The sequence below is a fragment of the Sceloporus occidentalis genome, unplaced genomic scaffold (assembly GCF_023333645.1).
Source record: "Sceloporus occidentalis isolate IW3139 unplaced genomic scaffold, rSceOcc1.0.p SCAF_1, whole genome shotgun sequence".
Taxonomy (NCBI): Eukaryota; Metazoa; Chordata; class Lepidosauria; order Squamata; family Phrynosomatidae; genus Sceloporus; species Sceloporus occidentalis.
Window position 1 is genome coordinate 214,321,654 of NW_028316981.1, and position 69,758 is coordinate 214,391,411.

Consider the following 69,758-nt stretch of genomic DNA (forward strand, 5'->3'; position numbering starts at 1 on the left):
CAGCCACGAGAGGGCACTCACTCCTTTTAAGAAAATAAAGTAGAAGAGCTGTTAACACTACTTTCTGAGTTAGTACTTACCTTTGAGTTGACACTGACGTTGCAATCCTCCCTTAGAATTTTCTTGGGAAGGTTTATTCAGAGGAGGTTTGTCATTGTCTTCCTCTGAGGCTGTGAGTGTGTGACTTACCCAAGTTCACCCAGAAGATTTCCATGGCTGATACTATAAGGCCAAATGTGAGGAACCCAGATCTTTCTAAGCTTTCTTTCAAGAAAAGAGTAAAATCAACAATTGGAGCATTGTTTCACATATTCACATGTGGGCCCTTGGTATCCACTGGGGTTTGGTTCCAGGATTCCCCATGGATACCAAAATCCTGGCTGCTCAAGTCTCGTTAAATACAGTGACATAGTAAAATGGTGTCCCTTTATAAAATAGAAAAATCACGGTTTGCTTTTTGGAATGTATGTATATATTTTTAAAAGTTCTGTGGATAAAAAAAATCCATAGATAAGGAGGGCTGACTGTACCCATGTGCCCACTCTTTATTAGACAGCATTTGAAGACATCAGTGCTAGACATTCCATTGGAAGGCACTATATATAGTGCACCCTTGATATCCTGTGGGGTTTGGTTCCAGGACCCTCCCATGGATACCAAAATCTGTGGATGCTCAAGCCCCACTAAACATAATGGCATAGTGAAATTGTGTCCCTTACATAAAATGGCAAAAACGTGCTTTTTGGAATTTATATTATCTTTGACTATTTTCAAGCCATGGATAGTTGAGTCTATGAATAGTAAATCTGTGGATAAGAAGGGCCGACAGTATGGCGTTATGTGAGATGATGCAAACTGTACTGCCTTGTTCTTGCTGCTGCTTTCAAGCAATGCACATGCTTATTTAAGATGGTTCTTGATGTATCAGATCTGAACATTACTCATTTCTGCAATGAGCCTCCTCATTCACGGGAATGACTTAATTTGCAACACTGTAATGTCACAGTGTGCCACTGATAACTCTGCTAGCTATCCTTCCAGTGATCACAACTATCATGTCTTGCACAAACCACTTAGTTCAAGTGCTGAATTACTTGCAAAGAGAAGACATCTGTATGCTTAATCCCACAGAAGTGTAATTTGTTTGTTATGCAATTCTGTGACTCTCTAAAACATGTTTCCTGTGGCGGGATACAGACCGCCCAAAAAGGGTGGTCTACCACCGCCCTGGTTTGCTCCGCGAGGGAGCCGCAGTGGACAAACCATGCGGCTCTGTCACAGAGCAAAAACAACCCACAAAAAGCGGGTTCTTCTTGCGGTGCGTTTGTGACACCACAATGTGCTGATGGCACACTTGCGGCATCACAAAGGCATCGAATGTGCGGACGCTAGGCGTCCGTCACATCAAAATGGCAGTGCCCGTATGTACAGTGTGACGTCATTTTGGGCCACCAGTACGTACTAGGCTAACCCTAGTACGTACTAGGGTTAGGGAGCGTGTTAATGGTGTGCGCTCCCTAACCCTTGAATCGCCACCGCCACACTACAAAATGGAGGTATGTATCCCGCCTTTGTTTGCCTGCTTATTGTGGACATTATACCTTGCCCTTCAACCACTGTTAGGGCACCTTACTGTGAAATATTAGAAACACTGTAAAACAACTAATACATACAAATGAAAATGACAAATCAATAAAAACAGCATTGAAATGCTAACCATTATTATCATAAAATGCAAGGTGGACTGGTAACACGCAACAGAAAGGAGAAGGGACAAATTTTAAGAGTATTGAAAAAGATGATTATATTGCAATTTGCCCAACATGTTTCAGTTTAGTAATATTGAATGTCCTTCTTCAGGGACTGATGAAAGAAAGAAAAGGGACAATATGTAAAAAAACAAAAATTATGACAAGAATTTACAACTTGCTATAATTTGCAATTAATCATGAACGGTTTTAAAGTTGTACTGCAAGAAATATTTTGTACATGTATAAATATATCTGGATTAATAGGTGTTTTAAAAATTGAAACATTTTACATCTTCATGCAACTGATGCAAGAATTGAGTTAGAATTGATTTTACAAATTCAGATTTTATTGCTTTTGACCAAAGGTCATTGCACAGCACAACAATATAACAATACATATAATAATATAACAATATAAAAATACATGTAAATTATATCTAAAATGTGAGTATCTCGTATGGTATAGAATTTCTAAACAAACAAACAACAGTTGTCATTATGGGTTAAAAATTTTGTCAAATATAGAATCACAGAATCGTAGAGTTGGAAGAGACCACTAGGGCCATCCAGTCCAACCCCCTGCCATGCAGGAAATCCAAATCAAAGCATCCCTGACAGATGGCCATCCAGCCTCTGTTTAAAGACCTCTAAGGAAGGAGATTCTATCACCTTCCGAGGAAGTGCATTCCACTGTCGAACAGCCCTTACTGTCAGGAAGTTCCTCCTAATGTTCAGGTGGAATCTCTTTTCCTGTAGTTTGTATCCATTGTTCCGGGTCCTGTTCTCTGGAGCAGCAGAAAACAAGCTTGCTCCCTCCTCAATATGACATCCTTTCAAATATTTAAACAGGGCTATCATATCACCTCTTAACCTTCTTTTCTCCAGGCTAAACATCCCCAGCTCCCTAAGTCGTTCCTCATAGGGCATGGTTTCCAGACCCTTCACCATTTTTGTCGCCCTCCTTTGGACACGCTCCAGTTTCTCAATGTCCTTTCTGAATTGTGGCGCCCAGAACTGGACACAATATTCCAGGTGGGGCCTGACCCAAGCAGAATAGAGTGGCACTATTACTTCTCTTGATCTAGACACTCTACTTCTATTGATGCAGCCTAAAATAGCATTGGCCTTTTTAGCTGCCGCATCACACTGTTCACTCATGTTCAACTTGTGGTCTACTTGGACTCCTAGATCCCTTTCACACGTAGTTTCATTCAGCCAGGTGTCCCCCATCCTATATCTGTGCATTTTATTTTTCCAACCTAAGTGCAATACCTTACATTTCTCTGTGTTGAATTTCATTTTGTTAGCTTTGGCCCAGCTTTCTAGTCTATTCAGGTCATTTTGAATCTTGGTCCTGTCCTCTGGGGTATTAGCTATTCCCCCTAATTTGGTGTCATCTGCAAATTTGATAAGTATGCTCCCAATTCTGTCATCCAGGTCATTGATAAAGATGTTGAATAACACTGGGCCCAGGACAGAGCCCTGTGGGACCCCACTGGTCACTTCCCTCCAGGATGAAAAGGAGCCATTGTTGAGCACCCTTTGCGTTCGGCCGGTCAACCAGTTACAAATCCATGTAACAGTTACCTTGTCTAGTCCACATTTTACAAGCTTGTTTGCAAGAATGTCATGGGAAACCTTGTCAAAGGCCTTACTGAAATCAAGATATACTATATCCACAGCATTCCCTTCATCTACCAAGCTGGTAATTTTATCAAAGAAAGAGATTAGATTTGTCTGGCATGACTTGTTTTTCTGAAACCCATGTTGACTTTTTGTGATTATGGCATTGCCTTCTAGATGTTCACAGACTCTCTGTTTAATGATCTGCTCCAGAATCTTTCCTAGAACTGATGTCAGACTAACTGGACGATAATTGTTGGGATCCTCTTTTTTCCCCTTTTTGAAGATGGGGACAATGTTTGACCTTCGCCAGTCTGCTGGGATCTCTCCTGTTCTCCAGGAGTTTTCAAAGATTATTGCCAATGGCTCCGATATTACATTCGCCAGTTCTTTTAATACCCTTGGATGGAGTTCATCTGGTCCCGGAGACTTAAATTCATTTAGATTAACAAGGTGTTCCTCTACTATCTCTTTACTTATTCTGTGCTGAAATTCACCTATTCTGTCCTCTGCTCCATTATCCTCAGGTTGAGCACCCTTTGCCTTTTCTGAGAAGACTGAGGCAAAGAAGGTGTTGAGTAATTCTGCCTTTTCTCTATCTCCTGTTAGCATTTTGCCATCTTCTCCACGCAGTGGCCCTACCGTTTCCTTCTTCTTCCTCTTGCTGCGGACATATCCAAAAAAGCCCTTTTTATTGTTCTTAACCTCTCTAGCAAGCCTGAGTTCATTCTGCGCTTTAGCTTTTCTGACTTTACCCCTACACATGCCTGCTATTTCTTTGAATTCCTTTTTCGTGATTTCCCCCTTTTTCCATTTCTTGTACATGTTCCGTTTCAAACTTAGCTCGGTTGAAAGTTCCTTAGTCATCCATCCTGGTTTCTTGAGACACCTCCCGTTTTTCTTTCTCACTGGAACTGTTTGAAATTGTGCCTTCAGTATCTCCCTTTTGAGAAAGTCCCATCCGTCCTGAACTCCTTTATCTTTTAGTATTTCTGACCATGGAATCGCCCTCAATACTTCTCTAAGTTTACTGAAATCCGCTCTCCTAAAGTCTAGGATGCGTGTCTGACTCTGCCTGGCTTCTCCTTTCCACTGTATTACAAACTCCAGGAGAACATGGTCACTTCCACCTAATGATCCCACCACTTGCACCCCATTAACCAAGTCATCCTTGTTGGTTAGGATCAGATCTAAAATAGCTGACCCCCTTGTTGCCTCTTCCACCTTTTGGACCATGAAATTGTCTTCCAGGCAATCATCACCAGTCATCACCTTTACAGTTTATGGCTATCCCTGTTATATACTTATTCCTGATTTTTTTAGCTGCTAAGGCAAACAAAGCTACTTTCCAGGTTACGTATTTATTCAGGTCCAGTAGAAGATGAAAAATCATATCCTGTGGGTTTTGACTGGGACTGGTTTCTATTATAGATGTAATGAACCTTTCTCTTGGTTCTTGGTAGAGAAGACAAAATAACATGTAATGAACAAGGTCCTCTACCTCTTGACAACCATATACACAAGTTCGTTCTTTTGCTGGAATACCTCTATAATATCTTCCCTCTCTGTCTGCTGTATCCATCATATTTAATCTTAATTTGGTAAAAGCTTTCCATAAGGCAAATTGCAAGAATAACATAAATTTTTTCAACACCCTGAGACCCTGTCTCATAGCTACACCCATCCAGCCTTTCCAGGGCATGAAAAAGGAGCCGCAAAAAGTGGGTTATTTTTGTGCCTTGGAAAGGGCACCATAGCTGTGTTGCCGCAGCTTGGCAAAGCTCCTTCAGTGCTGCATTGTATGGACGCAGTGCTGGAGGAGCGCCATGATGGCACACGCTGTGTGGAGCAGCATGCAGCATCATGGCACCCTGGGCAGCAGAGTCGGGTGTGCATCATGTGGATGCGACACCCTGACTCCAGCCTCAGGTCGGCCCAAAGTGCCGGTCTGTACAGGGCCTTAGTGTCCATAAAGGCTTGAATGCAACATGATGAACTGATAGAATTTGTCCTGCACTCTCCCCCACTTCAGTTGCAGTTGACTGCCACAGTCCCCATGAGCATGGCAAGGTTTTCATATCTTTGTGGGCAATCTCTTTGTCTCCCCCCCCCCCCCCTTGTTCGGGATGTAAATCACTGGTCAGAGCCTGTCTCAAGGCCACTGGTAGTGCCACTGCTACTCACTCTCTCATGGAGCCTCATCAAAGAGATGTCAGTCAGCCATCTATGTACAAGAAGTTCTTTTGTGTCACATTTTCAAGGGACTGGAAGGGGAGCCAGGGGAAATGAGAACTCTGCTTCCAGGAGTCTAGTTTCATGTGTCTAAATCTAGGCCATATTTATGATGTAGGCTTTCACTTACATCATAAATCAATGCAAAGGCAGGCTTACTGTTGCACATAATGAAAACCAAAATAATGACTATAGAGAATCTACATAAATTCAACCTAGACAATGAGGAAATAAAAATAGTAAAAAGAGTTCTGATATCTAGGATCAAACAGTGATCAGAATGGGAACTGCAGTCCAGAAATCAGAAGACTAGGAATGGGGAGGACAGCAGTGAAAGAACTAGAAAAGATTCTAAAGAGCAAAGATATACAATTGAGCACAAAAGTTAGAATCGTAAGAGCCATTGAATTCCCTATGTATGGATGTGAGAGCTAGACATTTAAGAAAGGGGATAGGAAGAACGTCAACACATGTGAGATGTGGTGCTGGAGAAGAGTGCTAGGGATACTGTGAACAGCCAAAAAGACAAACAAATGGGTCCTAGAACAGATCAAGCCTGAGCTCTCCCTGGAAGCCAAGATGACAAAATTGAGTTTATCGTACTTAAGACACATCATGAGAAAGCACAACTCATTGGAAAAAATAATGCTAGGAAAGGTGGAAGGAAATAGAAAGAGAGGAAGGCCATATACTAGATGAATGGACTCTATTAAGGAGGTCACAGGTACGAATTTACAGGGACCAAACAGAGCAATGAAGGTTAGGGAGTCTTGGAGATGTCTCATCCACAGGGTCTCCATGAGTAGAGATCAACTCAAGGGCAGTTAACAATAACAAAGGCTTTCACCTATGTGCATTTTAGACTTCACTGTTGAAATTAAAACACACAAAACCAGTGTTATTATATGGAGTTTATCTTATGGATGTAGAGTAGTACAGTGTTCATATAAACTATGAAGAAGCATCACTGCCTACCTCCCAAACAGGTCTGGCAGAAATAATATCAGAAGCTAAAGAACATGCCCCAAACCCCCAGCCAAATGTGCACACCCATGGAAAGGTGCCAGGTTGCCCATCCCAGTGCAAGGGGCACTGCCCAACTTGCAAAGGCTGTGCATGCTGAACCACCCCCTTTTTACCACAATTTGAGAGATGCTTCCTCAACTATGAAAGGGAAAGCTGTTTTTCAGCATTCCATGATGAAGTAAACTCCCACTTCAGAACTGTGCAAAGATAGCAAAACCCAAGATCAGTGCAGCCTTGCCTTCAGGAGCAAAAGGAAATGGGCAGAGCAGATAAGATCTGCGTGGGGCTCATTGAATCCAGTGGTTCCAACGCTCTCTGGGAAGTAATTGACTGCAATCCTATATGCATTTACCTGGGATTTTACACTGAATTCCATATACATTGCTAATGGCACTGTGTTGCAAGTCTTTTATCACTGTCTGAGACCCAGTTGAGAAACTCATCCATATATCCCTCACCAACTTTCAAGTCCTACCAGCAGAATGAACCTAATACAATGCAAAGAAGAAAGAAATACACAGCACCTAATAAAATGCACAGAAAAAACCAGAGATACATCTCAAGGCGCTAAGCTAAGGGAGGTTTTATTAATATAAAAGCCCAATGTCTTGGTCTCATGGACTTCTTTAGAGGCTGTATGGAATCATAAAAAGAGACAACACATCATGGGAATAATAACTATCTTTGTAATGGGTAGGCTGTGTATGTGGGGAGGGTCTGCACGTTGCACTTCTCCCACCTGGCACCCTTCAGATGTAATTGGACTACAGTCCCCATCACAACAGCCATTTTGTTGGCTGGGGATGCTGGGAATCAGTGGAGGCTAGTGGCTTCCATTTTTGTGGAATGGTAATCTGCTATGGATTTTAGTCTAAAATTTAAAGAAGTTATCCAAGGTATATGTTGTTGGTGTTGTTGTTGTTGTGTGCCTTCATGTTGTTTCTTACAGCAACCCTAAGGCAGAGAACCTACATTGGGGTTTTCTTGGCAAGTTTCTTCAGAAGGGATTTGCCATTGCCATCCTGAGGCTGAGAGAGAGTGACTTGCCCAAGGTGATCCAGTGGGTTTCCATGGCTGAGCTGGGATTTGAACCCTGTTCTCCAAAGTCTTAGTCTGATGCTCAAACCACTACACCACGCAGGCTCTCAAGGGATATATAGCAATCCAAAAATAGGTTTGCCACCCTGGATAGCTTTTAAAAAATTCAGACTGAAACCCAGAACAGTTTCATTCTCTTACTGACATGGAAACCACCAGTTGCCACTGCTAGAAGCCAACACATCTGAAGGGTGCCAGGTTGGGAGAGGGTGATATAAAGCATCTTCTGCTCACATTCCACCCCCAGCATGCCTACAAAGATGTATTTCCCCCAAGGGAGCCCTTTCAGTAGAAATAGCTGGCACCTTATATGGGGGAATGTAAAAGGGAGAGGTCAGGACATCACCGAATGACCTCAGTTTCTGGGCTGTGGCCCTTCATTTGTGTGTCAGTTTTCAGTCCCTTTACAGAGTGAAGAGTCACAACAAAATCTGGCAACATATCCATGTCACTTAATAGGCAGAGGGAAGAAAAACTAGTGCCTAAAGCAGGAGTAGTCTTCTACCAAGAGTTATGGGGTACTGTAGACACATCCCTTGCCTTCAGGTATGTAGAAACTCTGCCTTGCTTTTAAAAAATCCACACCATGGTAAGACCTTTATTAGACCAACCAAGAGGGTACAGAAATGAATGCCAGCTTTTGAGGTCTTCACAGCTCTTCGGTGGACAAGATGTTTCACATATTGTACAGTCTGGATGGTGTCATGAGAAGAAATAGAGAGGAAGGGGCTTCAGACTTCCCTTATTCTGGGTAGTACCTTTTTACTGCCAGACTTACCTGTTGTTGTTGTGTGCCTTCAAGTCATTTCCAATTTACAGCAGCCCTAAGACGAACCTCTCATAGGGTTTTCTTGGCAAGTTTCTTCAGAGGGGGTTTGTCATTGGCATCCTCTGAGGCTGAGAGAGTGTGACTTGCCCAAGGTCACCCAGTGGATTTACATGACCACGCAGGGATTTGAACTGGGATCTCCAGAGTCATAATTCAGTGCTCAAACCACTGGCTCTCTCAACTACCCATACTCACTATTAAAAAAAATTATACTGTATATTGATGGTAAAAACTCATAGGCGAGCAACATAAGCAATAAATCAAGTAGAGTGATAGCTTCTTTTTGAACTAACTTGGATGGTAAGGCAATTTTTTTTAAGAACAGGAGTGAAACTGTGCCCTTCTGAATATGGCCATCAGAGCTAATGCTGGGAGTTGCAGCCCCACAATATAAGGAGTGTTGAATTATTCCTATCCTTTTTAAAGAATGCATAGGGTTCTCTCTTTTTTTAATGGAACAGTATCCATCACATCTTGCTTCCTATTGAAAATGTTCTGTAACCCAAGAAAAGTTGTTTGCTCATGGCTTTTCCTCTTTCATTATCTCCAAATACCTTCTTCAATGTTAAATAACCTTGCTGCTCCCCTATGGAGAAGATTAACATTTTGACATGATCTTGTAATATGGCCATTTAAAAAAAATGCCAGCATAAGCTTAGCTAAGCTAAATGTTAAAATGTTGCACCATGATGTAATCGTCATAAGAAGTCTCCAACTTGAACGAAATACAAACCTCTTTGCTTTCTATTTGCCCCTTACAACAACTGCAGCAGGTCTCGCAAAACTCAGTATTGCTGAAGATCTGTGATTTCTGTCAAAGGCTAGAAGGAGACAGAGCCAGGTCTACAGCTTAGGATGCCTACTGACCATTCTCTGTGCATGCAATAAGGTGTGACAAGGTGCACAGAAAAATGGCTTGTATGCTCTGTGTGATTGCCAGCATGATGCAGTGGTTTGAGTGTTGGACTAGGTCTCTGGAAACCATGGTTCAATTCCCAGATTGGAAATGAAACTCCCTGAGTGACCCTGGACAAGTCACATTCTCTGAACCTCGGGGAAGCAATGGCAAACCTCCTCTGAACAAATCTTGCCAAGGAATCCCCATGATAGGGTCACCATAAATCAGAAACGATTTGAAGGCACACAACAACAAAAACAACAACATGTTCTATGTGTGTAGTAATCCCATACAACATCCTACATAGTAATCCCACATAATGTCTTGGGATTACTTCACACATTGCATATTAGCTGTAGGCTTATTATTTTTAAATGACAGATGAATGAGGCAAATGGAAGTGTGGGAAGCCTCAGTCTATCAGTCAAGAGCTAAGGTTGGATGCAGCTCCTTGTTGAGTGAGGTCTTGAGGCATTCTCCTATGCTTCTCTGAGAAGCATGACCGGTACTTCCCTGGGAACCAGATTCAAATACATGTGTGGTCTTTTCAAACTCTGTCGATGGAAAGGAAACTTGCTTCTGGAATGTAAATACTGAAGATGAAGCTAATGCTCTTCTCTGCTGACTTGAACTGGGAAACGGGTTGCATGTGATTTTTGACTGACTTCCTTGACTTATAGGCACATCAATCGCTTCTAGAAAAAGCTGAACATATGCTTGCAGAATTTCTAGGATATTTACATGAGGATGATCCTCAGTGCTGTGACCAGTCAACTTTGGCTCCAAAGCAAGCTGTCATTTCTTTACCTCCGAAGGATCTGCCATTGAGGTGAGTTGAGAATGGCTAGGAATCCTTAGAGACAGTTGCTCCTGAAATTTGAATTCCTCACTGCTTAGATTGCTGCTGCTCAAATGCCATTATGCACAAAATCTGTTGGTTCTTATTGTCTAATGTTACATATCCTCCTCTTTCTCAGCAGTATTTGTTTGGGTAATGTTGCATTACTGTGTTAAGCTGCAGGCACAAAGACAGTGAGAAGCTGCTGCTATAGTGTCAATGTGTCAGGCTTGCGGCCCTCAAGCTTCCAAAAAACATGATATTTGGCTTCAACTATCTTGAAAAAATCCTCTATAATGTAACTTCTTTGTTGTCATCGTTATGTGCCTTCAAGTCATTTCCGACTTACGGCAACCCTAAGGCGAACCTATCATAGAGTTTTCTTGGCAAGTTTCTTTTGAGAGAGGAGTTGCCTTTGCCATCCTCTGAGGCTGAGAGAGTGTGATTTGCCCAAGGTTACCCAGGGGGTTTCCATGGCCAAGTCAGGATTCAAACCGTGGTCTTCCAGTGTCCTAATCCAACATTTAAACTACTACACTACACTGGCTCTCTTTACAGTATTTTAATATCAGGGTATTTCATGACCATGGATGCTCATTAAACAGTCATGCCTTCCATCTTCCTTGGCAACACAGCAGGTGAGCCATTCCTCACTATTCTCAAGAGACAGCTATGCTCAGGTTGGGCAGCTCCTAAATTAACTGCAATAGCCATATAGAAATGGCTCACTGTTGTAAATGTGCCAAGATACCTGGGAGGAATGTACTCCCTGCCTTTATGACCAATGACAGATGAAAGGTCTGATGGATCAAGAATGGTTGAGAAAGACATTCTTAAAACATCCCCCAGCTGTTTTCAATGATATGATAGATGAGTTGTTGTTTTGTTGTTAGCTGCCTTCGAGTCAACCTCAACTCATGGCAACCCTGTGAATGAGACGTCTCCAAGCCCTCCTATCCTCTGTCTCTCTGCTCAGGTCCTGTAACCTTGGTCTCCCTTATTAAGTCTATCCATCTGGCTTCTGGTCTTCCTCTCTTTCTACTTCTCTCCACTTTCCCCAGCTTTGTCTTTTTTAATGTCATGCCATCTCATATGTGTCCAAAGTACGACAGCCTCAATTTAGTCATCTTGGGTGGGTTACAGACCGCCATAAGGGACGTCCTTAGGACGTCCCATTTTGAAAAGGGGGCGTCTCTTCCAGACACCCCTTACCCTGTTACGGACAGAGTCCGTAACAAATGGCGGCGGCTGTTCCACACGGCCACTGCCATTTTGACGTAACGGACGCTCTGCGTCCGCACGTGGTGCCCCGGAAGTGACAGCGCGAGTGCGTGACTAGCGCCTCACGATGTCTTTTCCGGGGCCCAGGAAGGAGCGTGATTTCCACGCTCCTTCCTCGGAGCGTCTGGGACCCGTGCAGTTTGGCCGCTGCGGCTCCCGGACGCTGCAACCGGCGGCGGCGGGAGACCACCACATTTCGGCGGTCTGTAACCCGCCTTGGTTTCCAGGAAGAGTTTAGGCGTGATCTGTTCTCGAACCCATTTGTTTGTCTTCTTGACCCTGCACAATATCTTCAGCACTCTTCTCCAGCACTACATCTCAAATTAATTTATTTTTGTATTATTTGCTTTTTTCACTGTCCAGCTCTCACATCTGTACATGGGGATGGGGCGTATAATGGCTTGGATGATTCTAACTTTAGCGTTCAGCTGTATATCTTTCTAAGCCCTAATTCTTACATTTCAAGATTGACACGTCTGCCGCTCCCCTCTGATTGTTTCTCACGCCAACCTTCATAACAATGCAATACAATGCATGGGGAGTGGAAGGAACCACACAGACACTGTTCTCCAAATTTGGCCTCTGGGCTCTTGTGGTCCTCTCTGTGTAGCCCTACCTGTTCCCATTCCTGTTCTGGTCCAGAAGAGGCTGGTATCAGAACCATAGGAGAACACACCTTTCCAGTGGTTACCAGTCAGATGGCTGAGTTGAGGAGGAAAAATATTGCCACACACCCATATATCTTGTTCATCTTGTAGTTTTGTAGTTTTGGAAATTTGGACTGTCAAATGTAAGAAGATAGATTGACTGCACTTATATCCAGCCTTTCCCCCAAAATGGGATCTAAGGCAACTTACAATAGTTTTAAAAATAATAACAGCTAAAACAATGACTACAAAAGTTGAAAGAGAATTATATAAGAGTATTATTAGAAACATGGTCAATAACAATTTAAATGACTTAAAACGTATTTATAGTGTTGCTGTTGTGTGCCTTCAAGTTGTTTTGGCTTATGGCAATACTAAGGTAAATTGATCATGGGGCTTTCTTGGCAAGATTTCTTCAGAGGAGGTTTACCATTGCTTTCCTCTGAGGCTGAGAGAATGTGACTTGCCCAAGGTCACCCAGTGAGTTTCGTGGCTGAGCTGGGAATCGAAATGTGGTCTCTAGAGCTGTAGTTCAACACTTAAACCACTATGTCATGCTGGCTCTCTCCAAGGCAGCTTACAATAGTTTAAAAAACAATAATAGCTAAAACATTGATTACAAAGGCTGAAAGGGAATTCTATGAGAGTATTATTAGAAACATGGTCCAAAACAATTAAAAACACTTAGAACATATTTACAACATAATTTCAAAAAAATTTAAAATACAGCACACTACATTACATACCCACGGCAACTCCATAATTACAATTGAGAAGGCCTGTCTAAATAAGAATGGCTTTGCCTGCTGATGGAAAGAGAGGAGGGAGAAGGCCAACCTGACCTCCTGTGGAAGGAAGGTCCACACTCTGGGACCAGCCATGGAGAAGGCCTTCTCATGAGTCCTCACCAACTGCACAGCTAGTGGGACTGTGAGAAAGCCCTCCCCAGCAGATCTTGATGCAGGCCCTGGCTGTCCAGATGTCCTCCTTTTCCAGGACATGTCCCACATTTCCAGGCTCAGATCTGAGTTCAGACCAAGCTATGAACCTGAGATTTCAGGGGGAGTGTAACCGCTTCAAACACAGACTGGATCCCTATTTCCCAGATCTGCCTTTCAACTGACCAGGACTGTCTTGTCTGGGTTAAGCTGCAGTTTGTTTGCCTTCATCTAGTGACCAGTGATTCCCAAACTTTAGTCCTCCAGGTGTTTTGGACTTCACCTCCCAGAAGCCCCAGCCAACTTAGCCAAGAGTCAGGAATTCTGAAAACTGAAGTCCCAAACATCTGGAGGACCAAAGTTTGGGAACCACTGATTCTATTCAATTACTGACAGCAGACCTTGATCTAGTAAAGAAGCAACTTCCTTGGATTTTAATTTGAAGGAGAGAGAAGAGCTGCATGTCATCAGCATACTAATGAGCAGACAGCACCCCAAAACTCTGGATGACCTCTCCCAGAAGTTTCATGTATGTACGTATTTATGTATTTATTTATTTCATTTCATTTCATTTCTGTGCATTCCAGATAGAGAAAGGCACACATCTTTATGCTCGTGTCTGCCTCCTTCATAGATGAGAGCGGGTAGGATGGTCTGCTTTCTTTCATGAAAATAAGAGGGAAGCAAGTGAGGGAAGGAGACCTCTCCCCTCTACCTTGCTGGGATCTGTTGTTTCAAGCCCTTTTCTGCCCAGTAGAGAAGCTGATCTAGGAGGAAAGAAATACAATGCAAGCAATGAAATACAGCAAGGTAAGGAAGGATATTTTTTTCTCATGTTTTTCTTTTTTGGAAGGGAAAACTAAGACCCTCCCCATGTAAACATAAACACACACGACTGCCCTGTTATATCTGGTTTGAATCATAGAATCCTTGAGTTGAAAGATACCTCAAGGGGCCATCCATTCCAACCCCATTCTGCCATGCAGGAACTCACAATCAAAACATCCCTGACAGATGGCCATCCAGCCTCTGTTTAAAGACCTCAAAAGAGGGAGACGCCACCACACTCCGAGGCAGTGCCTTCCACTGTGAAACATCTCTTACAATATAGAAATTCTTCTGGATGTTGAGATGGAATTTCTTTTCCTGTAGCTTGCTTCCATTAGTCTCTGTCATATTCTCTGGAGCTGCAGAAAAAGGATTGCTCCATCCTCAATACGATACTACTTCAAATATTCAAACAGGGCTATCATATCACCTTTTAACCATCTCTTCTCCAGGCTAAACATACCCAGCTCCCTAAGTCTCTCCTCACAGGACTTTATGGTTTCCAGACCCTTCACCATTTTGGTCACCTTCCTTGGACACACTCCAGCTTCTCAACATCCTTTTTGAATTGTGGTGCCCAGAACTGGACACAGTATTCCAGGTGAGGCCTGACCTCGATCTAGACACTATGCTAGAGATGCAGCCTAGAAATGCATTGGGCTTTTTAGCTTCTGCATCACACTGTTGACTCATGTTCAGTTGTGGTCTACTAGGACTCTTCAATCCCTTTCACATGTACTGTTGTCAAACCAGGTGTCCCCCGATCCTATATTTATGCATTTATTTATTTATTTTCTCCTTAAGTGCAGTAGATTTATTTATTTATTTTCTCCCTAAGTGCAGGGTAGCTTACATTTCTCTGTGTTGAATTTCATTTTGTTAGCTTTGGCCCAGCTTTCTAGTCTATTCAGGTCATTTTGAATTTTGATCCTGTCCTCTGGGGTATTAGCTTCTCCTCCTAATTTGGTGTCATCTGCAAATTTGATAACTATGCCCCCAATTCTGTCATCCAAGTCATTGATAAAGATGTTGAATAGCACTGGGTCTGGGACAGAACCCTGTAGCACCCCACTTTAGAATCACTTGTGATTTCTCTGCTATTGGCATATTATATGCTATTTGTTGTTGTTTTTTGTGCCTTTTCCAAATTATAGTGACCCTAAAGCCTATCACAGGATTTTCTGGGACTGAGTGTGTGACTCGCCCAAGGTTGCTCAGTGGGTTTCTGTGGCTGAGCAGGGAATTGAACCCTGGTCTCCAAAGTCCTACTCCCAAACCACTACACCACACTGACTCTCATGTATGTCTTTTATTCTTCACTAAGCAAACTGTCTTATTGTTCATAACCCTCATAGGATTGAAAGAATGAATACATGTGTCCAAAGTAGTGTTTGACAATAACACATTACAAATAACTAGTTGGCAGTAATTAATTATTTTCCCCACATTCAAAGGTCTGACTATATTACATTCCAGCCGAAATTTAATTAGGTGTACTTTCACTTCTTTTGCTGTGTAAATGTACATTTTAGTTGCTTTTATAGTTACAGGAGTGTTCATTCATTCTTCTGGTTCACACTGTACTTTGAGCTACCGCCTTCCCCATTTTTGTGGTTGTTGAAACAATAAATGAAGTACAGAGGAGGAGAATTGGTTTTGCACTACAGCCTAGTACTTTGTAGCATTGAGATATTTTTGTGGCACAGGGAAGAAAAGTCACAACGATAAAATCAACTCATTGAGTCTGGAAATATAATAGTAACAAATTACTATTTGAAAAAGTAATTACATAAGCTCTATTTTTTAAAAAAATGTATGGGTGGGGGACTTAATCATCATCAAGAATACGACTGGACTAGATATCTCATATTACCCTGAAATTGGCTAGTTAGAATAGCTAAAAGGAGCAATTCTCACATTTCGAGAATCAATACTGAGTTCATTATGATCAACCAAACCTCCAATGGGAAGAATAACTTTCAGTTAGAAAAACAACTGAATCAACTGAATGGTTAAAATATGGTCCATTAATTATGAAATTTACACATTATGTGAAAGCAAGCAAGGAAAACAAGTGGGAATTATATTTGTGAAAAACAGTGCAAGTTCGACTACTATGCAGATAATGTGAATTTTCTCTCTTATATTAATTGTTCCTTAACTTGTGTTCAAAGGTTGTTTCTGTTTTAAATCCCATTGTAATTAAAACTCTAAATAAAAGACTGTAAGCTAAAGAGGAGTAATAATAGGATAAAATTAACTTGAATGTCATCAACAATGAGCGGAAAGTTTGGGGGGTACGTGTGTGATATAATCTGTTGTAAATATTTTTGGGTGTGTGTCTAGGTGTAAGTTGTTTTGTTACCTATTTGTTTTGCATGTTTTTCATTCCGATTTGCTTGTATATATATTTTCTTGTTTATTCGTTTCATGATATCTCTGGGTTTGTTTGATTGCTTGTTTGTATTTTTCTGTGTGTGTGTGTGTGTGTGTAAATTTCTATCTTTTATAGTTGTTTCAATTCAAAATAAAAAAAATTAACCTAAAAACAAATACAGTGTGTGTAACTGAGATATACATACAGAACAAGATATATACAGCTCATTAAATTTAACAATTATTATTTTAAAACCCTGGAAGCTTTTGAGCAACCTTAGCTAGAAGAGGTGAAGGCAAAAATTAAACTGTGTTTATGCATGTTTAAACTGTGAAATGAGATTTAAATGCAGATCTTAATAATATTATTATGAGCTGCATTTACATCGCTAATAATAAGAATAAGAAGAATATGAGCAACATTTACATCTTATTTCAACATACAGGTGCTTCACAACTTTTTATTTACTTATGCAACAGCACAAATAGACCCACATTCAGAGATGCTCACACTGCACTTACCAGTGAAATTCCATAAATAAACATGTGGATTATACACATGACAGCCAGCAAAGTGTAATAGTGTGAGCATTAGACTATGACTCTGGAGATCAGGGTTCGATTCCCTGCTTAGGCATGGGAACCCACATGGTGACCTTGGACAAGTCACACGCTCTCAGCCCCAGAGATTGGCAACAACCTGAAGGCACACAACAACAGAAATTATACCCATTCTTAAACATGCCAGGGAATTGTGGCCAACTGCAGCTTTCCCATGTATGTATCCTTGGGTATTTAGAGATATAACATTTTGTTCTTTGTATTTTATGTGCTTATCACACTGGTGAAACATGTAGGACCTGCTGCCACATCCCATGCAAATGAGCTCTACATTTCATCGCAGATGCAGATTAGAAATGAGCCTCTTACCTCCACAAGGAACCTTCCAGCCACATCAATATATGTGAGTATCTTAAGTTCCTAACCCCAGAGGATGACTGTATGGGTAGCTATAAACCTGTATCTGCAGCAGAGCACATTTAGCTGGTGGTTTGTCAAAGAATGTGCGTTTCTGCTGTTCTGTTTTGTTTGGCATGCCACTAAGACAAGAGACAAGAGGGATCAGAGAAACGTAAAGACATTCAGCATTTGAAATGAAAGCCTGAAGTCAATGCTGGTGTTTTGTTCTTTTGAAGCACTTGGTTCCAAGTTTTGACCCGGGAAAGTTGTTATGGTGGGTCCTAGTTGTGTAGAGTTATGACTTGCCAAAAGTGTAAGAGTCTTTTGCTCTGAGCATATAGCTCTCGATTGTTGCATGCCTTGGAAATCAGCAAGTTTTCAGCCTGGATGAATGTAAAGGTGGCAGCAGAAACTGCATGCTTGTCCTACTAGAGAGTGAGTCTAGTAGTAGATCAGCTCTGAGCTGGGACACCCGCATTACCATGAATTAGGATAGTCACAGGCAGCCTGAGTGACTCTGGGCCAGTCACTATCTCTTTGCCCAACTTGAATCACATACAAATCACTCAGAGGCTGCATCTGCACTGCAGAAATAATGCAATTTGACACCACTTTAACAGCCATGGCTCAATGCTATGGAGTTCTGGGAAGTGTAGTTAGTTGCAGCACAGTTCAAGCAGCAGAGTAATGTTCTCACCTTAAGATTATGGTATCCCATCATAAACCTTGTATGTTTTTTTAAAGTTTCTCACAAGATTCAAAATTGCAAGGGAGGCTTGAGATCTTGCAAGATATCTTCCTCCGGCAAGATTTGAGACAAAATTATATAGCACTGCCTCACAGGTCTGATATTTCCATAATTGTCTTTGCATGGTCTCCATCTGCGTATTCCCCAGTGCGTCCTTTATTTTTTAAATGTTTTTTTAAGAGATATAGTGATAAAATAGTAAACTGTAACATTTCTATTGCTATTTATTTCCACACAGTGATTCAGTGCAGGGCAGTCCAATATTGCATAGGAATTGTACCATTACAGTTTATCATTTTGGCACCATAAATCATTTTGGCACTACTGTATAAACTATAAAGAACTAGGGGAGAAAAACTCTAGCACCTTAGCACAAAAACAGTAAGAGGCTGTGCTTAGAAAAATCATCCCCATAATGTATTATTCAACCTGTGTAGTAGAGGGAGGGGTCCAATACAAATTGAAATTGGCTGAGAAATTGATCTTTTTGGATACAGGCATCTACTGGTTTAGCACTAAGGCTCCAATGAGATATTTTTAAAGCAATAAAATATTTAAAGGATGCAGGGGAAAATAGGGAAGAGGGTAGAAATATCCTCAAAATAGGGAGGGAATGAGAAATTGGCTACACTTACTTCAGTTGTCCACAATTTGTGAAATGTACTGGTTTAAAAAATTTCTTGCCTTTCAGGTATGTACAAAATATTTCAGAATACTGCAGAAAAAGAGGGAAATAGCCCAAAACATCATGTGGTTGGCAAAATGTCATTTGGATTTTTTTAAAAGTAGAATATATAGAATCCAGGCTCAGCTGTAAAACCCACTGGGTGACCTTGGGCAAGTCACACTCTCTCAGCCTCAGAGGATGGCAGTGGCAACCCTACACGGAATAAATATTGCCAAGAAAAACCCATTAGGGTTGTCATAAGTTGGAAACGACCTGAAGGCATGCGGTACACCAACAATACAGCAAGAAATACAACCGCCTTCTGATATATTTGCTCTGTCCAGAAGAACCTGAGGTGATAGCAGCAAATCCAACCTTTCTCCTCTTATTTTTACTCTAAAGCAGGCTGTATGCAGTATGCAGGTCTTCTTTCCAAGGTTGATAGCATTGCCAGAAATCTCCCAGTAGTGCTGTTATCCTTATAAACAAGGCGTGTACCCCACATGCTTCACTTTCAATTAAAACAGCATACTTCAAAGTCTCCCAGAAGTGCTTTTAGCCTCAGAAAAAATGCATGCATGCTCAGTACAACTTGTTTTACAATAAAAATAAGGGTGGAAAGGTTCATTTTTGCTGTAGCCACCACAGAAAATTCAACAGTAGTGGTGGATAGGTGGAGCCATCAGAATATTAATAGGATGGGGTGCGGTTTGGTCTCATACCTTAAGAGGTTGCCCACTGCTGGTTTAAAGATACAGAACTAGGGTGTTATTCAGACAGTGAAACTAATCCTGGTAGAATGTGGATTAAATCTTTGTTGTCCAGATGCATTTCAGGGGGGACTGCAAAAAAACCCACTTAACCCAGGAAAATCAATCTTGGTTTTTTTCCTAAGGTTTCCTAAAAGATTCTCATTGTCAGCTGTGTGAATAACTGATGCGGATAGACCTGGATAAACCAGGACAAAACTCTGCATGCCTTGAACGTGTTTCGAATACATTCCCATCATCGATCATCAACTCCATCTTAATTCGAGTGCTGACACATGTGAGCAACAGAATTCGCAGAAATCAGGTTCTGATTTACAAAAATAATGTGAATAACAAAACTGGAATGCGTGAGTGAGATTATTCGCATAGTCACGCAAAGAAAACAACAACATTTGTATAATCCCTAGGGTTGCATTCTGTACTGCAGAAATAATCCAGTTTGACACCACTTTAACTGTCATGGCTCAGTGCTATGAATGTCTGAGCATTTTAGTTTTGTGAGACATTTAGCCTTCTCTGTCAGAATGCTCTGTCATCACAACAAACTACAATTCTCAGAATCCCACTGCATTGAGCCATGGTAGTTAAAGTGGTGCCAAACTGGATTATTTCTGCCATATGGATGCAGCCTAGAAGACAAGAGAGTCTAAGAACTTTAGAAAAGCTCTGCTGGATCAGGTGGGGGACCTATCTACCCTGCTATTCCATTTCTTACTGTAGTCAAGCAGACAGCTGTGGAAGCTCGCAAGCAAAACAACCACAAATCTGTATCTTCTTTATCTTCATTTTTTTTGGCAGTGTGTACATGGCTGCCCTAATTAACAGCATAATTGGATCAGACCCAAGCTTCGTCCTATCCAATATTTTGTTTTCCATGGGGCTGTCTGGGTGGTCAGTGAGATGCCTCCAAGAAGCTTGCATAAATATAGTCAGCTCTCCATATTGATTGATATTTTTTTAATCCAGGGATTCAAGCATCCATGGCTTGAACATATTTTTTAAAATATATAAATTCCCAAAAGCAAACCTTGATTTTGCCATTTTACATAAGGTACGCCTTTTTACCAGTGAGCATCCACATATTTTGTTATCCACGGGGGAACGAAACCCCAGCAGATATCAAGAGCCCACTGTATGTCTCCATAGTGTGAATGGCTTGTTCCCAATATGTCTCATCTCCCCAGAGAGCTTTTATTACTAGATAGCATCTAAAGTTGTGCATAAATAAATATATGTGTCAATTAACACATTTGGCACCCTTCAGGGAGACTCTCCCTCTGAACATGGAGCTCTTGGTCAGAACTAGTGAGAAGAGAAGAGGAGCCTTGCTGGCTCAGCCCAGAGGTCCATCTTGTCCAGCTTTCTTTTTCTGTGGGTGACCCACCAGATGGAGCTGGCAACCTCACAAACAGAGCAGCCTTCCCAAGGGATGTCACCAGGGGGGTGCGGGTCACATGAGGTGGCACCCTAACGGGGGAATGACACCACTGTTCCCCAAATACAGTCTGCTCTTCCTTTACGAGGGGGATCCATTGCGGACCCCCTCCTCCCCCCCCCCCCGCATAAAGGGAATTCCACCTATGCTCGAGCTCCATTTAAATGAATGGGGCTCGTGCATGTGGCGGTGCGGCTGCGTGGCGGTGCACACACACCGCAGGTGCTCATGCCATTATTCCTTATGGGTCACTGGCCCTTTTCCCAGCACACTTTCAGCATATGCTGAAAGCCACGTAAAGCACTCCCGCATATGACGCGAGCGCACTGTATCTGCCTTTTGGCAGATATGGACTGCAGTGTTTGCCTGTGTCCCTTAAAATGCTGGAGAGATGGTGTGAGCAGGATGAGGCTCAATGGGAGGAGAAAGGAGAGGCCCCAGGTTATAAAAATATTTTTTTGAATTTTGAAACTTTTTAAATTAAATTTTAAAATTCAAAATTTGAAATTTGAAAATTTAAAATCTAAACTTTTTAGCTTTTCTTTAGGAACATCACATCTTCCTGAATATTAACTTTAACCACATGAAACTACATACACGTAAATATATTTAGGCTGTGTGTCATTATCATTTAAAGGTACAGTCAGACCTTGGTACATGTAGGGATCCATTCCAGACCCCCCACAAAAAACACAGGACCTCACGTCCCATTGTCCCTAACGGCAGCATGATGTGTGTGTGCCCACCTGCACATCTGCATTCACCTGCCGCTATTGGGAACAATGGGGCTTGCCATCCACGGACGATTAAATCCACGGATGGCAAGCCCATGGATAAGGAGTCCCCACTGTATAACTTTAATTTTGCTAGTTATTTTGTGTCACCACTATTCCATTGAGTGAGTTACAGGAATTATGATTTATGGCTAACATTAGTACATAAAACATGACTAAGGATTCTGCACAGTGTGGGATGGGAGGAAGTCAATGGGGTGTGTGTGACTCCATGAGTTATTGCACCATGTGATGCCAACTCTCGTGATGCCACTGTCCAACATTTGTGTGTATGTGTATATGCCTTGTTGACTTACAACAACCCCTACATTCCATAGTTTTTTCTTAGCAATACTCAGAAGTGGTTTGTCCTTGCCATTCTCTGAAATATGGCCTACAGCATTTGGTATTCCTTGGATGTCTCCTTCCGTATACTAGCACTAGGTGATGCCAGCTCTAGTGATGCCACTGGCCCTGCCCACCTCCAGCCCCACTATTTGAACTGAGGCTGGTAAGAAACTCTTGAAAACTGAAGAATTCCACACCATGCCATGGTTGTTTTCAGGCAATAAAACAATGCTTCTTCAGCTATCTGATGTTGGGACTGGCAATGTTTTTCTCCTAATGTGTCAGGGAGCTGTACTGTACTGTGCCCATTGAGTACAATTGTGTATTCTCTTCCTGGGGGCTCTATAAGGACCAGCAGCTGATGATGCAAGCAACCGGCACTAGTCCACAGATCCCCATTTTAAGTAGTACTAAACTAGACTTTGATTCTGATATATGGCAGGCTCAGGACAGCGTGGTATAGTGGTTTGAGTGTTGAACTATGGAGACCAAGGTTCAGTTCCCGGCTTGGCCATGTAAACCCACCAGGTGACCTTGGGCAAGTCACACTTTCTCAGCAGGGGAAGGAAGTTGCCAAGAAAACTCCATCATAAGTTCTCTTTAAGGTTGCCATAAGTCTGAAACAACCTGAAGGCAAACAACAACAACAAAAACAACAAAGGCTCAGGAGCATCACAAGGGTTTATTGCTTTACATTTTTTAGTATGATTATATGTTTTTGGAGGTTTTATTGTTTGTCTTATATTCTTATCATTTTAATTATATTTGTTCACCACCCTGCTATCCATAAAGGATGATGAAAGGTGATTTTAAAATGCTTCACTTCATCCATCCATCAGTCTGTGGCAAGAGAGAGTGAATGTGTTTACAACCTTTTCCAGCCTCCAGATGTTCCAAATAAAATATAATTGACAAAGAAATTAAAAAGTACGAAACAGGAACCATCGCTGGAATGTCTGGTGATATCCAAAATGGGTTAAGATTATCTGTGGTCACTTAAGTGTCCTGCTGCTGAAATCCAAAAATCCAAAAACTTGTCTGCTCTTGCATAGATCCCCGGGACATGTGGAGAAAAGCACTGGGATCTATCAACAAAGCCAGTAAAAAGTCTTTGTGTCACCTTGAAAATATATCCAATTATACAATTCAATGAGACATTGTATAATGTTACAATATCTTAGTATCAATCAATATACAGTATTACATAATCTTTTCTGGCCATTCTCTGCCCCTGTTCACCTGAGGCAAGCGCTCCTCCTCTTTACACTTAGATGTGCTAAATTTTCTTTGTTGTTAATAACAACAAAGTCAGGTAACATGATACCTGGAGTACATTAGAGAGGCACAATGCAGAGCTAGATTGCCTTGACTGGAGGTCTTCAAAATCAGGTTCAATAGTCATTAGAGATGCTCTAGGCTGGGATGTTCCTTCATAAAATCCAGAGAGATTGCATTAGATGTCTAGGAAAAGGCATCTCCCTTCCAACCAAGAAAAGAGGCACTCAGTGGCTGCATATTAGGGATGCCTGCCATAGCTAGAAGAGTCAGCATGGTGCAAATTCAGTTTTAACAATGGTCGTTGTGGGACAAGACAGGAGGACGGAGACAGGAGGAAGGATGTTGCCTAAAGCCCAGGTAAGTATATAGCCATATGAATGAGTATTGGGATGTAGTGTGGGAACCAAAAAAAAGGTGAGATAAACTGTTCACTGTTCTGCAGTCCAAACAAACCCACCCACCCCCCCCCCCCGGCCGGGAAAAAAAAAACTACAATGGAAGATTGGAAAGAGAAACAGCTGAACTGGAATTTTATCCACAAACTGCAGCCCCTCAACAGGTTGAACAGAGACAATGGTTTCCTATCACACTAGCAATAGCAACAGCAATAGCATGTACATTTCTATACTGAACTAAGCAGTCTCTAAGTGGTTTACAATGTGTAAGTCAATTGCCCCCAACAAGCTGGGTACTCATTTACCGACCTGTAAAAGGATGGAAGGCTGAGCCCCCGAGGATCGAACTCACAACAATGCGGCTGGCATTTAACCAGGGCACCAAACATGATAACACTAGCTTCAGGAGGGCTCTCTTGGCCAATTCATCATATCTTCTTTTTGGTTTCCACAGTACATCCCAATACTCAATATGATTATCCACTCATTTTGGCTTTAGGCAACATGGTTCCTCCTGCCATTTCCCATAACGGCCATTGTTAAAACTAAACTTGTCACATCATCTCCACACCCACAAAGTTTTGCATTCCTATGGACATTCCCACACACAGACTGCTTATATAGGTCTGTCCTTGGTCTTTCCACTCTTCCCCATGCATCTGAGGAGGGCCAACTGTGCATTTTAAAAGTTGGTATTAAAATAATTTCAACAGGCAATTAATTTTAGTTCATATATGCCTGATGGGTATCTCAGAGTATATCTTCCATCACTGGCCATGTGAAACTGAAGGTCTTTCATTTTGTCTCTCTCTGTACAAAATTAAATCAAGATTTTAAGAATGCATGCGTTTCATTTCCTGTTTGCTGAGCTCCAACTTGTGCAGTTGGTTTCTCTGCCAGGATTATATTCCAAATGAATTGCTACCAGAGTCCCTTAGAGAGTGTTTTCATTGTTTTCAGTTTTTCTCTATGATTTGTAATGGTAATTTAAATCCCCCATAAGGAAGCTGATCATTTCTTTGCTTGCTGAGTTTTCATTTGGCTCCATAAATAGTAATAGTAATAGCAAGGCTAATTTAGGACCAAACTGAATATCCAACTTAATAATTTTATTCCAACTAACTTGGCCATGTAAGAGAAATAATCACAACAATACAGAGAAAATACAGAGAAGACCCAATCAAGTATATGATGATCAACTTTTTTTATTTACAATAACATTATAATAAAAACAAGTGCTCTTCCCAACTCCCAGAAGCCACTAGACTTGTTCTTCATAATGCCCTAGATCAGTGATGGCGAACTCTTTTGGTACGGTGTGCTGGGGGTGGAGCTTCTGCCCTAGGGGTGGAGATGTGTGCCGGGGGCAGGACTTACCCCTGCCTTTTCCCAGCCTCCAGCTGTCTCTGAGACGGGTGCGTGCCTGCTCCTCCTGCCCTTCCCTTGGCCTCCAGCTGTCTCTCAGAGACAGCTGGGGAACTGTAAGGGCCCATGGGGGGAGAGGAGCAATGGGTCCGCAGCCCCTGCTCCTCTCTGAGGGGCTTTGCTAGTCCTGAAGAGTTCCTGGAAGGACACCTCAGGTCTGGCAAAGCCCCACAGGGAGGAGGAGGAAGAGGCCCGCATCTGCAGAAACTAGGATCCAGAGCAATGGGTGCAAACTAGGAAGAACTTCCTGGCAGTAAGGACTGTTCGACAGTGGAACAAACTCCCTCGGAGTGTAGTGGAGTCTCCTTTGGAGGTCTTTAAGCAGAGGCTGGATGGCCATCTGTCGGGGATGCTTTGATTTGGATTCCCTGCATGGCAGGGGGTTGGACTGGATGGCCTTTGTGGTTTCTTCCAACTCTATGATTTATGATTCTATGAAACTATAGGAAAAGAGATTCCACTTCAACATTAGGAAGAACATCCTGACAGAGAGTGGTGGAGTCTCCTTCTTTGGAAATTCTTAAACAGAGGCTGGATGGCCAACTGTTGTGGGTGCTTTGATTGTGTCTTCTTGCATGGCAGAATGAGGTTGGACTGGATGACCTTTGTGGTATCTTCCAGCTCTATGATTATATTATTCTGATTCCACATTAATTGCCATGGCTGCATCCTCTGGAAACCTGGGATCTGTAGTCTGGCGAGGCACCAGAGGGCTTCCCTGACTGAGGTTTTCTAAATGACCCTCCACTCAAGTGCCAATCCTAATATTTCATAGGATGGAGCCATGGCATTTAAAGTGGAAACAGAGCGCTATAATTGTGTATTTCCAAATTGCTCTAGATAAGGTCTGTTGACTGCTGCTACAGTGGAACCTCGCCATACGCGGGGGATCCGTTCCGGATCCCGCCGCGTATGGCGATTTCCGCCTATGCTCAAGCCCCATTGTAAACAATGGGGCTCGTGCACGGCGGCGCGGAGGTGCATGGGGCGCAATGGGCGCACGCGCAGCGCAACAGGCGCGCGCACCCATTCAACTGAATGGGATGCGCCGCCCCTTCCGCCCCGCGCGCGCCCAGCGGCTTGAGCACATACACTCAAAGCCACTTAAAAAAGTCCGCATATGCAGAGGCCCCACTGTACTTGATGCTTTTATAACCTAATGACCATTTGCTCTTGTTTTAATTATGGTTGCTTTACTGCTATCTTAACTAGAGTAAGCCACCTTGATGATTCCTATAAAAAGCCTGGAGAGAAAGACCACCATCTTAGCTCTATGGACAGCAGATGATGACGGAGGCCAAACAAGTGAGACTGGGGGTGTGGGCTTTCCCTTCCTTTTAAATGTTTTCTGCCTGTAAGAGTACCTATGAATCCAGTCCCTGGATAACCAGTGGTCTCAGTTCCCCAATTCTACCCCACATTAGTTTAGGGTCATAGTCTTTGCTCTTGGGCTCTTCTCAAGTACTGAAAGGCATACCCTCTAAATGGTCCAATTCATCAGGGACAATCCCAACTGATCTTCTGTTATCCTGCTTTTTCAACAGCTTTTAAAATGTCCCAGTTTCTCTCTTTTCCTCCCACTTTCCTCTTTTGTCCTCAGCTTGCTTCAATAGCAGCAAACTAATCAAATCAAAAATCCACCAGCAACATGTATATTGTGCATTTTGGTTGGCCAATAAAGGTATCACTGTTTGGTGGACTTGATTGGATTTGCTTTATGGCCAACACAGCTACCTCTGGATTTAGTAGCAAAAGTCCAAAAGGAGCTTGCATGCAGTTAACTCAGCAGGGAGGAGAGGAGGGGAAGAAACCTCGCCCTCCCTAGTAAGCTCAGGCAAAAGAAAGCTGCTGCACCCTCTCCTAGCTTGTCATTTTTCTTTGTTAATTTGTTGTCTTGGCCACACTCTGTTGTTGCTTTGCCTCACATGTCTCAGTTTTCATCTGTCAAATGTAGGAGGGTATGCTGGACAGACAGGTTTCAAGTACCAGCAAGCAACCCTAGCAACATTGGGAGAGAGCTGTGTGTTCAGAGAGGAGTAGTGTCAAAGATCTGCTGTTGATTCTTCAAAATACAAAGTGTGCTCCTTTGATATATTTTGACATATTTTTTAAATTTGTGTGCAGAACAAATACATTATTTTGGATATCCATATGAACAGATCTCGCTGCTCCCACAACTATAAGTGTTGTCCTTTTGGGATGTGCCACCTGTAGCCATTGAGAAGTTGCACCAGAAAATTTCTGCACAGGGAGGAGACCTGGTTGCAGTCACTTAGCACTGCTCCTAAACAGGCGTCATGGCACAGAAATGTTGCTGAACAGCTGCATTCCACATTGACTATGAAGACATGGCAGTGCATGCCTGGGTCTTATGCTCACAGGCAGATGACATTGCTTTTTGTATTAGGGAGATTATCATATGGGGTTATAAAACAGGAGAAAAAAGAATGCTCCTGTTATTATAGCGCAATTGGTGAAGATTTTCACACAACATCTCACTCATGCAGTACTTCTCCCCTGAATAACCTGGAATTGTCCCACAACTTCTTATTAATGGGGAAATAGTGTCATTAACGCTATTGTGAAGGCATGGAAGCTAATAACAATGCATTTGTGCTATCGGGGAGCTTTTTCTAGACTGCACTTTGGCACAGGCAAATCGCTGTCATTGCTAGCATCATTTTTGGAGTAGATTACTCACATTTTGAGGTATAGGGCACTATTTTATTTGAACTGGATATATATCGTATTGTTAAATACAGAAATTTTATTTTGTTCTATCTGGAATGGAACCATATTTTTCAGAAATGCGTAGTAGTGTGATAATGATGCATGAAACATCCAATCATGATAGAGCAATATGATAGGCTTTTGTATGCGGAACGTGACTGCATTTTTGTTTCACTTTTATTTCGTTGTTACAGCACAATTGTGCAGAACTATAGTGCTATACTTCCATTATCTTCCAATAGATAACGTGCTCGTGTGATAATCGCCTCCATCTCCCAGAATCTCCTAGCCTAGCCAACATGGCCACGGGACTACAATTGTGACCCTGCTGGCTGAGAGATTTTGAGAGTTTGTTGTTGTTGTGTGCCTTCAAGTTGTTTCCAAATTGAACTTATGGTGACTCTAATCAAGCTATCCTGCGGTTAGTTTGGCAATTTTTGTTCAGAGATTTGACATAGCCTTCCCCTGTGGCTGAGAGCCTGTGATTTGCCCAAGGTTATTCAGTGGGTTTAATGGCTGAAATAGGAATTGAACTCTGGTCACCAGAGTCATAGTCCAAGGCTCATACCCACTATGCAACACTGTCTCTGTTTGGGAGTTAGAGTCCCCCCAAATAACTTTGCCTAGCTTTGCTTAGCCCGCATACTAGTCTAACATGGAAGGCACATACATCTCCCTTATGGAGAAGGTACACATTCACCAAGCCAGACACTGAGGATTGGACTAAGACACCGTGAGACCAGAATTTGAATCCCTGTTTGGCCATATGAACCTACTGGGTTACTTTGGGGAGGAAGCACACTCTCTCAGCCTCAGAGGAAGGCAAGGGTAAACCTCCTCTGAAGAAATTCTGCCAAGAAAATGCTGTGATAGGTTCACCTTAAGGTTGCCATAAGTCAGAAATAACTAAGGTATACAACAACAACAATAACAACACTTTCAGCAGAACTCTTGAATTCAAGAGGAAAAGGCTATCAATGGCTGTTAGCTAATGAAAGCTCTTTGTACAAAGGCAGTATACCTTTGGCTACAAATAAGTTGTGAGTACCAAAAAGTATCCCAGCTTGCTGCTGTTTCTGGACTAGAGTTACTTCTGTTGCTGTTCTTGTTGTTGTTGTGTGCCTTCCGAAATTCCAACTTATGGCAACCCTAAGGTGACCCTATAATGTTGTTTTCTTGGCAAGATTTGCTCAGAAGAGGTCTGCCATTGCCTTCCCCTGAGGCTGAGAGTTTGTGACTTGCCCAAGGTCACCCAGTGGAGGTCACGGCTGAGCTGGGAATTGAACCCTGGTCTCCACAGTCACAGTTCAATGCTCAAACCTAGAAAAGACTTTTTAAGATCTTCAGAAAGCAGTCCTCAAAATGATCACTTTCCCCTGGAAAGAGATGCACATGCTGCATTTTGTGTTTGACCTCTCCCTTTAAATTGCTGCTTTTCTGGGTGTTTTATAACAGTGCAGTCCGAAGCCCTTTTAAAAATTCAGAGTCAATGCATCCCTTTAGGCAAAGACCAGTATTGTCTAGGCTGGCAGATTTTTGGGTTGCACTGCAGAAAGGGAAGGGAAGAAGGGTGCGTTCAATGAATACAAAGAAGTAGCAAGATTTATGGTTGCTTTCAGAACTAAAAAGAAGTGAGCCATGTCCTCCAGGCCTGGCTCCAGGTAGTGTTAAATATAAGCACGTGGAAATTATCCTGGAAACATTTGCAGGGCAATGACACAATGCTTGGGAAGAAAATGGGACAAAGTGAAATGAACAGTAATAAAGACCAGACATAAGTGAAGTTCAGTCTGCTAAATCGGTCTACAAATTTCTTCGGTCCCAAGGGTCAGATCTCATGTGGAAGGATTTTCCGAGGCTGAGAAAAGAGAGGTTAGCATTTCCCTGACATTTACTACATACTTTTTTCTTTTGCTGCTAAAATGCCCTGACTCTATTTAGCTGCCAGCGACTGAATAAAATAGCAGAGCAGCGACTGGATAAAATAGCAGAGGAGCTGGCCTAAGATCAACTGCAATGGCAAATCTCTGTTATTCTTTGGAGGAAGGATTTGCTTCATATCTGCAAAAAAGTCAATAAAGAGATGGTGGCTTTATGCAATACTTTGGAGAGAGTACATGTCTTTACATTTAAATACATCTAAAACCAGAACACTATCAGAAGAGCTGAGGAGCTGAGCCAGTAGTATTTTGCTGAAAGAGCAGAACCATTTATGCTTTTTGCCTCTAGATCAGCCACGACCCTTTAATACATGTTATGGTGACCCCCAACCATGCAGGGACGTAGCCAGGATTTTGGGAAGGGGGGGGGGGTCCAGACTAAGTGCCACCATTATAATGTGGCTTGGGCACGGCGGCACACACTATTCATTGTATCTAATGGAAGGGGGGAGGTCTGGACCCCACGGACCTCCCCCGCTTGGCTACATCCCTGAACCATGTATCTCAGGACCATTGGAAATATGTGTTTTCTGATGGTCTTAGGCGAGCTCTGTGAAAGGGTTATTCAACCCCCCAAAGGGGTTGCGACCCACAGGTTGAGAACCGCTGCTCTAGATTATAGTAATGACATTTCACTTGCTGTATTTTGAACTAAATCAGTCTTTCAGAGTGGTGTCCCAGAGTTGTATCAAAGGTCCTGTCCTGCTCTGGATGCACCACTGGACAGCACCACAATAAAAAGGAAGGATGGAAAGAAGGAAAGAAAGAAAGAAGTGAGCATCCTTAACTTTGGTGTTGTCTGCACCGGCCAAATAAAGCGGCTTCAAACTGCTTTGAAGGTTAGCTGTTTAGCTGATGCATGAGGCAAATCTGGGTGAAAAGCAAACTGATGCTGTGTTCCGGGGCTACAAAATGGAGGAAAAAGAAGCTCGGATATTCTGACTTAACATGAAAAATGTGCACCATCACACCAGCATATAAACAGGATGATGCAACTGCGAGAATCCAAGAAAGCAAAAATGTGAAAGTATGACCAACATGGTAGGCTGTCAATAATGCAATGGATGTAATTGCAGTATACACAAGCCAGACAGTCCAACAAGGGGTCATGGGGAGAAGCAGGGGAAAGAGGGCATGTACAGAGGGCCTCCATTATTGTGCTTTGCTAACGTGTCTCTCAGCACACTGATATATTGTAGCGGTGGTGCATTGCACATGCGACTGTGGTCAGGCACGCCATCGATCATGTGAGTTGTCCAATGGGATAGAAGCTGGGCAGGACAAGGGAGGTAACTGGCGGTATTCATGTGATGGTGCACATGCATTGTAGGGGAAGCGGAGAAAAATCGAGACCCGCAGCTTGATGCAGCATAGTGCGGACTGTCCGTGGTTGTTCAACCCAACTTGGGAGTGAGCTGTGTGGACAGCTGGATTTCAACCCACTTTCAGAAAACTCAGGATCGAGCTGCTTTTTCCTGCCCATTTGCTGTGGCCCTATATGCAATATTTGACAACAACTGATCTGCCAGTTCACCTGCTTGAATTGTTCAGTTGACCAGAATCCCATCCTAAGAGCTGTTGCTCAGTGATAGGACAGAACATATTCTTTGCAAAAGGTTAGCCAGCGTGGTGTGATGATTTGCGTATTTGACTGTGACTCTGGGGATCAGGGTTCGATTCCCAGCTCAGCCATGAAACCCACTGGGTGAGCTTGGGCAAGTCACACACTCTAAACCTCAGGAGAAGGCAATGGCAAACCTCCTCTGAACAAATCTTGCCAAGAAAACTCCATAAGAGACCTTAGGGTCGCCATAAGTTGGAAACAGATTGAAGGCACACATCAACAATAGGTCCAACCCCTGATAACTCCAGGCCCAGTTAGGAAGGGCCTTTGCCTGAAACCAAGGAGGACTTCTGCCAGCCAAAGCAGACAACAATGAGCTAAACTGACAACCAGGAGTCAAATCCAGTAGCTTCCAATACCAACTAAACCAGTGGTTCCCAAACTTTGGTCCTCCAGATTTTTTGGACTTCAGCTCCCAGAATTCCTGACTGCTGGCCAACCTGGCTAGGGCTTCTGGGAGTTGAAGTCCAAAACACCTGGAGGACAAAAAGTTAGAGAATCACTGATCTAAACTCTGGTAAGAAGATTAATCTCCTCAGTGTTCATGAGAGAAATTATTCCAGACTCTCTATTAAGCCAATTATTTGAAGACATTCTTCTTGTGATATTGCTCCTGCCCTGCTTCAACCATGTATGCCTGGTATGGCAACAGCTGATGTTCGCCACTTCTCCTGGCTCATCACAGGCCTTGGGCAAGAAAGCTCAAGGAGTGGCACTTTCCTCCCACCTGTAGATGAGTTCCCCAAGTACCAGGGTGGTAAGTCATCACACGTGTTCGCTTCTGCTCAACATGTGACCGTGTTCATGAGCTGAAAATACTTCTTCCGCCCTTCCAGTGGGTTCCACTCAGATGTCAGGGTGTGAACGCCAACCGAGTTAACAGCTTTTGTGTCAGAGCTGGAGTTGCAACAGACCTTTATGTTTGTTTGGAGCATGTGTATTTCATCCCCAAAGGGAAACAACTTGTGGTTAATTAGGCAAGTGAGTAGAACGACACTTGTCATGGCAAAAATCCAGCAGAGCTCATGCAATCTACTTTGGCAGTGGGGCGTTCTTTGGAAAGGACTGCAGCATCTCAGCAACTCTCCCTCTCTCTCTCTCTCTCTCTCAATTTCTGTTTGGCTCTCTCCATGATACATCAAGCTCAGTGACCGAAGCCAAGAATCCACACCCTCTGTGCTCTCACTCTTCTCGTCTGCTTGTGAGGAATCTGGATTTGTTTTATGCAAAGAGTGGAGAGAACTGCAACCTAGAAGAGTTTAGCAGATAGATGTGGTGCCATTCCCCACCACCATAAGGAAGCTGACTGGCAAACCTGAATTGCCAGCAGGGAGAGTGACTGAACAGCTAAGCAACTGCTGGGAGTTTCAGCCTGCCTGTGGTGCAGGTTTTTCAAGTCACACACACCTGCCTGTCACACACTATATCTTCCATTTATTTTTACACACACACACATATACACCCACATATATACACAGGTGCCGATTGAGGTCACCGCCTCCACAGGTACTTAAATATTCGCCTAGAACATCAGCTGCCTAAAGAAGACCTGGTTGCTTCCCAGGTAAGTGCATGATTTAAAAGAATGCATTGATGTGAGTCAAAGCCCAGGATGAAGTTGATAGTCCTCTCAGTGGTGCAGCTTCCTGGATAGAGGCAGACAGCAAGGAATCAGGAGGGTGCAATAGAGCCAGGGCATTTAGGAATTGGACTTTTACAAACATGATCCAGGAGAAAAGGAAATCAGATGTTCCCAGGTTGCGTGTTCCAAGAGGGAGAGCTTTCTGCTCCTACTTTTTGATGCTTTTGCTGTTGTTGCATTTCTTATTATTGTAAATTCCATAAAGCACTGTCCCACAACCTAGGAAGAGAAGATGTAAGTGGCACTTGGGAAGATGTAATGATATGAATGTGCCTTCCTGTATAATGAGTACTTGAATATTTTTATAATGATTTTTGATAGTCGACATGCAATGGCATCTGGTTTCAAACATCATTACATGGTATTTTATGTAAATTATATCTATAATATAACTCCTGACATAATACAGTATTTATTACATAACTTCTGGTGTGTAGGAGATTTAATATTTAATGCTTGCAAAACCAAATAAGAGTTCCTAGTAAGTCCAAAGCGATCACAGCCTGAATGTCATATTTAAAATGGAAATCTAAATGTATATCCAACATGGAACATACCCATTTCTGCTTTGATTGGGAAAATGGGAAATTTTCAAACCTCAAATATTTATGATTTGTTTTAGTTTTAAAACAAAGTTTTCAAAACACTGATGTATCCCACTGTCCTGAGCTCCTGGAAGCTCTAGGACATCCTTGTGAGAAGATGAGTGTACTGTACTCAACATTTATGGTCCTTTTGTGAAAAAGTGTTTTGTTTTTTTATCATGTACTGAATAGGGAAAGGAGGAGCACACCCTGAATAGTAAAGCTAATTTGAGTCCCTTCATATGCAAAATATATACTTTTGGATTTTGAAGGCAGTTTCTTGTCAGTCAGCTGCAAATCTGGGCAGCTGAACAAAAAAGTTTCCATCTGCCCAGAATGAAACAGATACATTGCTAAAAAATTACCTTTAGCCATCACATAAGCAGCCATGGTATAGCACATATCTTTACTAGCAAGTAACCATCAGCCATCAAAAGTATTTGACCCAATCCACTTCCACCTAAGTAACTAAGCAGAAACCTAGAAGGGAGGTTACATTATATACACAGATAAAGTGCATGTTGGAAAGTTGGAATGATGCTTTTTGGTTGATGCTGTTTGATTATTGCTTTTCAAATGTGGCCATAGTTTATTCTGCTAGTGTCCATACACCGTTTTAGTGCATTGAGTAAATCCAGAGGGAACCCCTGTGAAATAAAGTGCTGCGTTGTGAGAGTACCGGTATGGTAGATCTCTGTGGAGAGATTGAATGTGTTTCCCTATAAAGATTGCCTGCACGCCATGAATTGTAATTGCCGACAGTTTGTTCTGTAGCAGATGGAAAAAGCAGGGGAAAACAGAGGCTAAGAATAGCAACTTGAGTGATGAGTTGCAGGCAGCCTGATCCACAGGCCATTGAAAGATTGTGCTGAACACAGCAGGGTTGTTGATGGTAGATGCATTATTCAGGCATGCACTTGTCAAATCAGAGGGAATGAGAAGAGAACCCAACAAAAAGCTTTCTCTCCCCTGTGAAATGAGAAGCATGTCATTGTTTCTGCAAAGCAACCCCCAGCCAAATGGCTGCCATTCAAATGAGCCCTTCTGACAGGCAATATTTGTTTGATGCTCTCACTGCTGTTCCCTAGGCAGCTGGCACAAAGGGTGGTAGCAAGAGGAGATGCATGAGGCAGGTGCCCAGGCAGGGTACCTTGGCAAGGACTGCCACGTGAGTCTAACTTAGCAGATCAGGTGTCAGATGTCCAGTTGCCACCTGTGTAAATGTGCCAGGCCCAGGGCACCTTTGCAGATTTCACGGGGCCTGAGGTGAGATCCTCAGTAAGGTTTGAAGTCCCATTCTCAGACAGACCTTCAAGATGATAACTGGGGTGGTGTCAGTGGAGCATTTGTTGTGGTAATTCAGTACGCAAAGAGATCTTGGAGCACTTTTGAGACTGACTGAAAGAAAGGAGTGGTAGCATGAGCTTTCGTAGACTTGAGCCTCCTTCCTCAGATGCCTGTTTGCCAAGTCGTAATGATAGTACAGTAATGCTTTAGATTTTTGGATGTGGATCCTAAAATGTCTTTTTGAAGCTATGAGATCTCTACCTTTGACATTTTCAGCTAAAACATTTTTTTCATATTAATATTATCGTTCTTTGTCTTGGAAGCTTCAGGAGATCCTTGTAGGATGGATTCTGTAACTGTAACTGCATTCAGTTATATTTTAATTATAATTTACATTTCAATATGACTTTTGGTGTGGAAGAGAGGGAGGGCAAAACTATATCACTATAAAATCATTGTGGGGTGGGGAGATACCACAATGTGTAAGTCTTGGGGTATTTGCAGGAATGAATCAATGGACAAGATCGGCCTGCTTAATCCTTATTCTTGCTCCCAGTTCTCTCCTACAGGTCATCTTCCCCATGCAGTCAACAAAACTAGAAATGACTTTTTTGGGAATAGCAACAGACAATTTCTAGAGAAGTGTTTGCAAGGGAGAAAGGGCAGACCTAAGAGGGCTTAAATATGTCTCCATCTCTTTTGCCAGCATTTCCCTGCAAGTGCCCTTCAGCTCCCGCATTCCCCTGTTATCTCAGTGAGCATGGGATAAGGACAATAGGCTGGCCAAGATAATGTCTCCTTTGACTCTCACTATGTAGAGTCAGTAAGCTGGCCAGAGATAGGGCTGTTCCCTGAGTGATAATGTAATGTGCTCAAAACTTGATTTTTGTGTGTATGTGTGTATATCTGTCTTTCCAGCCATCCATTGGCCGTGTTCTCCTTAAATGGACACACCAGCTCATAGTAGTCACTCTGTCCACAGACAATGAGGATTGATGCCTGCTGTGAACACTAATAGGTCTGGTTCAAGATATTTATTGCCATCCTGACTGCAAATTAGGATTGTTACTCATTCAGAAGCCTCTGGGTCAGAAATTTTACAGGCTTGAGTGAAGCTTTACTAGTTTGAACCAGTAGCTAGAATCTGAGGATGCATAGTTGGGGTGGGAGGCATCTGAACTGTGTTTTGCTCATAGCTTGGAGGGCTGACTCTGCTGATTGAGGGATTCTGGGAGTTGTAATCCAAAAACCAAGCTCTGGATTTGATATTGAGTTTGTTGTTCTTGGCAAGTGCCCTCGAGTCAACCCAACTCATGGCAACCCTGGGAAGACTCCCTGTCCTCCATTGCTCTGCTCAGATCCTGCAAACTCAGACCCATGTCCTTCCTGATTGAGTCTATCCATCTGATATGCGATCTTCCTCTTTTTCTGCTTCCCTCCACCTTCCCCAGCATTATTGTTTTTTTCTAATGGGTCTTATCTTCTCAAGATGTGTCCAAAGTACGACAGCCTCAGTTTGGTCATCTTGGCTTTCAGGAAGATTTCAGGCCTGATCTGTTCAAGGCCCCTTCTGTTTGTCTGTTTGGCTGTCCATTGTATTCTCAGTACTCTTACCCAGCATCATGTTCTGAATGAGTTGGTTTTCTTCTTATCTGTTTTTATTCACTGTCCAGCTCTCACATCTATACATGCATACACAAATGCATGATATGGTTCTAGTGCCAGCACTGATATTACAGCAGAGCCAGTTTGGTACTCCAGCTAGAATGTTGGATGTAGAAGTGAGAGATCTGGGTTCTAATCCTCACCTGTCATGAAAATTTCTGGGTGGCCTTGGGCAACTCTCACTCTCTTGGCTTGACCTACCTCACAGGGTTATTGCTGTGGGGAGAAAATAGAGGAGAGCCATTTATGCCACTTTGAGCTAACTGGAAGAAATGCAGGGTATAAATGTAGCTAAGTACCCATGGTACTGCTGCATGTTGGAAGATTGCCTTGTGCCAGAGATGCAGATAGAATCATAGAGTTGGAAGAGACCACAAGGGCCATCCAGTCCAACCCCCTGCCATGCACGAAATCTAAATCAAAGCATCCCCAACAGATGGCCATAGAGACATACTGTGGTCCCATGTGAACCCGAGGAGAAGAGGATGATGTAGGTAGCTGTTGCTGGTCAATAGGGTTGTTTTGGAGTTACTGCACACCTGTTGGCCTCCCAGGTGCCATGTAGGTGAGTGAAGCCAAAGTCCTGCCTCTTTAGGCAAGTGGCTGCCTGCTGCATGGTCCCCGGCCACATCATGGACAGGTGGGAAGGCCAAGTCAGTAGGCTGGAGAATGAACTCCAGAAATCCACATTGTGGGTGTTCCTTTATCAGTAGTTTGATCTGGAACAATTAGCATATGATAAGCTTTTTGTTCCACAGACCAGACCATAACAAACAGAGAAGCAGCCTTTTATGGTATGGACAGAAGAGGATTAATCTCTTCCTAACCTCCACCTCCTTGTGCTAAACTGCCTCCTTAGACTTCCTCATCTCAGAGGGGCTGGAGGAAACTGTGTGTTGTTGAAGACAAGGCCAGAGATGTGACCCCCTCCACAGCCCTTTAATAATTTTTAATTTTTATTATTTATCCATTGTATTTGTACACTGCCTTTTTCTATGCAGTGATTGCCCACATACGTAAAGATGAAGGAGGCTTTGTGGTAGACATCTCTATTTAAAGACATAGCCGTGGTAGTCTGGATCAGTATGCAGCACCTTTGAGACTAACTGAGAGAAAGACGTTTGTGGATTGAGTCTACTCAGATGCAAGAAGTGAAGTGAAGTGAAGTGAAGTATTTATGTCCATGAATGAGCAGGTGTGTGCACATGTGAATAGTAATAGAAATGCAGAACATGTGGCTACGGTGGTGAAGTGACAAATTCAGTGGTTGGTGGGGGATAAAGTTGGGAAGGAAAATATTGTCTCAAGTCAAGATAAATACCAAACCATATGAATGGTGGAGGAAAATCTTGGAATATAATACAGTTGCCCCTCTATATCCACGGATTCTTTATCCATGGATTTATTCATCCATGGCTTGAAAATATTTAAAAATATACATAAATCTCAAAAAGCAAACCTTGATTTTCCATTTTATATAAGAGGCATAATTTTACTATGCCATTGTATTTAATGGGACTCGAGCATCCACAGATTTTGGTATCTATGGGTGGTCCTGGAACCAAACCTTTGCGGATACCAAGGATACCTGTTATATAATGCTAGCTGGGAACTAAAAAAGAATTGTGATAAAATGGGCAAGAGAGCCTTCATGGGGTTAGGGTGTTAGCTAGTGTTATAATATTTATAGTGTTGCAGGAAACCATTGTCAATGGACTGGAGATTGTGGAGATATCCCAATTCTGCTGTTTCTCTTTCCAATCTCCTTTTGGAGTTTTTGTTTTGTTTTGTTTTTGTTCAAGAACTGCTGTTCTGAGGTCCAAAATGGAGCGTCCAGAAAGACTGAAGCGTTCTGCAACTGGTTTTTGTCCATATATCCTCTGGCACAGAGACTGGCCTGTTTGCCCAATGTAGAGTGCTGAAGGGCATTATTTACAGGGGATGGCATATATCACATTAGAGGATGAGCAAGTGAAAATACCTCTAAAGTTGTGGGTGATGTGATTGGGTTCTGTGATGACATTTCCTGAGTAGATGTGTGGGCAGAGTTGGCTTCTGGGTATGTGGCAAGGTCTTGTACACATCTTCCTATCCATGCCATGTGTTCTTCTGTTTGAGATTGGGAGGCTGTCTGCAGGCAACAAAAGTCCTGCCACCAGTTACTATTGTCCAGAATAGATTGTACTGCATTGGTGATACATTTGAATGGTCTCAGCTGGAACCGTATGTGATTGCTACTTATATTTTGTTGGTCAAATCATAATAATGAAGAGTGGACCCTACCATAAGTTGGAGTGAGGTGGCTGCACCAGGCAGCCCATCTTGGCAAGTGAGAGCATACAGAGCAGGGTGTTCCACACAGCCGAAACTGTATCATCGACTTAAGCAAATCTCCTGCCCTCAGGTGCAATAGAGAATACTATGCCACCACCATTATTGAAATAAAATTCATCTGTTTGTTTATTCTATAGCTACTAATCCAGTCAGCTTTTGTGATTGCAATTGGGATGGCGCCATCTTATTCTTTGCCTCGGGCATCCAAAGGTGATGAACTACCACTCTATCGAAGTTGTTGTTGTGTGCCTTCAAGTTAACTCCAATTTATAGCAACCCTATCATGAAGGTTTCTTGGCATGATCTATTCAGAAGAGGTTTGCTTTTGCCTCTGAGGCTAAGACAGTGTGACTGACTCAAATTATCCAGCAGGGATTCAAACCCCAGTCTCCTGGTGTCCTAATCTAACACTCAGACCACACTGGTTCCTGTATAAAAGAAAATAAAGAAAAAGAGTAAGAAAATACAAGAACGGTAAGTGAGAGCAGAATCATTCACTCCAAAGACTTAAAATTTGGCTGTATCATTCTCCTTATTTATTTATTTATTTATACATACATACATACATACATACATTGCCACCAGTGTACATGCCACTTTACAACAGAATAAAACATTTAGAACTCCTTCAGTAATATAAAATACTAAAATACAATACTATAACTTCAAGAGTAAAATACAATAGTAAACTACAATGCAAAAAAAAGCTACCCATATAAACACAAAATACAGAATAAAACAGATAATCAATTCTAGTAAAATATAGAACATTAATCTGAGATTCCAAAAGTTTTAGAAAAACAAAAAAGTTTTCAACTTGGAGTTAAAAACAGTGAGGGGAGGAGCAGCCCACAAGTTTACAGGCAGGCGATTCCAGGAATAGGGGGCAGCAAGGGAAAAAAGGACAGAGCCAAGGAGGAGAAAACCCTTGGCTGGGTGAGAAGCCCAGTATCCCCAGAGTGTAGATTTCCTTACTACAATATTCCATCAGTTTCCCATCCACACTTTCCCTGGTAAACAGATCTCTAGTTTAAAGAGGTCACCATGCGACACTCTGCCAAGAACCCACTGGCTTGGCAGGCACCATATAACAAATTAATATGCAGAACCAAACCTGTTCTACTCCTGACAAGAGGATCTTAGTATACCAGGACAACTATTCTCTCCTCAGGGCACAAGGGCTGCCAAAAGGGAGCAGACCAATCACAGTGTTGACAGTGAAGTGTGGGCAACAAAGCTGTGTTCCCTGCAAGAGAGGTTGGACTAGGATTAAGTGTCTATTCAAAACGGGGAGAGAACTATATGAGAACAACTGTGGGTGAATGAGCCCAGTGTACTCTAGTGCTCTATCCTCAGGCATGCCAGGTCAGCCAGTGACTCTTTGCAGATCACTAAACATCATTCATTGCCATGAGTAGCAAACATTAAATAAATCTACATTTTGAGAAAAGAAAAGGAAGAGACAGCCACAATCGGAGAAAGAACAACAGCATAAACTATGTTTTTGCTTTAGGTTTCACATCTTAAAATGGGTTTCCTATTTTAAGGCATAGTGACTGAGGGACATAAAGTGCATCTTTGCATTTAAGGCACAGGTTTAAAAATGCAAGGGATATCACTTAGGGGGTGTGGTGAATGAAGATTGCAACACTTTTCCTCCTCTGCTCAAATTCTGAAGAAAATTCCTTTTATGAATCCGAAAAGAAGAGTTTGGTATTTCACAATACAGGATTTCCTCCCAAATTGCTCAGGATTGCATAGAAGACAAATAGTTAAATGCTCCCACCCACCCTTTGTGCCTGCTGTGATCTGTGTGACTATTATTCTTCCCCTATCAATACTATTTTCAGTTTTGAATTCTTATCAGCTGCTTGGATGTTAGATGCAAAGACAAATATAATTTCAGTTTTGGTTTTGAGCTCCTGTATATACTTGACTATAAGTTGACCTCATGTATAAGTCGAGGGCAAGTTTTGGGGCCAAAATTGTGGATTTTGCTATAACACGTGGATAAATCGAGGGTAGAACTTAGGGTCATATAGCAAAGGATCTAAAGCAGGGGTCGGGGCCAGATCCGGCTCCCGGAGGCCTTCATTGCGGCCCCCGGGGGTGGTTGCCGCCGCCGCCGCATGAAAAAATAACGGCGCCCATAGCGGCAAAAAGCCACGCGGGGCGCCGCCATTTTTCACCCAAAATGGCGGCGAACTCTTGCGCGACCTTCTTTGAGGTCGCGCGAGAGTTCGGCGCCATTTTGGGTGAAAAAATGGTGGCGCCCAGAGGCGAAGTCTTGCGCGACCTCAAACAAGGTCGTGCGAGACTTCGGCCTCCAGGAGGCCCGATGTGGCCGAGGGAGCCCTCGAATGGGGCTCCAACGGCTGCATCGGGCCTCCTGGAGGCCTGATGCTGTCGCTGGCGCCCTCAAAGAGGGCTCCGACGGCCGCATCGGGCCTCTGGAAGGCCTGCTGAAGCCGTCGGAGCCCTGTTCGAGGGCCCCGGCGATGGCATCGGGCCTCCTGGAGGCCCGATGCTGTCGCTGGCGCCCTCAAAGAGGGCTCCGACGGCCGCATCGGGCCTCTGGAAGGCCCGCTGAAGCCGTCAGAGCTCTGTTCGAAGGCCCCGGCAACGGCATTGGGCCTCCTGGAGGCCCGATGCCATCGCTGATGCCCTCCAACAGGACTCCGGCGGCGGCAGCGGGCCCCTGGAAGGCCCAATGCCGTCGTCGCAGCCCTGTTCAAGGGCTCCGGCAGCGGCAGCGGGCCTCCTGGAGGCCCGATGCCGTCGGTGGCGCCCTCCAACAGGGCTCCAGCGGCGGCAGCGGGACTCCAGGAGGCCCGGTGCCATCACTGGGGTCCTCCAAGAGGCTTTTTTGCTGGCCTCTGACAGGGCCTGGGGCCCCGTCAGCGGCCTGCAAAGATGGGGAGGCCTGGCCCCCGGAGGGTGAAACTCCACCCCCGGCACGTGGCCCCACCCCGGAGGGTGGAAGCTCCACCCCTGGCATGTGGCCCCACCCCCGGAGGGGGTCGCCTGAGGGACAGCAACCCAGCCCCTGGTCCAGAAAGGTTGCCTACCCCTGATCTAAAGGATGAAGCAAAGCAAAGCAATGTCAAAGAATTTACAAAATCACAGCAGGCATAACTCTTTGTGCTTACTCTTAAGGCTGGATGGATGAGAGTGGAGAGGGTCAGTGCTTCCAGGACAGATTATACTTTTGCTTTTCACTAGGGAATGGTTCCTTCTTTTAAATAAGAGTTAAGATCAGTAATTACATTGACCTGTTGATAAGTCAACTCAGGTTTTTTGGTCAATTTTTTCACCTAAATTTCTAGACATATACATGAGTATATACAGTACAGTGGGACTTTCCCTTACATGGGGGATCTGTTCTGGATCTCACACCGCATTGCAAACAATGGAGTGTGTGTTCATGGTGTGGTGCAGCATCATTTGTTTAATAGTCACACGGGTTCAACATATGCTTGAAGCCACGTATAGTGCGCCCGTATATGGTGCAGACATATTGTATGTGTATTTCCCTGTTTCCACTCTTATGTAAGCCACAGTGATCTTACCAGGAGGCCTTCTGCAGACATATCATTGTTGATAAAGTTACATTTTGGGCCACAAACTCAGAATCCCCCAGTTACAATGTCCAGCAGCCATATTGGATGGGAGTGTGTGTATGTGTGTGTGCGTGTGTGTTGTTGTTGTTTGCTTTCAAGTTGTTTCCAGCTTGTGATGACCCTAAAGAGAACCTTTCACAGGGTTTTCTTGGCAAGTTTCTTCAGAGGAGGTATGCCTTGGTGGGACCTGCAGCCAAAATAAAATAAACTAATCCCAACTCTGCTCTCAGCATTTCTCTTGTTCTTCCAAGACAGGATAGGTAGCTTTGCAGAATGGTAAAGAAAAAACCTGTCAAGAAAACCCCACAATAGCTTTACCTTACGGTCACCATAAGTCAAAAATGACTTGGAGGCACAGAACAACAAAAACAATTACAAAGGGCCCGACTAGACACCTTCAAAGGAGAGGATGAGTAGCTGGAAGTAGAAGATGAGTAGGTGGGTGGTCTCCCCGCCCACATCCCTGCACTCACCTATTTTCCACTGAGAAATACCTAATGCCATTTTTATGCTAGATAGATTTTCTGACTTTGGGGCACAGTTGGCAGAGATGCTTTTCAAAATCACTGGATAAGGGGGCATTTGCAGAGAAGAACCATCAGGCACAAGGAAGATTAAACACCCCCCTCTCTCGCTGCCCAGTCCCATTTCAAACGCTTCCTAGCAACCCACTGGGTGGTCTTGACTAAGTCACATGCTCTCAGCCTCAGGGAAGGCAATGGCAAACCTCCTCTGAACAACTCTTGCCAAGAAAATCCCATGATAGGTTCATCTTAGGGTTGCCATAAGTGGGGAACGACTTAAAGGCACACAGCAACAGCAGCAATGCACATTGATTCTGTGAGGGTCAGTAGGAGAGAGATCTTATATGGGATATGAGCTGTCCAGATTCATTTCTGTATTAATCATTATTATCCTATATGTATGCAGCATTGGTGCCATGCTCCAGCTTGGGTAGCAGCAGGAATAGCAAAAGCACTGAGTTTTGAAGGTGCTGAGTTTGGTCAGGTTGGGGCGAGGTCCTTCTGAGCCGCCAGTTCTTGGTTAATTGCCTGACCATGCTAAATCCTTATGGTGGCCTTGAAAAAACTAAAGATAGCATTGCTAAATATAACCAGATGCTAAATGTAATCACATTCTGGGCTTCTGCATGCCCGGCCACTTTTCTTGAACTGCTTTGGTTGTGGAAATGGGAAAAGTGACACCAAAGAGCTGAGAGAGAGCAAACAAGTTATGTATAGAATAGGGAGAACTGGTAACCCTTCTCTCAGTAGAGAGATGCCCTCCTCAACCTTGTTTCCTCCATCCCTCCTCAAGTTCCTACATTAGAGAAGCAATACCGTGCCTATGGGACGTGAATCACCATGACAGCTATAGTACACCCATCCTCATCTCAGAACAGTCTGTAGCTATCCAGGGGCAAAGAAGGCCCTCATGGAAAGACCAAAGACAGAGTAGGAACACCTACGGGTGAGTAGCCACAACCTGCCACTCACAAACTGTCTTCATGGCCACATGTTATTAAACAGAGGCTGGATGGCCATCTGTCGGGGGTGCTTTGATGGTGTATTCCTGCATGGCAGAAGGGGGTTGGAATAGAAGGCCCTTGTGTCTATTTCAACTCTGTGATTCTATTCTATATCCATACAAGTTCCCGCCATATGGGGAACCTTTTGCTAGTTGTTAATTCACTGCCGAGTCTCTGTAGGTTGGCTCCTCTCTTACTCACTTGTGTAGTATGTGATTCTCTAATTCATCTTCAAGCAAAAATGTGTATGTTTGAACATGTCCTGGAAGAAGCAGATCACCCCCATTCACCAAATGTCTCTTGTCCTTATCTGGTAGGCATCTCCCGCTTGAGCCTCGATGAGCCTTTTCATCCTATGCAATGTGCAGAAGTTATATTACTAGATCACATTCTTCTACTGTCTTGTTGTTGGGAGATGAGGAGGAGAAGGAAACTGTAGCTACTACAGGGATGGAACAATGAAGACAAGACTCCTCACATAATCCTCCTTTCTGTAAATCAGTTAGAAGCTGCCATTTGTGTTGAGAGGACTGTAACATCAGTAGGTTGAGAGGAGGAGACATTTTACCCCACGTCTCTATAAGGCAATGTCCTACAGGCGGCCCTCCATATTCATGGATTTTTTATCTATGGATCCAACCATCCCTAATCATATGTGTGTGTGTTTGTGTATATTATCCATGGCTTGAACATACACATACACACACATCTATATATAAATTCCAAAAAGCAAACTTTGATTTTGCCATTTTATATAAGGGATACCATTTCACTATGCCAATGTATTTAATGGGACTTGAGCATCCATGAATTTTGGTATCCACGGGGCATCCTGGAACCAAACCCCAGCGGGTACCAAGGGTCCACTGTATATGTCTATTTACTCCAAAGTAAACCTTCAAAATATACCTGGGAATTGGAACTGCTGATCAAAATGCATAGCAGCTGAATTGCTTTTGGCTAGTGCTACCAAGAATATTGTGCTATAGCAGTCCTATGGTGTTGTTTACTGCAGTGGCTTTGCTATTGATTTTTTTCAAGTTCTATATATGGAATGCATAATGGTACAGTGTCCTAATTTATTGAATTCGAGCCTCTGCTGCCAGCCAAATTAGAAAAGCTAAAGTGCCCTCCCACATCCCTACAAACAAAAGCATGAGGTCAACTTAAAGGTTGTATTTCTGTTAGTGTCCTATGCATGCCTCAGTTTGTTGGTGCATGCATTATGCAAACATTGCTGCCTCCTGATGGAAATGGAGTTGTGAATGTGGTACTGGGATGCATCTGCACTTAGTTACTTATTAGTTGCACATTAATGTAGCACAATATCTGTGTAACTCCACATGTGAAGATTTGCTCTGTGCAAACCTGATGTAAGATCTTGGCCTTAGTGTGCCTCAATGGATAAGAGCGGAACAATGTACTGTTCCCAGAATTCCATAGCATTGAGCCATGGCAGTTAAAGTGGTGTCAACTGGATTATTTCTGCAGTGTGGATGCAGCCCAAGTATGCTTTCTAGAATTCTTTTTTTTAAAAAAAAGATTTGCAAGCCGTGATTGTATTGGAAATAAATGACTTTTCAATGGTATAAAAGGCTGCCATAGGGTTTTGTTTTTTTCCTGCCACACTCTCTGTGAAGGCTTAAATATTACCACACAGCATTGTATCCAGTGTTTTATATGGATCTGGAGACAGGAAATGTGATCGATTTATTTTATTTTATTTTCAGCTTTGTTCTTTGCTATTAACTTTGAGAAAGTTTTTCTTCCTTTCCCTGTATTGTTGATATGCAGCAGTATCCATACAGTAATACATACCTGTGTCATTCATCTACAATTACATCTTAAAAGAGGGAATGAGAAACTGAACAGGGGGAGAAGAAGTAAGAGAAGAGACTATTAGTGGACATATATTTTAGCACCTATTTTACTTCCAAACTATATTAGTACATATTGAGCTTGAAATGATTATATGTAGAAGATTCCAATCTTTTAATATCCTACTTTTTCTATTTCCTCATTGTCTAGGTTGAATTTCTATAGATTCCCTCAGGTCATTATGTTTACATTCAGGAGTAAGCCTCCCTTTGCAGTTTCTTCCTTGACCTTCCTTAGTGGTTGCTTTAGGTCTGTGATTTTTTTCAACTAGAAGTATGGTGTCATTTGCATATCTTATAGGTTATAACACTGTGAAAATTAACCAGAATGAATTTGGGTTAAATCTTGAAGGCCAGCATTTTACAATCCAGGATAAATCTCCATTATTCACATCCATCTCGGATGCACCCAATTAAGTTTGTGTGTATGTGGCCAAAAACCCAGTTAATCCGGGATAATAGATAGCAGGTTTTCCCCCAAGATTTTAAAAAAGATTCACATTGCCAGTAGTGTGAATAACCAATGCGAATAGACTCAAATAGACCCAGGATAAAATGCTGCATATCCAAAAAGGATTCTGAATGCATTTGCATAGTTGACTCCATCTTTATTTGAATGCTTGCACATGCAACCAACTGAACTTGCAGAAATACACATCAATGCAGTTCCATAGTGTGAATAACAAACCCAGAATGCATGAGTGGGATGATTTGCATCACCACACTAAAAAAAATGACATTTGAATGACTCCTAAAATATAAGGTTTATGCAAATCTCAAAAACATAATTGCATGGGAGAGGGAAAATATTTTCAAATCAGGAATGCTTCTGTGCAGTATTATTGTGTTTTCTGAAAGATGCTATTGAGGTCACACAGTCTGCTGAAGGAGGACAAACCTCAGAGCATCTCAAACACCTCTTTCTTTTATTCTTGTCTGGACCTACTGGGAAGAGCAAGACTCCATCTCCTCTCTCCCGTTGAGATAATTTAGTACAAGGTTCTCCACCATAGCAGCTTTGAAGTAAATTTGCAGGCTGCAGGCAGATGACAGCCAAGAAGAGGGTGAAATTGAGATTCTTTGACCAGCTGAGAAATCAGAAATGCAGATCATCTACGACAGACCTGGCTGATGCATGGGAATGGGGGGCTATACTGTGCTTGAATACTGGATGTTGGCATGTCTTGAAGGCCAGCATTTTACAGTTGACACCTGATGAAGTTTTGACACTGCCAAACCACCAAAAACTGACAAAATTTGATTTTTTGTTTAAAAAACATATTTGTTTAGCTGAATCAAAAGGAATAGTGAATGAACTTGGCACATAGTCTGACTCTTATATTTGATTCTCTACATCTCACAGTCACCTTCAAATTTGTCCAAAGAGAAGATGTCCACAGAAACAACTGACAGTCCCACGGAGGAACAGGTGGAAATCCTGGAGTACAACTTTAACAAAGTGAACAAGCACCCTGACCCTGCTACCCTCTGCCTTATTGCTGCTGAGGCAGGGCTGACCGAGGAAGAGACCCTGGTAAGCAACCAACCTACAAAACACACCTCTTCATTGGGCTCATATATGCCTCCTGTTGAGTTCAGCCTCCTGCTATCTTCTTCACATTAAATGCATTTGTCTTTCATCACAATGGGCTGATTCAGACATGCACTGTGTTGTAGCAAAGATTCAGTAGTGCTTTTTGGTCAGAAGGGGTTTGTCTTTGTCTTCCTCTGAGGATGAGAGAATGTGACTTGCCCAATGAGATCACTGGGTTTCCATGGCCGAATGGGTATTTCAGCCCTGGTTTCCAGAATCCTAGTCCAACACTCAAGGCACTAGACCACAATGGCTCTGGAAACAAAAATGGAGAGGGTTCCTGAATCTTTAATAGTTATGCAGAAAAGACCATTTCAGTAGGTGTTGCTTGTTACCTTGCTACATGGATGACAATTAACATCTTTTGAAATGCTGTCTGTTACATAACCATTAATGTTATGGGAGCCTCCCCTAGTTTTCAGTATGGCAACCTTAATCACAAATAACAATGTGTGTGTGTCTATTCAGACCATCAAACTCCACCCAAAGAACATTTTTGTCTCATATTACCTCAGGGCCAAGGTAAATGGATGAGGTCAGCTATATTATTTATTCATGTGTAGCATTACCTCCCTGGCTGTGTTCTTGTCATTTTGCTTTCCATATCAGGTTAATTTCTGAGGTTACAACTAGGCTGGGATTCATGAATGGAATCTTGTATCAGCTTACCATTAACTAAGTACTTAACTATGGCCTGTTACAGACTGCCAAAATAAAGCTGCTTCGGGTCTCTTTGGAGGTATGCTATTTAAATGATGCATGGGTCCTAAGAGTCTGGAGGTCGCACCAAAGCCACATCCCATTCCTAAGCACTGGAGTGCAGCTTTGGTGCAGCTTACAGATTCTTAGGATGCATGCATCATTTAAACAGCATACCTCCAAAGAGACCTGGAGCAGCTTTATTTTGGCAGTCTGTGGCCCGTTACAGACGGGCTAAAAAGTATGCGTGGAGCGCATACTAGGGTTAAGACGGGGCAGTGCTTCCGCACCGCCCTAACCCTAGTGCGCGCTCTGCACACGGCCGCCGCCATCGATACGTGACGATCGCGCCGCCTCCAAATGACGTGGCGTGGTTGTGACGTATTGGGGTCACGGCAGGGCGCCTAGGGCGCCCTTTCCGCAACCCCAGAAGGAGCTCCGTTTCGGAGCTCCTTCCTGGTTTGGTCCGCTGGGCGCAGCCTTCAGACAGCTGCGCCCAGCGGACCAAAGGAGAAAGGGGCCAAACGCGGGGTGTCCTTGGGGCTTGAAGCCCCAGGGACACCCCTTTTCAGGCTGCGGGGAAGGGGCCCTTTGCCGCTTCCCCGCAGCCCAAAAAGCGGCGGATCGGGGCCTCAGCGGCCGCTGCTCTGCACACTGATGCCCCAATACAGCGGGGAAAGGGGCAGGTGCAGCCCGCCCCAAATGGGCGGTCTATAACCCGCCTGTAACAGGCCTATGTAACTTATCCTGGCCTGTCTCCCTCAAACCTGATGGAAACATCATTCAACCATACCTCTGATCATTGGCAGAATGGACCTCCTTTATCCTGTTAACCTAAAAGGTGGGGAGGGATGTTTGGGTCCCTATCAGCAGTATCAGCATTTCTTTGGAAAATCTGGTGAAATTAAAGCTCAAAAAAAAGCCTGCAAGAGGAAGGTAACTTCTGGGATCTTTTCACCTATGTACACCAGTACGATCTGCAGAGAGCAGTTTCAGTCAATAGAAGGGTTTTATTTAGAAATGGGTGCATGCAAACACACAAAAACCAATGCAACCTTAAGAACCATACAAGGCTATTAAAAAGACAGGTGTGGAAGGTTAGATAGAAAGGAATCAGGAGCTGAAGGGGGGAATAACTACCAGTCCTGAAGAGAGGTGCATCAAAAATGGACAGCATCTGAAGATTACAGTACATAGAGAGCAAAATGGAGCCCTGGTCTGTAAACAGATCCGCTATCAGTGAATAAAGTGGCGAGGGCTGGGGTGGATATGTATATCCAATTTCATGCCTTCAAATGGTGCTTCATATTACCAAATGGTATAACAAACATTTTTATGGTTTCCCCATGGAATTGACAAACGGGACCCAAAACAGTGGAATGACAAAACATTGGTTATATCTGAGACAATCCCTGATGGTTGGGCAAGAAGGGTGACTAGGAACACATCAGGAGTTGAGGTGAAGGGTATGGTCTCTGATTGCTATGCGATGGGATTTGCTTTGTCTCCAATGCAGGAGGAAATGCAAAGAGCCTGGAGGGAGGACGGAATGATCAGCAAACCCATTTAGCATTTATTTTAGTAGTATCTAGGTCTCTGCATGTCCTCAGGTCAGCACAACTCCTTTCCCGTGTAATCTCCGCGTTTTCACAGGTCATTGTGACCTTTCAAACATGCCCAATGTTTAATATGAATATCATATCATAATATAAAATTAAATATGAAACCCCATATGCAGCGAAAAAGGTGTAGGGTATGCTAACATCCCCATGCAGCTGATGCTTGGTAAAGCAGGTTTGGTAGCAAGTTACGATTGCAGCACCAGTGTCAAAATTGTAACTAGTAATTGTGAATATGAAACAACTACAGTTTGCTGATTTTTGAGTGATTACAGGCAGGCAAAGGATGACTTTCCAGCTAAGTGGTCATGTTAAAATTAAACCTTGACCACTCCAGTCAAGGTAAGGCAGGCAAAGGGTAATGTTCCAGCCAAACAATTGTCTTAAAATTAAACCTTGGCTATTCCATTCCCACCGTCTTACAGTCAGGTTTGGATCTCAAACGCAGGTTCAGCAGGGCCAGTTTGCACATTCAGCACTGATTCAGAAAGTCGGTTTGGGGCAGTGAGAAGCTGTGTGACACTGAGCCAGTCTAACAGGATTTGATCCCCCTGTGGTGGCTTTCTCGCCTTCAGCCATCCTGCCCACTGCGTAGAGAGTTTTTGTACTTCTTATGGCAGCTGCAATTACCAGTGATGGATGGGCGTGTGGGTGGGGAGGCTTCTATGTGATGGGCAGGATTCGAAGCAATAAGGAAATAATTTGGCCAGGAGGTGAGTGGAAATTTAAAACGCTGACTCTTGCAGTGAACATAATCTCTACAACCAAACCAGGCTTATGACTTGGCTTCTTTATCAAGGAAGCCATCATCTTCCTTTCTGGCTGCATCCGTACTGCAGGAATCATCCAGTTTGACACCATTTTAACTGCCACAGCTCCATGCTGTGGAATTCCAGAAATTGTAATTTTGTGGGATATTTAGCCTTTTCTGTCAGAGCGCTTTGGTGTGATACAAGCTACAGTTGCCAGAATTTCACAGCATTGAGCCATAGCAGTTAAAGTGGTGTCAAACTGGATCATTTCTGCAGTGCGGATGCAGCCGGAGTCCTCTTTTTCAGTCAGTAGAAGCAAAACAAGTTCCACTTTTTAGCACTGTGAGTGAAGCTCATTATGACCCCCACATTCTTAATGTAAAATAATGAATATCTGATTACTATTTTTTAAATGGTCTGCATTTCTTTCCTTTTGCTGAGAATCCAGTCTGGTGTTCCGATCTTTTCTTGATTAGTTTTTCCTTTTCCCATATTAAGTCAGTGTCTGCTGTTGTTTTGTCTGCTGTCTAGTCAGCTGATTATTTATATTCCAAGAATAATAGTGTCTTGCTGGACACCAAGTTCATAATTATTTAGCAATCTTGTCCTCTGCTTTTGACAAGGCTTTTTCTTTCTTTTTTGCAGAAAGTCACAGCTTCTTGGGTGGGGAAATGATTTTTTGATAACAGAACATGGTGGGGAGGAAGGTTCAACCCCTTGTTTTCCATGCACTGTAGTCCTGTGTTGGATCATCCCCTCATTCTCTCTACAGCTTTTGCTAAGGAAGGAGAACGGTCAGTTTTAAGGAGGCTTTTAAAAGTATGTGGGTAACATAGGCTGTATCTGCACTGCAGAAATAATCCAGTTTGGCACCTATAACTGCCTTGGCTCTAGGCTATGAAATTCTGGGAATTGTAGTTAGTTGTGCCACCAGAGCAAAGCTTCAACCTGCAGCAGGTTTAACCTGTATTGAATCAGGGTGACCAGATGTCATAACCATCAAGGAGGACAAGGCATTGCAAAATGTAGGACATTCAAGAAACATGAAGAACATTCCAACATAAAAATTAAAAACACTAATACTGTAAATGTAAATTCATGCTTCTTAGTCATGCTCAAAATGGAGGACATTTTGGACAGAATGCTGAAATATAAGACATGTCCTGGAAATGGAGAGCGTCTGGTCAACCAGGGTTGAATGCAGTGTGTAGTTTGCAACACTCCACTCCTCAAGAGCAGTAGATTTAAGCAAGACTGATGTAAGAATGAAATGAGGTATGGAAGAAAGGGCGAGCTGCAGTACAAAATGAGTACAAAAGTGCTGAAAGCACCAGACTGCAGAGGTGGACAAAGTGTGACAAGTCTAATAAATTGAAAATGATATATTGATAAGAATAACAACATTATGGATTAAACAATACAATATATGCAATAACAAACTAGTACAACAGATGCCTTCTATACATGTTATTGCTATACATGTGATATTGCCTGTTGTTGTTGTTGTTGTTTCTTACCTGCCTCGAGGTGGGGAACAAAAACAATTGACAGATGAACAATATCAGTTAAAAGGCATCAGTTAAAACACACATCACTTTAAAAGGATAAAGGGGTTGTTCCCACTAGGTGAAACCCCGCGTTCTGAATCGAATCCAAGGAGTGGCGTTCCTATTAGGATCCGATTTAAACCTAGAACGGTTCTAGAGCAACCCGCAATCGTCCCCACTACAAATCGAATCGTAGAGCGGGATAAAAATTTAAATCGAGTTTTCCTCATTTAACGCGTGTTAAAGAAAACACTAGGGTCCGACCTACGTTTTTCCCTTGATTCGAGTTAGGAACCGGAGCATTTAAATAGGAATGACAACCTTTGAAATCGTGTTAGATGGATGGGAGGAGCCGAGTGCGATGGGGCTGTCCTTGGGGGAGTTGCCCTTTCTGTCCCCATCCATCTGGCTGTCGCCATTTTTGCTTCCCTCACCCCTTTGTCCGCTGTGGTCTTTCAATAAGAGATAAGGATTATTTTTATTTTTTATTTTAATGGTTTACAGGCGCTTAATCTCTTCAGCGCTTTAAGCGCCTGAAGTCCCGGCTGCTCAAGCGCCTGCATCTGCCAAAGGAGTACAAGGCTTCCCCCGGTGGATTGCAACCTCCCCTCTGTGTGGGGAGAGCCCATTTCTAACGGAGGAGAGGCAGGAAGGGAAGGCTCCTCTCAAAGAGGCATTCCCTGCCCGCTTGGGCTCTGATCTCGCCCAGACAGGGAAGGGAAGGCTCCTCGCGAGGAGGCATCTGATCTCGCCCAGGCAAGGAAGGGCTCTGATCAATGGGGGGGGGGGGGGATAGAGCCTTTCTCCCTCCATTTCTCAAATGGAATCTGCCTTCTCCTCCAACCCTGGAAAGAGAATCTTTGGGAAGAGTGCTCCCTCCCTGCTTTTCCAGCAGCCTCCTTCATTGATCTCTGGGCTCTCTGAAGGGATTCTCCCATAGTTCCTCTGGAAAGAGCTTCGCTTTGCCAGAAGCCTCTCCCATTGATCTCTGTGCTCTCTGAAGGGATTCTCCCTGGCTGTCTTGGGAGACAGGATGCTGCCCTCCAAAACCTATCCCATAGTTCCTCTGGAAAGAGCTTGGGTTTCCTAAATTCGCTTTTCCAGCAGCCTCCTTCATTGATCTTTGGGCTCTCTGAAGGGATTCTCCCTGGCTGTCTTGGGAGACATGAAGAGGGGATGCTGTCATGGAAAACCTATCCCATAGTTCCTCTGGAAAGAGCTTGGGTTTCCTAAATTCGTTTTCCTAAATTCGCTAAATTCACAAACAGTCAATGAAATGGAAACGATGCCAAAAGATAAATCGCTTCCAAATATTCCGGATTAACGTTACGTCATTCTGACGTACTATTGATTGACAGCTCCGAATAAGGTATGGAGGAGAAGAATGGCTTTATTTAAACACCGATTTCATGCCAAGTAGGAACGCTTGCAGGTAAAAACTTCGATTTAAATAACCAGATGGGAACGATGAACAAAGCGATTCGAATAGCGGGATAAGAACAGTGTTATTTTGAATCGATTTTATTAAAAACGTTGTATTTTAAATCATTTCAAATCTTAAGTGAGAACAACCCCAAAGATGATGTTTACATATTAAAACAGTCTCCATTTAAAATTCATAATTTAAAATTCACAATTTAAAAATCATCTGGCTAAGCCTGCCAGAAGAGGTTGGTCTTCAGTGCTGTTTTAAATTCAGACAGCATATTCAGCTGTCGAATCTCTTCCGGCAGGTCATTCCACAGTCTCAGGGTGACTGAAAAAAGGTCCTCTGGCTGACAGTTGCCAACCTAGTCTTGTTGACTGGAGTAAAATTCATTATTTGATTCCATTTTATTAAATACAGTTGTCCCTCCACATTCATGCAGGTTAGGGGTGCAAGGGCTGCTGCTATACTATATTTCTAATAACAACTTTGTTAACACTGGTGAAGTCAGTGGTCACTTCTTTGGTTGCTGGGGAGGGAACCAAACTGGCAGGGTGGTTGGACTGGCCGCAAGCATCTTCCTTTGCTCACTTTCTCATGTGGGCAGGAGGGGGGAAGGAATTGGGATGGGTGAGCACGAGGAGGGACTTTGGGTTGTGCACAAGTTCCCAGGACAGATGGAGGTAGCAGGATGGGGAAGGGAGGAAGAAATGGCTGCCACCATAGCCCCTTCCTACTTCCCTTGCATGTTTGTTGTTAAATTACTGTTGAGTTGGCCCAGACACATTGAGACCCTGTAGATGAGACATCTTCAAGACCACCTCTCCTCCACTGCTCCGCTTAAGACTTGTAGCTTAATGCCCATGACCCTTCTAATTGAGTCTTGCCATCTAGCATGTGGCCTTCCCCCCTTTCTACTGCCCTCCACCTTTCCTAGTATTATTGTCATTTCTAGTGATTCGTGCCTTCTCATGATGTGTCCATGACACCCTCAGTTTCGTCATCTTGGCTTCAAGGGATATATTTTTAAAATATTTTAAAAATATTTTCAGGCTCTGGATATTTGAATCCATGGATAAAAAATCTGTGGCTATGGACTGTATACTCTCTCACTCTCTGTCTTGTGTCAGTGTCACCCAATGTGGTTGCAAGGAGGGCAGCTGCAGCAGTTTCCCAGTCAAGGCACTGGGGAAGGTGGGAGAGCCAGACATTTGTGTACTCGCCCCTTTCTCCCCAATGCCTTAGCTAGCTCAGGCAAGCTAGCCAAGGCACCAAGGAAGGTGAGGGAGCATGCACATGCCTTCTTTGCTGCCTTGTCTCCCTCAACAGAGAGAGCCCAGGCAGCAGAGAAGGACCAGCACCACACTCCATCACCATGAGAGGAGGACCCAACCAGGTGTCACCCCTCTGCCCAGGTGTCACCTGGTGTGGTCCACACCTCCAACAGCCCCTAATGACACCACTGACCCAACCATAGTCTACCACCTCATTCTGCTGTATGTCACATTTGACCCATCTTCATTTGAATGCTCATGCTGCACTCTCATAAAAACTCTTAAAAACACTTGCATAAAAACTCTTAGGGGAGTTTTTATCTTCAGCAGCAGCAGCAGCAGCAGCAGCAGCAGCACATCTTTATGCCTAGGTATTGTGCCAAGCAACTTAATTTTTCTGCATGTGTCTTTCCACATTTTCAGAAATGGTTCAAGAAGCGCCTGGCTGAATGGAGGAAATCAGAAGGTCTCCCTTCAGAGAGCGGGTCTGTCAGAGATTGACTGGAACTATCCTTCTAGAAATGGTCCTGGGAAAACTGACTGCCCAATTATTTCTTGTGCTGAGGAATGCCACGTTACTATCGGAACTCATCCTCCTCCTGTTATTTAACCAGCGGCCTTATTTAAAATGTACATAACTCTAGTGTGTGTGTGGGTAGGGAAGAATTAATTATTTAAGAGCATATCTATAAGTTAAGATATTATCTTACAAAATGTACAAAAAAGAAACCTAAAATTTGACTACAACTACTTCAATAGTGGTATGGAGGTGGTGTGGTTGATAATGATGTTTCCTTTCATGCCTGGTAAAACTAATATAAATGAGCAAACGGAAGAAATATACACATACTGTACTTATATACTGTACTTCATACCTTCAAAAACAGCGTCAGTGCAAGAGCACAGAAGAGCAACATGCACAAACCAAATGCAGTCATTGACAATATAGGAGATGAAACATTGGGGCTCAATTTAGTTTTGTTTGTAGACGTGGAGGCCTTCTATATGTGCAAACAGGCACTCCTGCAGGAGATGACCTTGCAATATGTCTGCACCCACATTCATCTTCTTGAATCTGTGAATACAGGAAGTTCACATGGTGCCACAGCCATTTAAAGCCAGATGTACAAATCCTTCTTTACACCCTTCGCCAGCAAAGCATCTAGCACCCTGAGCCCCATCCTGTGCAGGTTCCTTGCACTCAGACCACCATGCAGGCAACTGCATTGCCCAAACATGCCAAATGCATTCAGTAATGATTGGATCCAGAGTGCACCAAGGCAGCCAGGTTCCTCTCCTCCCTATTCAGATTCCTGGCCTTAGTTGGACTGACACTGTATTATCATGATCTTGGAGTACCACTTACCCATGGCCTCAAAGTATGCATATCAAAGCTAGCTATAAGAACTGAAACATGCCTACAGTTCATTGAACATCAACATAAGTACATGATAATATGTGTATGCTTATACAGTGACTGTATTTCCTAGAAACAAGAATATTCCCTAACATGTTAATAAAAATCGGATGTTTTATGAAAACCTAATATGCATGCCTCTGATTTGTCAATTCTATCTATTGTTGTTGAGTTGTTGACCTATGTTGACACTATGGAGAGATCATCAAGTCATCCTGTCATCAACAGCCCGGCTCAGGTTTTCAGATTCAGGGGCCATGGCTTCCTTGATGGAGTCTAACCACCAGTAATGGAATCTTCAGACTTTTCTTCCTTCTACATTACCAAGCACTGTAACCTTTTCTATTGAGTCATGTGAAGCGGCAGCTAAAAAAGCCAGTGCTATTCAAGGCTATATCAATAGGAATATAGCATCAAGATTAGGGAAAAAATAGTACCACTCTATTTTACTTTGGTCAGACCTCACCTGGAGTACTATGTCCATTTCTTGGCACCACAATTCAAGAAGGATCTTGACAAGCTGGAATGTGTCCAAAGGAGGGCAACCAAAAAGGTCAAAGGTCTGGAAACCATAAAGCCCTATGAAGGGCATCTTTAGGGAGCTGGATATGTTTAGCCTGGGAAAGAGAAGACTAAAAAATGACATGATAGGCATGTTTAAATATTTGAAGGAATGTAATGTTGAAGATGGGGCCAGCTTATTTTCTGCTGCTCCAGAAACTAAGACATGGAACAATAGATTCAAATTACAGGAAAAGAGATTCCATCTAAAATTAGGAAGAACTTTCTAAGGTAAGAGCTGTTCAGTCACTGCATCAGAATGTGGTGGTGACTCTTCCTTTGGAGGTTTTTAAACAGAGGTTGGATGGCCATCTGTCAGGAGTAGTTATTTCATTATGTCGGGGGGGGGGGGGTTGGACTGCAAGCATGTTTTGGAAAAGGAACACGTAGGGTTTGAGCCCATGAAAGGGTTTGAATTGTCCTGTGCTTTTAATATACTGTACTGTGTAAGTGAAATTGCTTTAGTCCTAACAATATCACTGTGCTGTGAATTCCTTTAGTTTTCTGAATAAAGCTTTCTGCTTTTACACTGAGGTTTGGATTTCTCAACTAAGGTCAGCCTGTATGACAATGTCTCTTGAAATGGCTCAAGCCTGTAAGCAATCCCTGCTTCTTCCACCGCTGCTCAACTCCCTTTTCAGAATGCTACAAATTCAGCGTCATTCTATGAGTCACAGTGTTTTTCAACTACATGTGGGCAATCCCAGTGCTTTCTCCTTTTCCAGAGAAAGAATTGTGGCCAGAGCTTGTCCCCTAGTTGTTCAGCTGTTTCAGCTTTTTCTACCTGTGGAGTTCACAGCAGTAGCATCAATTCACTATTTCCCACCCGGAAGTCCCCTGATAAATACACCTACATTTGAGTCAACTTTTTTTCAGTTCTGCATCCAGACTAAATTATGCCAAATTCTCTGTAAAAGAGTTTAAGTCTGCACTTATATATATTAAAAAAATGTGATACCGGTCATAGGATACCTTGTTATCCTGGTAGATAGCTCTGAAGATTGGAGAGCACTTTGGCTGGCTATATCATCTAACAACACACACAAACCCATTCTATTTTTCACCTCAAAATGGCATGGAAGCTTCTGTGGGATGCAATTTGCCATTTGGATGGTCAAAGTCCTTAAGGAACTCAATTTGGACTCTTGGGGGGCATAAAGCTGGACTTTTGGCCAACCCTACATTAAAATGAGACAATCAGACAAGAGAAAGAGCAAGATTCAGTTCCAGATATCAAGTTAAGGTTTATCCTAAACCCAAGTAATAGGAATCAGGTTGATTTTCATTGTATCAATAACTTCACACTCAAATGCTAACACACAGAAATGAGATTATACCTTTCATTAGGTCAGCTGAGGTTTGGATTGGTTTTTAATGTTGGAAGCAGGTTTTTGGACTGCTTTAGAATTTTCTTCTGGCTTAGTTTATATGTTTAAGCATCAGATATACTGGATAGCTGGTGGTTACCCACTTGCAGAAGTTTACTAGCCACTGTGGTTGGCATAGGCATAGCCATAGGCAAATAAAAACACATGATGCCACGTATGATGTCACAAGGATTATTTCCAAGGTTTGGCAAAGTGAGACAACAGTTAACAGTCAGATCAAGGCTTAAGAATGTCAAGGTGGACATTCCATAGAGATAATAAAAAGGTGTACATTTGAGTTGGGCCCAACCCTATTATTAGAGAGAGATGCCTCAGGCAGCTGATTTGCAGTGTCATGAAAGGGCAGCAAATTGTTAGCTATCCAGTGTATTTTTATGACCCAAGAAGAGCATGTTTCTTGTGAGACTTTCTGCCTCATGTGCCAAAATAACATGACTGGCTTTAGGTAAATGGATGGGTAAGTGGTGGGTTGGAAAATGCTTCCCAACCAAGCATTCTCTTTAACCTTCCCCACTCATCTGCTATGACAGAAATAGACTTTTAGGCAGCGTTTCCTGCATGCATTAACTCTATATATGCAGTCTCTAAAATTTTTACCATTTGCTCAGTCACCTGTTGTGGGGATGTCTCTATGAACCTAATGTCCTGCCCTGCGAGGTCGATTTGGATTCAGAGGATGAAGAAACAGAAGAACTCAGACCTGTTGCTGAGATGAACTATGGGCCTGACACAAGTTTACAGCACATGTGCTAGCAGGGAATGCTGTCAACAAGGATGATGAGGAATCTATCACAAGTTCATTGGCACCTGTGCCAGCAGAGGGTCCTGCTTACTTGGGCAATGAGGAGAAAAGCCAGACTTACCCATGCCATCTTCAGCCAGAGTAGGTCAGAAAGGGAGGGCATGCACTGCTCCCAGAGGCTTTATCCAAAGTGCCAAGCAAACGGGGAGAACCTGGGGCTGTAGAGTCATGTGTGTGTGTGTGTGTGTGTGTGTGTGTGTGTGTGTAAGCTCTGACCGTTGACTATTCTTTATGCATGCTGCTCTTTGCTACCCAGCCTTCCAAAATCAAAAGTCCTGACCTGTAAGGGCAGAAAGGGGCCACCTGGCTACACACATGTGGCCAGGGGCCCCCATCCAACATCACAGGCTGCAATGGGGGCCTTCAGGGAAGACGAGGCAGCACCAGCTGGTAAAGGATGCAAAGGAATGTGTGGTGTTGCTGAGGTTTCAAGAAACTGACAATCAACAGTTCTTTCTGCCCAACATTAAGGTCCCTTTGGGACAGGATTGGTCCCAAATGCTGGACTGACATCTAAACTAGCTGATCCTGACTTGGAGCTATTGACCTGCATCATCTGTAGAGGATGACACACGGGCAGGTGGAACATGGGCCTGTGCATACAGGCCCTAAATAACCATTTCATGTGAACAAAGAACCTTCCAGCTATATTTACAAGCATATAAAAGACTCCTCCCTCTCTTCCTCCGTCCTCAAGATGGTGAGTGCAGACTCTTCTGAGCTGTTCCTCTTCTTGAAACCTTCCTGTACTTCACAAGGGCTTAGGCCCTGCATATATATGTTTGATTGTACCTTTTAAATGTAACTAGTAAAGTTTTTATCTATGAAATTTCCATACTGCCTGTTTGCCTTACTTTGCTAAAACTAGTCTCAGAGAAACCAACGGAATTCAGCGCTATGACTTCTCAACTCTGCTAAAGGAGACTGAATCTTAATTGAACCAATATTCTTCTTACCCCAGGAATCTACTTCTAATCCAACATGGGAGTTTATCATACAAGGGGAAATTAGGTGATTAACCCATCAAAATCGTGCAATTGAGATTAAAACGTGATTAAAATGCAATTAACACAAGAGCCATTATCCCGTGAATAACCAGGGAATAACCAGGCAAGAAACAGCAAAAACTAATTCATGGGAAAATCCCGTGAAAGAGTTGTTGCTGTTTCTTGCCTGGTTATTTATGAGATAACGGCATTTTAATCATGTTTCATCTCAACTTCATGTGAAAACCATTAGCACAACTGTGTGATTATCATGGGTTATTGCCAGGATAATAGTGCTTTGAACATGACGTCATGTGAAAACTATTAGTGCAATTGCAGGATTATGACAAGTTAATACTTGTCAAGTTTATGACAAGTTTGTACTTCCAATTGTTCCCCATGTGATAAACTCCATTGTAACATTTGCTGCTCAGCCTCAGGCATACAGTAGCTGAGATCCTGCATCAAAGAGATAGTGTCACTTTATGCTCACAGAATTACATCTAATAGGTTTCATGCCACCTTGTTACAGAACTGTGACATGCACAACTAGATGCACATTGTGCACTGATGGCATCTGGGGAAACGTTCCTGATGTCGCCTCCGTTCAAGAAGTGCGACGTTTGCGGGGGCAAGGTCCCAGTACAGGACCCGCACTCGTCCTGCCTGCTTTGCCTTGGAAAGGATCACGACGTGAAGTCATGCCCTCTTTGCCGTTCCATGACTTCACAAGTGAGGAAAAATCGTGAGTCCAGACTTACTTCAGCTATCGCCCAGGGCAAAGTTCAGGGGGACGATTCACAACCGGCCTCGGCTCCGTCAGCCTCTGCCTCCGGGGCGGCTCCTGTGGCTCGGGACAGCCTGTTGAGTGCTTCCTCGGCTCCTCCTGCTATACAAGGTTCGGCTTCCCATTTGGCCCGTGACCCAGACCGGTCCAGAGCCACCGACAAGTCCTCCAAGCGCCCTCACAAACAGTCAGGGACCGAGGACTCTGGTTTGATGGAGCAAGCCAAGGCGCCGCCAGCCGCTCCGACTTCATCTTTGAAGTCAAAATCATCGGACCCTCCGGCGACTTCGGGCTTGAAGCCGCCCAAGCCATCCAAGAGGGCCAACAAGGATTCCAAGTCCAAGGACACGAGGCCGAGGACTGATTCCAACATGGCGCCGAGGGCTTCGACCTCAAGATCGGTTCACTCTACTCCTGTGAGGGGGGATGGCTCAACCACAGGCACCACTTCCGGAGTGACTTCCATCACTGACCTCCAGGTCAACCCTTTCTTTCCTCCGGACTCACCCTTGCCTCCGAGGAAAAAGCCGAAGACTCCTGAGGCATCTAAGCCCAAAGCATCCAGGGTGCAGGACTCCTCTTCTCCGAAGAAAGGTTCCAAGCACCATGACCAGTCCTTGACTTCCAAGAGGCACCGATCGCCCGACCGTCAGGCGCCGAAACCGGCCAAAAAGAGGCGATCTCCGGACCGGGATGACGTTCCCCTACCGGACCCGGGTATGGAAGACCTCTCCACCATGCCTATGGGGGTCCAGGATCGCGAACGCTCACCGAACCGACCTTGTTCCCCGACTCGACATCGTTCTCCTACTCCAATGCCGGTCCAACCATTGGAGATCTCCTCGGAGGAGGAGAAGGTCGAGGAAGATTTTTTCTACGACTCTGAGTCGGGAAACTATTACGTGGCAGTTTCCAAGGAAGTTGCCTTTAAAAGATTCAAGGCCAAGCGTCATGCTCAAGCGACTTGCCCTCAGGCGCCCGAAACCCCGGTACCAAGGCCTCCCAGACCGAGACGGTCAGACCCGGAGCCGGACCCCTCGGATGCGACTCCTACAGTGACGGTGACTGCTCCACCTTGCCAGCCCAGGCCCAGGGACCACCCAGAAAGACCTCCGTCCCGTGACCGTTCGGATTCGGAGTTGGAGCCGGACTTAGCTCCTTCCTCAGATGAATTCTCGGACAACGACTTGTCCCCACAAGACTCACCCCAGGTCATGCACCGTCCCGAGCCGGCTTCCCCGACCGACGACCTGAGGTCTTTCAATGAGCACATCATTAAGATGTCCAGGGCCCTGGACATCGAATTACAATATCCAGAGGACGCCGCAAGGGACCCTGTGGAGCGTCGGGTCCATGGTCGGGTCCCAACTCCTCCATCTATTCCACTCCTTCCGTCCTTGGAGACTCTTATAAAGAGGTCCTGGGATGCCCCAACTTCATTGGCAAGCTCCTCCAGAAAGATCGAGACCTTGTACAGGGTTTCCCCAGCAAGCTGCCCTTGGCTCTCCAACCATCCTTGCCAAAATTCGGCTATTGTGGAAGGAGCCCAACTCAACGTCGCCCACAAGCAGGCCACATCTCCGATAGACCGAGAGGCGCGCAAGGTGGATGGCCTGGCAAAGAAGGCATACTCTGCTGCTGCTTTGGCGGTGAAGGCTATAAATTACACCGCATGCATAGGAGCCTATGTCCAGGCCCTCATGGAAGATTTTCTCTCTCCTAATCCCTGAGGTCCCGGATGACACCCAAAGGAGACTCGTGGAGATTAGAGACGAGGCCCACTCCATAGGGGGCTGGCTAATCACGGCCTCAAAGAACGTGGCCGAGTGTGCAGGCAGGGCAATGTCAGCTTCCTTGGCCCTCCGGCGCCACGCCTGGCTCCACGGGACCGATTTAACGCCTGGAGTGAAGACGGCAATTGAGGACATGCCTCTAGATGGATCGGGCTTGTTCCATACCGAGACAGACGATCGTCTCAATAGAAAATTCAAGCTTAAGGCGGCCACCAAAAAGCACGGTATGTCCTCGTCGTCCACCCCACAGTATCGGAAGAGACGCCAATGGCAGCCTCAGGGTCAACAATTCAGACCTTTTCAACAGGACCGGCAGGGTCAACATCAGGGCTCCCAACGCCCTAGATACCTGTCTCAGTCCTCATCCTCATCTGGCAGGCGGGGCCCCCCTGGCCGGTACCGAAAGGCGCACCGACAGGGAGCCGACCAGGCTAAAAAAGCCTCCTGAAGTGGAACCGCGCACTTCGTCGCTCCCTGCTTTTTGGACAGACTGAGGCCCTTTGTTAACACCTGGGCCTCAATAACAACTGACTCTTGGGCGCTTACCATCGTCCGTAGGGGTTATGCCCTTGAGTTTCAGGACCTTCCCCCCACGGGGACCTTCCTCCCTACCCCACCCTCGGACACCCTTCTCAACGAAGTGCGCACCTTACTCCAAAAGGGCGCAATTTCCCCCCTAGACCAGGTTCAATGGCCAAGAGCCTTTTTCTCCAGATACTTCATAGTACCGAAACCGGATGGAGGAGTTCGGCCCATACTAGACTTAAGGAAGCTTAACCACTTCCTCCAGTACAGACGTTTCCGTATGGTGACCTTACCTTCCATTTTGCCTCTTCTCCACCAGGGCCTCTGGTTCGCGACGATCGATCTCAAGGACGCATATTTCCACATAGGGATTCGAGAGTCCCACAGGAGATTCCTCGCCTTCGCCGTCGGCTCCGACATGTATCACTACAACGTGCTGCCTTTCGGCTTGGCGACGGCCCCAAGAGTTTTCACTAAGTGCCTAGCTCCGGTGGTGTCTTACCTTCACCAGAAGGGATTCAGGGTGTTCCCCTACTTGGACGATTGGCTCCTGGTGGCTCCGTCACAAGAGGACCTCCACTGGTCTATCAAATTCACATTCACACTCCTCCAGTCCCTTGGCTTGGTGATCAACCTCGACAAGTCGCACCTGACCCTGACAAAACAGGTCAGGTTCATCGGGGCACTCCTGGATTCAGACTCTTGCATAGCATCACTCCCTCAGGACCGGTTCCAGTCCCTATCCGTCGCCCTCCAGCCATTCCTCAGGTTCAGAAGGGTGAGGGCCAGGGATGTCCAGGTGGCACTGGGCCACATGGCCTCTACGACCTTTGTGACGCCGTGGGCAAGGCTTCGGCTACGTCCACTGCAAAGATGGTTCCTGTCCGTCTTCGATCCAGTGGTGGATTCTCCGCTCAAGTGGCTCACCGTCCCGAGGCCGGTTGCATCCTCCCTACATTGGTGGTGCAAGCCCGAAAACGTCTGCGCCGGATTACCTTTCGCCCTGCTCCAGCCACAGCTGACACTCACCACGGATGCATCCCTAGACGGCTGGGGCGCCCACCTCCTCGATTTAGTCGTCAAAGGGAAGTGGTTGCCTGTCGAGCAACAGCTCCACATCAACACCCTCGAGATGCTTGCGGTGGAGAAATCACTGAGCGCATTCGAATCGGTGTTGAGGGACAAGGTGGTACTTCTCAGGACAGACAACACGACAGTGCTGTTCTACATAAACAAGGAGGTACCAAATCCCTAACCCTACTTGACATCACAATGCGAATATGGGACTGGTGCATTCCGAGGGGGATCCACCTCCAGGCCATTCACCTCCCAGGAGAGGACAACGACCTGGCAGACAGACTCAGCAGTGAGACGTCTGCATCCCACAAATGGAGATTACACCCGGACTCAATAGCACAGATATTTCAGCGATGGGGAACTCTCCAAATCGACCTCTTTGCAACCGAGTCCAACACTCACTGTCTCCAGTTCTGTTCCAGGACGCACTGCGAAGGATCCCTCGGAGACGCGTTCGGTTTCACTTGGACCGGATGTCTGCTGTATGCCTTCCCTCCGCTCCCGCTAATTGTTCGAGTGGTGTCCAAGATGACGACGGACCGATCGAATGCGATTCTCATCACCCCGTGGTGGCCCAGACAGCCGTGGTTCCCATCCCTCCTGCACCTTTCGGAGGAGACGTTTCTCCGGATCGATCCTCGTCAGGACCTGCTGACGATCCAGGACGGCCAGGTACGCCATCCTGACATCGACAGTCTGCCCTTGGTGGCGTGGAGGCTCCGTCCCTAGCGTCGCTACCTCGGTACGGACGGTGATCCAAGCCGCCCATAAACCTTCCACCCAAAGGTCCTACGCTTCCAAGTGGAGAAGGTTTTTCAAGTTCCTGTCCGACAGAGACATCGATCCGGACCAGATCTCCACCCCGGTGGTGTTACAGTTCCTGATGGCACTATTGCAGGAGGGCCTTACTCTCACCTCCATTAAGTGCTATCTCTCGGCCATTACCTCTGCCCGCCATGCGGGCGAACTTTGTGCTTTGCGGAGAGACCAGCCCTATCTGAGGTTTCATAAGGACAAGGTGGTTCTCCGTACCGATATCACCTTCTTGCCTAAGGTGGTGTCGACCTTCCATATGTGTCAGGACATTGTTCTACCTACCCTGGCCTCGAACCCGACCACGGAGGTCGAACGAATTTTGCATACCTTAGACGTTAGGAGGGCTCTGGCCTTCTACTTGGACAGAACGTCGGGTTCGAGTCGGTCTGAGAGATTGTTCCAATGTTACTCGGAACCGAAAAAGGGTCTACCGGTGTCACCACAGAGGTTTTCCAAATGGGTGGCCGTGACCATCCACCTCTGCTATGAACTTTTGGGTAGACCTCTCCCTACCAGGGTATGGTTGCATGCAACAAGGGCGGTAGCCGCATCCTCCGCTTTTCTGTCTGGGGTTCCTCTGGAGGATGTTTGCAAGGCTGCTGTCTGGTCCCAGCCTATGACATTTATTAAACATTACAGACTGGACACAAGGGCCAGACGGGATGCAGCTTTCGGTAGAGCTGTGTTGATTTCTGGGTTACATTGATTAGTAATGTATACATCACTATTGTGTAGTGTTATTCATACCCAGAAAATGCTCAGACTGTGTTTATGTTGTTTTCATTATGTTGAACCACTGCATACATGATTGGGTTATTGCTTACAGGAGTTGCATCTCCTGCTGTCATACCTATGGTTAAATGACAAATGACTGACAACAAGGATGGTTTTACAGGTTTACCTTACTGGTTTACCTTACTGGTTATCCGGACACTCCATCCGCCGCTTACCTAAGCTTGTCAGTCTAAACCCATTTGTATGATTCGCAGAGACCACAAAAAAGAAGGACAGGTTGCTTACCTGTAACAGTATTTCTTCGAGTGGTCATCTGCGAATACATACAAATCCCGCCCATCCTCCCCTCAGTGTCCTGCTCTTGATTGGCTCATTCCTCGCTCACACAGCAGAAAAAGTTGGAACTGAGGAAAGAGCGGGAAGGAAGGGGCCTTATAAAGGGTGGGCGGGGTTACCGCCAAAAAGTTGCCTTTAAGTTGCAAAGTGTACTTTGCCCAGAGATTCTAGAAGTTCCGAGCAGCACTGCGCAGGCGCAGTAGAACCCATTTGTATGTATTCGCAGATGACCACTCGAAGAAATACTGTTACAGGTAAGCAACCTGTGCATATCGGGCTCTAGCAGGGTCCACGGGTTCGATGGCCCCTTTGTCTAAGAGGGAGCGCACTTCGTCGAGAAGGGTGTCCGAGGGTGAGGTGGAATTAATGGCTCCGGTTGGAGGGAGCTCTAAAAACTCAAGGGCATAACCCCGTTGGACTATGTCTAAAACCCAAGAGTCTGAGGTTATAGAAGCCCAGGTGTTAAAGAAGGGCTTCAGCCTATCCGTGAAATGAGCGGCGAAGTGCGCTGGGGGACTTCAGAACCTGCACTTGCCTTTGGTGTCTTTCTTCTTATAGCCCTGTTGGTATCTGGGCTGGGACGGTTGATGGCGGTCGCCCTGAGGCAGAGGAGATTGGGATGGTCGGCCCTGAGGAGGTCTATCTTGAGATTGATAATGGCGATCCCGTTGCTGGAATCGTTGCTGAGACTGCGGGTACCAAGGGCACTGGCTACCATATCTCATCCTTGGTGACTTGGACGCAGAAGACATCCCATGTTTCCGTGCTGCGGTCTTCATTCGGTAGCGGAAACTCAGTTTTTCATCCGTCTCCTTGTTAAACAAGCCCGAATTATCAAAGGGCATGTCTTCTATCGCGGATCTCGCCTGCGGGGTGAGGTCCGAGGAACGCAACCAGGCATGGCGTCTGAGGGCTATGGAACCAGACAGGATCTTAGAGGCGCAGTCGGTGGAATGTCTGGCGGAGATGACCTGTTGTCCTCCGACCAGGTGGACCTCATTCCGTAGGGCCGTCATGATTCTTTTCTTGTCACCAGGGAGCTCGCAGATGGTTGAGTCCATCTTCTCCATCAAGAGTTGAACATAGGCCCCCATACATGCTGCGTAGTTTGCAATTTTTATGTCGAGTGCCGCCGAAGCATAGAATTTCTTTGCCAGCCCATCAATCTTTTTGCCTTCTTTGTCCATTGGAGAGGAGGCCTGGCGGGGAGTGAAAGCTGTCTGTGAGCCTTCCACAATGGCTGAATTGGGCTTCGGGTGGTTGAAAAGCCAGGAGGGTCCAGATGGTGTGACCCTATACAGGTTTTCAATCTTCCTCGAAGTGGAAGAGATAGTGGCCAGGGTGTCCCAGGACCGCTTGGCAATTTTGTCCAAGGAGGGCAGGAATGCCAACGATGGAGGGGCTGGAGCGCAGCCATGGATTCATCTTTCCACCGGATCGAGGGCATCATCCTCTGGGTGGGATACCTCCAACTTCAGAGTGTCTGCCATTCGGATGATCCTGTCAGAAAAAGACCTAACATCATCTGATGGAGATGGAGCGTCCGGAATCCCAAAGGTGAAAGGCTGGTCATCTACCGGAAATGGCGATGGCGAGCATGAGCGAGACGGTGACCTAGAAGCTGACCTGCTCCGCGGTTGGCTAGTTGGTGAGAGGTCTCTATCTGAAGGTGGACGTAGCGTCAACAAGTCATCCGACTTGGAGAAGACGGGCTAGTGTCTCGGAGAATGGGCCTTAGATCTCGTCGGGCCCAGAAAGTGTCTGCGTAGATGGGCAGCATCCACGGGTAGGAAATACCGTCTGGTCTGATGGTCATACACCAAGTCTGGGTAAGTGTCCAGTAGGTCAGCATCCGGCAGGTCGCAGTCTTCGAATCCTTGGACCAGAGCCTCATCTGCCTCTGTACCGAGGGCGGCTCTATCCCTACGTGGGGGAGAGCGCAGACAGGATGGGGCCTTGGAGGGGGATTGTGAGGGTGGTCTAGATCTGGATCTGTGAGGCGAGGCCTGTGGATCGGAATCCGGGATCTCACCCTCCGATTCAGAGCTGTGGTCCAGCGTAACAATTTGAAGGTCGTCATCCGGGATGGAGAGATGAGGAGCGATAACAACTCTAGGCTCCAGAGGTGGTGGAACCGAGCTCGGGATGGGCACCAGAGTCGGGGTGGCCGTGGTCCTACGGTCCGGAGAGGGTACCGACACCGTACTTGGCGGTCCCTTCCGACGAGACTTCTGGACCGGAGAAGCTGATCTAGCCCGTCTGGAGGACTCATCATCCCTAGACGACCTGGAGGACTTCTGTTTGTCCCCATGTTTCCTCTTAGAGGGTCTGGTCTTGTCTCCCTTGTCCGCTTGGGAGGCAGAAGAGGCCGATTGCGAGGCCGACTCCCCAGAGGCAGAGGCCGTTGGTTGGAAGACTTTTTCATAAAGAGAGGCTTTCAATTTTTGGTCCCTGTTCTTAAGAGCCTGGGAAGTCATGGCCCTACAATGGGTGCAGGCACCTGGAATATGGGCCTCACCCAAGCAAAGGACGCACTTGTTGTGGCCGTCCGACATGGGGATTTTGACCCCGCATTTTGAACACCTCTTAAAAGAGGCCATGGCAGCCGAAAGGGAAGCCGTGGCCGAGAAAAACGCCAAATCCAAAGGGCAATTTCCGTATGGAGGTCTTTTACCGGTCCGTAGGTGTAGTCCGAAAGGTGGCAAGTCCGTTAGAATGGTCAATGAAAGGCCGAAGGTCAAGTCCAGAGATTCAATCCAAATGCAATAGCCGGTGCTAGCGATGTTCCTCGAGCTGCTTAACGCGGCGGAATGAAGGAACTGAAGAGGAGCGGACCGCTAGGGGCCTTATATAGGGATGGGCGGAGTTACCGCCAAAAACTTGCAGAAATGTTACACTGCATTCTGCCCAGAGATTCTAGAAGTTTCCAAGCTTTGCTGCGCAGGTGCAGAATAACCCATTTGTGTGATTCACAGAGACCACGAAGAAGAAATATATATATATATATATGTGTGTGTGTGTGTGTGTGTGTATGTATGTGTGTGTATATATATATATATATACACACACACACACACACACACAAAGATGTGTGTGTAAGCATATACATGCAGCATTACACTTTCGGCTGCTCCACAGTTTGTGTGTGTGTGTGTGTATATATGTGTGTGTGTGTGTGTGTGTATGTATGTATGTATACACACACACACACAGAGCTGTGTGTGTACACATATAAATACGGCTTCACACTTTTGACAGTACCACTATATGTGTGTGTGTGTGTGTGTGTGTGTATATATATATATAAACACTCATACAGACAAATGTGTGTGTACAAATAAAAAAAAGGCATCTCACTTTTGGCTGTACCACTATGTCAGTGATGGTGAACCTTTTAGGTGCCGAGTGCCCAAACTGCAACCTCAAACCCACTTATTTCTTGCAAAGTGCCATGCCCCTCTGGCTTTCTAGTAACAAACTATGGCAAACTCTGTGCTGGGGCGATAGCACATGTGCCCACAGAGAGGGCTCTGAGTGCCACATCTGGCACACGTGCCATAGGTTCGCCATCACTGCACTATGTGTATATATATATAAGTATGTATGTATGTATTTATGTGTGTGCATAT

The 69,758-nt window shown here is 44.5% G+C and overlaps 1 protein-coding gene across 4 annotated transcripts; it reads left to right on the forward strand.

The window, feature by feature from the left end:
- Positions 1–10,195: 10,195 nt before the first annotated feature.
- HOPX (HOP homeobox) lies at positions 10,196–57,232 on the forward strand. Of its 4 annotated transcripts, none has more exons than XM_089488839.1 (4): positions 10,196–10,286; positions 17,223–17,329; positions 47,359–47,529; positions 55,330–57,232. In XM_089488839.1, exons 2-4 carry the CDS (start codon positions 17,270–17,272, stop codon positions 55,405–55,407), a joined length of 309 nt encoding a protein of 102 aa, XP_089344965.1. In that variant the 5' UTR covers positions 10,196–10,286; positions 17,223–17,269; the 3' UTR covers positions 55,408–57,232. The 4 variants fall into 4 exon arrangements, with proteins under 4 accessions (XP_089344965.1, XP_089344966.1, XP_089344968.1 ...); XM_089488840.1 differs by lacking the exon at positions 10,196–10,286 and adding an exon at positions 14,574–14,590; XM_089488842.1 differs by lacking the exons at positions 10,196–10,286; positions 17,223–17,329 and adding an exon at positions 32,602–33,022 and having other exon boundaries at positions 55,330–57,231.
- Positions 57,233–69,758: the final 12,526 nt, after the last annotated feature.

Excerpts from the sequence above, each read along its gene's own strand:
- HOPX (XM_089488839.1), top strand. The coding sequence starts at position 17,270 with ATGCAGATTAGAAATGAGCCTCTTACCTCCACAAGGAACCTTCCAGCC. Across the intron at positions 17,330-47,358 it reads TTCCAGCCACATCAATATAT|TCACCTTCAAATTTGTCCAA; the intron begins GTGAGTATCTTA and ends TACATCTCACAG. Across the intron at positions 47,530-55,329 it reads TGACCGAGGAAGAGACCCTG|AAATGGTTCAAGAAGCGCCT; the intron begins GTAAGCAACCAA and ends CCACATTTTCAG.